This window comes from Folsomia candida, unplaced genomic scaffold (genome assembly GCF_002217175.1).
Source record: "Folsomia candida strain VU population unplaced genomic scaffold, ASM221717v1 Fcan01_Sc011, whole genome shotgun sequence".
Lineage (NCBI taxonomy): Eukaryota > Metazoa > Arthropoda > Collembola > Entomobryomorpha > Isotomidae > Folsomia > Folsomia candida.
Window position 1 is genome coordinate 4,251,263 of NW_019091203.1, and position 60,948 is coordinate 4,312,210.

Sequence of the window (60,948 nt, forward strand, 5' to 3'; positions counted from 1 at the left end):
CAGAATTGACATCTTCTTCCGACCGGAATGTTACTTGGAGACGAGCGACGACCTTGTGTGACCCGTCGACCCAGGATTTCGTGGTGCGACAAGTTAAACGAAGTACGCGCAGGGTTCGTGGCGAAAAGTAGGAGAGGATTTGATGAATGACCTGATTTAAATAAAAATATTGTGCACTCTTAAAAATAGTGTTGCCATTTTGAAAAGTATGTAAATGCACTCTAAATTCTAAATGACGTCAAGTTGACTTAGTCAACTACACCTAAATCCAAAGTAAGGTTAACTTGATAAAGAAGAGTGTTTACCCTGGATTTAGTACAGCTCACTTATAGCACAATTCAGACTGCATTTACTGTTCCAAACGGTGCTATTATTTTTAAGAGTGCTCTTTCTGGGTTTTGTGGGGGAGTGAGAGAGAGATAAAGAAATTACTTACCAGGTCAGGAAGTTGGATAAGGAAACAGGTATCATGTTCCTGACGACGTGAACGTGATGACGAAGTCATTTTTTAAACATTTATGAAGGTTCAATATCCTGGAATTTGGATATAAATTTAAATTCACAAATTATATGCCTGTGTACGTACAAGACCTGCAAGATTTAGAAAAGTGAGGACTTCTATTTTCTTGCAAAGTTTACAAATGTAAACAGTTAATTAACTTGGTGAAATTTACGTTCCCAGTTATTCGGCTTTAGCATGAAAAAATTTACTAAAATTATGAATTTATAAACTTTTCCCACCACGCATGTGAACTTTGTAATGTTGGAATTTGCGTGATAATGGATGATATTGAAAAGGACCATATTTTGCACACATGTATGCATTTACATATGTGCATAGGAAGTCTAAAAAGATCGGCCTGAAACTTGTTTATGCATGGTAAAAATTAATCCCACACAAATACTTAAGTTGGGCGTACTCACGTCAAAATTTGTTTGGACAGATTTCACAAATAAAATCCAAAATAATTCAATTACATAAAAAATTGCAAAGTTTCTAAAAATCTATACTCGAGAGAACTGGCACTCGCAAATTTAGCTATAAATAAAATTACTTTGTTTCAATATAATTTCGCACACTATTTTCTAAAATAGGTACTATACAAAATACCAATGCGAATTTAACGTGAGTAGGCCTAATTTAAACACATTTAACTAATTTGTATTAACACAGGTTCCAAGAACTCACTTGTTCGAATTGTTTAGCTTTTACGTAAGTCCTTAACAGGCTGGTAAACTAGTCTGCAAATTAAAAATTTCACTTGAATTTGAATCCATTAAACACTGTTTTAATATGAATAGTACAAATTTTGCAAAGCTTACCAGCAAAAAGTCCAAGAAAAACTGGACAAGGCAAGCTCTTTGCAAAATGGCAGGTCCATTAATTTTTTTCTAGAGAAGATGACTAATTATGCAGCTCAAAGATTAGTAAACGATGCGAGAAGCGATTATTTAATAAGGGGAAGGGAACAAGTGCGTATTTATCTGCATGATTATTCAGCCACGACGCAACTGGACAATGCAATGCTAAAATCCACCCGCTGATCGGAACAAGAATTGGCAATGTTGATGTTGATGTTGAGGAAGTGCATGAGCCGAGTTGGAGATTCGCGAAGTAGGCCGAACGGATCAGCCCGAATCGGGTATCAACAGAAAAGGGTTAAGAAGACAAGATGAAAGAGGAGAAATTTCCATGATCAAGCAGTATACACAGATTGTCCAATATGTATGTACATAAACGTGGTCGTATTATGCATATGCAAATTTTAGATATGCATATGTAAATCTAGTAAGTACATCGTGGCCAAAAATTATCTGACCAGGGTAGGCATAGTCTCAAACAATTGTTATTTTCACAAAAAAAAACATTTTATTATCAAAAACTCTTACGGTATGTAATAAGTTAATGTCTTGTGGGGCCTACAGACGATTTTGCATATCCCGATATTTTTTCCTCAAAATTTTCTGATCGATTTTCCAAAAGAGTTTTGGGAATTTTTTTCCAAGCATTTTTATAACGTCAGATCTTGGAAGCACTATCGCGTGGAACTTCTTCATAGACCGCCTTACTTTTAAGGTAGGGCCATAAATTTTTAATTGGGTTCGTGTCCGGAGTGTTTCCGAGCCACACCCCCTTTGCCAAGATGGTAAACGACCGACACTCGAAAATGCAAGTAGTAGAATTTGAAGCGTAGGCTGGTAGTCCATCCGGCTAATATGAAATTTATTTGGAATTTGGAAAAAGTTGCTTAATCTCCATAGTATAGAAGTACATTGACCAGATGTGGTCACGGTAATACGGTCCTTCCACATTTAGACAACCAAAAGTGACATCTAGTTCAGTAGCGCCTCGAGAACAGAGCCAAATACGAACCATTAATGGTAGTCATTTTTTTCTAACCTTCGTTTCGTGAACCCCGTTTCTATTCACGATTCGGTACCTCATATAGTAAGGATTCGCTACAGGATGACCATTCATTTCAGTCGTGTGAGTACACAAAATTTCATGGCTTTTTACACCAGCAGTCAAATAGCCGTTTTCATTAAGAAACTGGTCAAAATCAACTTGACCTTGACTGTTTTTGTCCGAAAAAGGGTTTGTTGTGGAGTTCTGGAAGCTATATGACCCCATTTGCTGGTTTTTACATGATTATGAATAATGGAACTACGGATTTTCCACCAAAATCGTCAAAATCGATATCTGAGATTTAAGACCGCTTCAAACATGTTTGTGGAACTAACGGATTTTCGTTGAATTACGTTAAAAATAGGATTCTCGGGTATGGCTGTGGGTGTGGTGTGTCGTCTGAGATGAATAGCTTGGCCGATTTACTACCCGTTCCTCCACAACTTGACCGTATGCTAAGGGACTCAAAATTTTCGACTAATTTAGGAAAATCCCTCTAGTTTATCCAAACGCGGGGTTATTTTTATAATTTTTTCCACAAATGAAGATACTAGCCTGGGTGACATTGCCACAAAAAATTAGGTCCGAGAACACCGTAACAAAAAAGTTTCAGCAAATTTTGTGGACGGGTTTGCTGATTTTTTTGGGTGGTCAGATAATTCTTGGCCACGATGTAGTGTGAGAGGTACATATATGGATAAAAGTTGTTTGTGACTTTTGGCGAATTTCTGACCATCCTGAAGCACTATTTTTCGATATTTGGCATTGTTAGTGGTCATATGCGGGTTTAAAGTTTTAAAAAAATCCACGAATGATTTCATAATAAATTAGAGAAATTTACCATATTTTATTTTTTAGATTTTTCCACTTATAAAGAAGCAAAATTGTTAATAGATAATTATAACGTAAAACAGTGAACATGTTGGTAAATCAAAATGTAATTTGTAAAATGTCCGAAAATTTTGAAAACGTAAGGAGGAACTACAAAATAATATGAGACGAAATTCTTAATCAGACAGATTTCAAGAAAATGATTCATGCAATGTCTAAAAATTTGTAGCAAAAAAAATAGCGAGAGATTTTGTAAGTATTTTTATCGAATTTGTATTATTTAAAATGGTGATTTGTGTAAAATTTTACGAACCTTTGTAATTTTACCGTGCTTGTTACAAATAACTCGTTAATCGCTTTCATTGAGAGACAATGTAAACCGGTTTCATGTATTTATTTATCCAGGTGAGCAAGGTAAAAAAAAGAGAAAGAAACCCGACCGCCTCGCTGGATGACAAGTACGAGCAAAGAGAAACCATGCTTAAGTAACGCCTGGCTAGCTCAGTCGGTAGAGCACGAGACTCTTAATCTCGGGGTCGTGGGTTCGAGCCCCACGTTGGGCGTAAATTTTTGCACTTTTTTCTACTAAACAGTTTAGTACAATTGCGTTTAATTATTAATAAGCAAAGATCGTAGCTCTTTTTCTTTTGATACATGAGTCTATGTGACTGCTAAATTGGATTATTTGTTGCACTGCAATATTTTAATAGTTGGGAAGTGTCATTACACTGCAATACGAGTACGCACTACATATATTTGTATTTATATTGTACGTATTTATTTATGTCATGTACACAATGCACATGAAAATTACTTGATCATGATCAAGTATCTGAATTACGAATTGTTAATAATTTTACAGTCAACGTTTAACAATCTGTATGCATAAATCATCAGTCAGGTAATAATTTCGCGGTGTTAAAGTGGCTGCCAATAGGTAACACATTAATATCGGTTAGTACAAATTTTCTACCAGTATCGTAAACTTCATCACCGAACTAAGTATTACTTACAACACGGTATTTCTTACCAATACAACTTTGGTAGAGTAACATGAATACCGCTTGGTAATATTTTAATACTGGATTTCTCAAAATTTATGTATTCTACATTGTGTACCCAATTTAGTAGAAACCAAAACACAATTAACTTTAAATTAATTTTTTACTTCTTAATAATACTAAAGGTTTTTAACCACTTCTTGTCAACATGTCCCAATTCCACCAGCATTGTCACTTTTCTATTAACCCGACTTTCTAATTGGGGTCCAAATCGATTTCGGGCATCCGTGTTTTGAACCCGACTAGAGTAATTATTTAAACAATTTGCACCATTTAACAAGGTTGGATTTTCTTTAAGAAAGAATTCAGTGCAGCCGCGATAGTGCAGGTAATATCCGATGGATTCTGGGACGTTGTATGAAACTGACCCGGGTACGCCAAGGGTGCCTTTGTGGACTCCTGCCACTTTTAAATTTTCTTCAATCTGGATAAATTTGGTTCTATAAAAAATATTCCGATTTAAAAATAATCGAATCACTTTACAAAAATTTACTACATGAATAACAAAATATAACGGAAAAAGATTCACACTTTAAAAAATAATGTTATCCCGTTGAAAAATAAATGCACTCTGACTTCAAGATTACACTAAATCCAGAGTAACTTTGCTTGATAAAGAGTAGAGTTTATGTTAGATTGAGGATAATTTGCATAATTAAGAACTAAGAGCGCATCTTATTTTCCGAAAGGGTAACATTATTGTTAAGAGCGTACGTTAAAAATCTTACTGATTACTCGGAAGAAACTGGGTCATTGACATCATTTTTAATTTTCCCGCTTCTTCACGAGGTATCCAATTAGTGAAGGAGAAAAAGGCTTTAAATTTCAATTCAAACACTTTCAAACCGTGAAGTCTCTTTCGGAGGAGAATTCTGCTAAATAGTTTGGCGTAATTGTTGATGGTTGGATCCCGCGGGATGAGGAATTCGTCATAGTCGAGCGTAGAAACGAATCGTGCCACGCCCTTGTAGCGATATAAACAGTCGTTCGTTTGCCCGTACTGGCCACGCGAGGCAACCGCACGCCCCGATTTGAAGGGGATGTCCCAGGGGAGAAGGGAGATTTCGTCTACATAGATTGATTAATATGTAAATCGGGATTTGTATAATTATTGTATGAGGTTCTATAAAATGAACAATTTCAAAATTTGATAACTAAAGTTAACACGTCCATTAACTATTAAAATATCCCAGAAGAACCTATCCTCTTCCAAATATTTAAGGTCGGCACGAGATGCATGTAAATTTTTCAATCTGGGTCCCTACACAGATTTAAATTTTTCTATATAAGCAATTTTTTAAAAACTTCGGATAATCCCAACTTTTGAAATACACAGGCCCATTAACATCTAAACTCCAAAATTTTCAGAAACATACGCAATTAATATTGTCGAACAAAGTTGTAAAATTAAACACCAAATGAAAAATATAAATATGTGTATTTACCTCCATAGCTTTCCAACACTTTTCTAAACTCTGGCGGCCCGGAAATATTGTAAAACGTGAAGTGCTCCACCCCCATCATCCTCTGAAATTCGATCCACTCGATTAACCCGCTCGGATTAGTGTCTGTCCAAGTCTCCGTGTAGAACGGTTTAATACAGGCGGCAACTTTAAATTTCGGCTGTCTTGTGGGAGGAGGGTACCTAATCCTCCCCGAATTGTCGGTCACTCGACCTTCCAGAATTTTCCCGGAATTTTTTTCCAAGTTCACAAGCGATACGAAATTGGGGTTCGTAACTTCCGGTGGGACGTTACATTCGAAGATTACCGAACTAAAAATAGGCATTTTGCGTATATACTTAATGTCGTATGTATGATGCGAAATTGCAAATTAAAAGATACAAAAAATTGTTTTTCTTGTCTGCACCAATTTCTTGCATGAATGAATGATATACACGAAATAGGTGGATTACCAGATAATTTAAATAAGAATATTTACCAGTACTCCACACTTTTATTCTTATCGGCGGCATACAATCTGCTCGCTTGACTCCTCCCACCACCCACTACTTCTTCGTTAAACTCACAATAAACTTGACTTTTGAATGAAATCCTTTTCTCAAAACCAATAATTATCACTTTGTCAGTCTTTGAGTGCAGCTCGCTAGAACAAAAAAAAACCTACACATTTCTGGAAACAATCAACATCTTAAATATGTGAAAATAATAAATTCTAAATCCATACCCTGAATTTATAAGGAAAGCTGAAAAAATTATAATCCCATCGGGTCCTTTAATCGTTTGAAAACTTGGGGTGAAATTTCTTTCGGTTTTAAAGTATTCGTAGAAATCTGAGACATTCTCCTTACTAATACCTACTGTGGCCTCCGATGGGACGAAGTTGCTAATTATTATTAAGGGCACCCATTTCCTCCAAAGCTTCCACATACTTTGGCAAAGTGTAGGAACTTCGAAAAAGTTAAAATGAAAACCCACTCCTAGCTAAAAAGTTGTCTCATAAAAAATATATGTATAGATCTAGAAATACTTATCAGAAAATTTGCACAATTCTTTTATATTGTGCTTTGTAATTTTTCTACTTATTTTTTTGTGGAGCTAGTGGGGATGTAAATATTTGGTTAATAATTAACCAATATATTTACCACTGTGACGTTGATCATGATTAATCTGCCACTAATCCTAAGTAAGTTGTGACTGGATTTATTTCAATAAACGGAAATTTTATTAGTGAACATCACTTTACCCATGTTTTCGAAACGATGCAATTAAGGTCAAGCTTCATTCATTCATACGCTGCCATGACATTACTGGACAAGATACGAATTGTGCATAACTGAAAAATAATGACGTGACAAATTTCTAGAGGAAATTCGCTTTCCATTTATCGTGAAAATTGTTTAAAAGCAAATCAATTGTGTATTAAACTCTTCATGACACGCTTGACCAATATTTCATAAAGTGCTTTACATACATAAATATGTACAACCATACTTCTGCAAATTGTATACTTTTTAAATTTCACTTTCGTTAACATAACTTTCTAAATTGTACTTAATAATTTTCATTTGTCATTGTTGAGCATGACGGGGCAAACGTTTGTCTGTGTAAATGTTGTTTCCTATTTGCATTTTATATGATTTCCAGAGGCATTTAAGCATGTGCATTTATAGTGCTAAATTGTATATGATGAATTATACCTTCTTAGGAAATTTGTTTCTTGTATCTAAGGAATGAGAAAAATTACCACAATATGAAATACGATCTTGAACTATAAACGAGTACTGAAAAGAAGTATGCGATGGATTTGACAGAGGTGGTACAGGAAAGGTTCACAACAAATGCTTCACCTACGCAGTAAATGTAGATTTTATGTAGCATGAAACAAAAGGTCCACCGCCTGGAGTGAAGGTCCAAATTCTCCGAAAGTGGACAACATATTTTAGATACACATGTAGCGGGTGGTTGGTTATTTTTTTTTAAAAGAAGTGAACTGATGCATTGTTATACTTACTTCATACACTCTCCTGAAGTTATTCTATTTTTGTTTTTGAAGAAGAAAAATGCGAATTTTCGGCCACTTATACCATCATAACTTTGTTGAAACTGAGCATTATGAAAAATCCCGAAACACGTGTTCAATTAGCATACCTAAGGTTGCATAATTATCGTCACTTCATCGAAATCGGAGCGAGACCGCTGGCGTCATCCCATTGTCAGTTTAAACGAAATTATGACGGGCTCCATTAGCGAGAATTTCCATTTTTGCAAATCGCCATAGCCATCATAGCAGACCCTGAGATTAGCGATGCATAAGAAGGAGACTAAAACCTGTGTGTGGCAACATTTTTTGTTACATTATGTTTTCTCGTATCAGTTGATACATATATTTATTTTTTAGGTGACCCATTTGGACAAATCTACCCAAGATGTTCTGAACTGAAACTTTGTCCGCAGACTTTCTTTAGCAGTGCTGGCTTACAGCGGCACGTCCGAGTTGTCCATGAAGATCGGGGGAATTATCGGTGCACATTTTGTGTAAAAATGCACTCGACATCCAGCAGTAAAGTGAGGCCGTGCACTCCGCCAGCAGGGAGAACATCCGTTCCTGCGACAAGTGCGAGTACTGGAATCATTCAAAGCGGAATTTAGCAGAGCACAAAAAATGGCACGGTCCTAAGAAGCATGAATGTTACTTTTGTGCCAAAAAATTCGTCACTTTTCCACACTTGGTTACCCACTTTGGTTCAATGCATACCTTGGAGAAGAAATAATTCGTGTAAATATTGGTCTACGTAAATACGTATATATGTTAGTAAACATATTGCTAAATATATTGTATTTCGTAACCTTTATTGGATAATTAGATACCAAATAAAAAATAATATTTACTCGAAGTCGGTCCACTTTGTATCCTTTACATGCATGTAAGTACTACCCTGCGGCACCGCCTGGAGCGAGGGTCGAAATTCCCTGAAAACGGACAATATACATGCCAAGACAATGTACATGCATATGTATGTATGTATATATGTAAATATCTACAGTTAACGTGGCTGGATATTAATATTTTATTAAAAAAGGCAAAGTGAACTTTGCCATCATTTCTGTTCAACCTGTAAGCTTAAGTTTAAAAAGTTACCCCTGGTGTCTCACACCATCCACTACTCGAACTCTTTTTAGTAATAAAACAGTCAACAAGGCAACGAGGCAGTCGAGTGAAATCTGTAAATTTGGAATTTTGAGTTAGCTAAATCCAAAGCTGTTTAGCCAGTGGAAATCTTAATTAGATTGATTCACCATAACGAAATCCACATGGACCTGTACTCAAAAAGGAAATGGGAATGTCCCAAGTGCCCAAAAACATTAAAAAGTAAGCACAGCTTCAATCAACATGTCGCTAAGCATGATCCCGAGGCGAAGATGAAATGCGAGGTGAGCTTTATATTGAAGCTTGGGTCGTTAACATAAACTTAAGAGCACCAAAATATCTTGCTTATTTATGCAGGTGTGCGGGAAGTTTAGCAAAAGCCCGGCCGCCTTGGCTGCTCACGTGACAAATATTCACACCAACCGGGTTCGCCCAAATTGCCCCGTTTGTCATCGTGTGTTTTCCAATTCCTACTATCTACGGACGCACTTGAACTCCATGCACAGCACGGGGGAACGACCCCGTTTCCCATGCAAATTTTCCGACTGTGAGAAAACCTACCTTAAGCAGTGCCATCTTATGCAACATGTTAGAGCTGATCATGCCGAAAATCCGGTCCGATTTCCGTGCACACTTTGCGGGAAAGAATTCAAATGCAGGGCACACCTTGAGCAACACATTGTTACCCACACGACCGAGAAACCGTACAATTGTGTCACTTGTGGGAGAGGGCACAAATGGTGCAATTGAAACAACACGAGGTAAATTAATTAGCTAGGGGAAAAATTTATGAAAAATTAAAATGTACAATGTGGCTTAAACTTATCTTGCAAACGGAAAAGCCCTAAATCTCCATTATTTACGGGGACTTGGGATTGAGATTTTTTGAAATTACTAATAGTAATATCAAAACTGAAGGAACATTCATGAAATAATTTTTAAAATAAAAAAAATTACAAAACTAAATTAAGGGTGCTTAGGACGCAGGCACAAAAATAATTTATAAAGAATGATGTTAAGGGCTCATTTTTGTACAGAGTGGAAAATAGATCAGTAAATATGTGGGGAATGGGTTTCTCCACAGAATTACGGATCCGTTTTCTATTCTCTCAAAAAATGAGTCCTTAACATCATTTTTTAGAAATTCGCTGTCCCAGGCACGGTTAAACATGTAAGATTTATAAAATTTCAAGGATGAGATTTTGGTAACTTATGGAAATTTAGGAATTTTGCCCGTTGACAAATTTTCCATTGTAGCGAGACATGTCAACCACCCTGTATATCTATTTACTTATCTTTCAGGTGACACATTTAGGAAAATCTGCGCGAGAAATTCTCAAGTGCAAACTTTGTCCTATAACTTTCCTTAGCAGTGCTGGCTTACAGCGGCACGTCCGGGTTGTTCACGAAAATTGGAGGAATTATCGGTGCACATTTTGTGTAAAAATGTACTCGAGCTCCAGTGATTTGACCCGCCACGTGGAGGCGGTGCACCCCACGAACAAGGAGAAGATCCATTCTTGCGACAAGTGCGAGTACAGAAGTCACTCCAAGTGGTATTTAGCCATGACGTGCCAAAAGACGACATGATGCCAAAAAGCGTGCATGTTACTTTTGCAGGAAGAAATTCGCCACTTTTCACAATTTGGTCAGCCACTGCGGCTCCATTCATACTTTGGAGAAGAAATTCCGAGTACAATTATAGTTTTACATATTCATTAATTTAGCATAGGTATGTGCCTACACTTTGATAAATGTGTAGGAATTTAATTCGTTAATGGATCGGGTTTTACAGAATTTTTCCAACTTATGTATGTACAACTTTTTAAACACTTACATATGTACTTTCACATATTTGACGTATGCACATACACATTACAGATTTTGAAAACCATGCAGCTCATTGTGTATTGAAAAGATTTTAGAAAATTAACAAAGATAAGTTGGTATCTGAAAAGTTGTTGCTCATTTCTCAACATTAAGAATTGGATTGCAAATATCGAAATAAATATAGGTACACAATGTGTATATTTATGCAAATATGCACATGTATAACACATACATATGTTCATATGCACATGAATTGTTATAGGATGCACACTATATCAAAGGAACTTTGATACAGTGGGCACGGTAGTACATGGCATATAGGTATCCATATTCTACATATATGCTTTTGGCCCTCACACACATATGTACATATATACATATCAATACCTGCCACCTGGACGTACATACATATTTATGTATGTGGCAATGGAAGGGTTTATATCAAATCCTACCCATGCATGTATGATAAACGGTTGCCCGCCCGTAGTGAGGGTCGAAATTCTCCGAAAGTCGACAACACACTACTTCTTAAAGTGCATATAAAAAGCACGCGTTAAAAACTTGGCTGGTTATTCTTATAAAATTCACAAACTGAACTGTTCGTTTATGTTTCACCTGCATACTCATTTAGAGCCCGAGGTTAAGAAATGTTACCTTTTCAGTCGATCCAATACTCACTCATAAAACTTATTTAGTAATTAGTCAGTCTTGAATACGACGATGTAGTGGTAAAACTTGTATTTAGAAAAAGTTCAGAGCGATCTTAATGAGTGTAAATTTTAACTCGCTGAAACGAAATCTAAATGGATACGAAACCAGGGAAGAAATGGGAATGCTTGAAGTGCTTGAAAACGTTCACAGTTAAGCAATCCTTCAAGAGACACGTCGTCACGCATGACCCTGATGCGAAAGTGAAATGTCAGGTGAGCCATTAAGTAATTTATAGGTTTGCAATTTATTTATTGAGGTATTTATAGGTTTATTAACTATATAAATTAAACAAGAAACAAATTTTTGATTAGATTTGCAGGAAAATTTTGAAGAATCCGGCCACCTTGGCCAACCACGTGATAAAAAATCATACAAACCGGGAACGTCCGAATTGCGATGTTTGTAATCGGGTGTTTTTCCGGTAATTTACGGAAGCACATGGATGCCATGCATGGATCGAGGAAACGGTCTCGTTTCCCATGCACATTTTTCCGCTGTGAGAAAACCTACCTGCACCAGCGCCATCTCACGCGACATATGCGAAGTGAACATGAGGAAAATCCGGTCCAATTTCCGTGCACACTATGTAGCAAAGAATTCAAATGCAGGACACACCTTGAGCGTCACATTTCCTCCCACACAACCGAGAAGACGCTAAATTGTGCGATATGTGCGAAGAATTTTGCACAAATGGACCACCTGAAGCGACACGAAGTAAATATAAAGAAGTTATTTAAAAAATGGAGGAAAGATTCTAAATTTCAGTATATTTATCTTACAGGTGACCCATTTGGAAAAATCTGCAAGAGAAACTCTGAAGTGCAAACTTTGTCCGCTGACTTTCTTTACCACTTTTGGTTTACAAGGGCATTTTCGTTTTGTTCATGATAATCAGGAGAATATCTAATTGTTGCACTTTTTGTGGCAAAAACTTCTCGACATTGAATAGTTTGACCCGCCACGTGGAGGAAGTACACCCCGCGAACGGAGAGAAGATTAATACTTGTGATAAGTGTGAGTACAGGAGTCACTCGAAGTACAATTTAGCCAAGCACAGAGCACGACACGTTGCCAAGAGGCATGAATGTTACTTTTGTGCGAGGAAATTTGTAGTTTTTCAGTCCTTGGTGAACCACTGCGGTTCAATTCACACCTTGGAGAAGACATAATTTGTACAATATTGTACACTCTGAAAAATAATGCCACTCTTATGGAATAAACTTTTTTTTTAATTTGATCCGGTCACTTAGCAAATTATGAGTAATAATTTTCCATCATTAAGACAAAGTCATTTGCATTTGTACATTACGCAAAAAATTGTATGAAATCTATTCACTGAAGAAGGATCAAGAAGATCCGAAAGCTATCAATAAATCGTTGTTTAAAAAATGTCCTCCAAAATCGTGAAAAATAGGATATCAAGGAATAAGATACCCGCTACACATACTTATTTACGTACATATGCCCCACCCACAGAACTATACTATAATATCTAGAAGGCGTACTGGACGAGCGATATTAGTCACATTATGAGCGCCCGGCGTGCTTCTCAACCAAGCTAAATAATACACTGGTGTATTGCACACCAGCGCCACGGGTTGTTGTCTCGAGCAATTTAATACACAGATGGGTATGTGCACCACCGTCGCTCCATTTGAGACACAACTTGTTCGCTCAAAACCAAAGCAAAGACAGGGTGCTTGGCCCCAGCATTCCGTCATCTGGGATTATATTATTTTCTCAAATTTACAGTGAGACATGCCGCTTGGTTACCCTTTAAGAAAGTAAATGAGCTCTAGATTCTATATTAACCATGCATAAATACCCTACATATGTATGTAAATATAACTAACCGAAGTGATTGATGGAATTGAAGTTGGTGGCAGAGGAAGGGTCCAAATCCTTCGTGTATATAAACAAATTTTAGCGTAAGGAAAGCACTTCACCGACTGGAGTAAAGGCAAAGTCTATACGAAAGTGAATGCCACAATTTATTGCATCCTGGCTAACTATTTTTACAAAAAAAGGCAAAGTGAACCAACCCCGACCTACATACATATTTACATACGTAGAGAAATCAGGTCTAAAAACCAACCTACTTTTCAGAATATGCACCACTCACTCTTACAACTCGAATGGAGTTGGTTATAAAATAGCGTTGGACACGACCAAGTACGGGATTTTGATTTAGGTAAATCCAAAACATTTCTTCCGAGTGAAAGTTTTGACTCAATATATTGATTTGCCACAACGAAGTCCAGATGGACCTTAACCCATTGAAGAAATGGGAATGTCCCTAGTGCTCAAAAAGGTTTGCAAACAAGCAATCCCTCAACGGACACGTGGTCACTCACGATCCCGATGCGAAAACGAAATGCGAGGTACGAGTGGCTCCTTAAAATTCAGAACTTCAAAAATTCTACCATCCAAAGATATAAATTACCTAGATTTGCGGGAAATTTTCGAAAAGTCCGACCGCCTTGACTGCTCACATGACAAGGGTTCACACCTACCGGGAACGCCTCATGTGCCATATTTGTCATGGGACGTTTTATGATTCCCGAATTTTATTGAAGCACATGGGCTCCGTGCACGCATCGGCGGAACGACCTCGTTTTCCATTGCGCATTTCCCCGCTGCGAGAAAACCTACCTAAATCATCCCCATCTTTTGCGACATGTAAGAATTGAACATGCCGAAAATCCGGTCCGATTTCCGTGCACACTTTGTGGAAAAGAATTTAAATGCAGTTCAAAGCTTGGGTTTCACATTGGAACTCACACGACCGAGAAGCCCTTCAAGTGTGCCACTTGTGGGAAGAGTTTCGCACTTAACTCGGGCTTGAAAGCACACGAGGTAAATATATTCAACGGAGGCAAGATGCACATATTTTGCAGAAAATGATTAAATGTGCTGGGTTTGGATTCAAGATCTGACCTTGTAAAATGTACAATTTGAGATTTTACGGCAAATGCAGTAACTCGTAGACTGAAAAATTTTAGAATTGCCATGATTACTAAAAACATGCAAATTATTTTTGAAGGCACATGCCAATCACTTATGTAAGTCATGTGTTGAAGATTTTCCTTCACCTTTAATAACTTTCTAAACTGTAATTGTACATTTGTTTTCCAGGCGATACACGTGGAGAAATCTGCACGAGAGATTTCTAAGTGTAAACTTTGTCCGAAGACGTTCTTTACTAGAGTAGGCATGCATATGCATGACCGGATTGTTCATAAAGATCGGAAGAATTACCACTGCACATTTTGCGACAAAAGATTCCCGGCATCGATGGATTTGACCCGCCACGTGGAATCCGTACACCCCGCGAGCAAAGAGAAGAATTCATTCCTGCGACAAATGCGAGTACAGGAGTCACTCGAAGTACAATTTAGCCCTGCACAAAAGACGTCACAGAATTACGAATCGACACCATTGCTACTTCTGCGGGAGGAAGTTTATCTTCTTTTCGGAATTAGTGTCCCATTGCGGTAGTGCGCATACCTTGGAGAAGAAATTCCCTGCATAACTATTATCTTATTTATAAAATACAAAATGTATTCCTTAATCGTGAAAGTTTTTTTCGAACTGACACGGGAGGTCTCCCAACATATCCTCGCACATTTAGGCAAAACTAGTGTCACATATTTAATTAATATGAAATTTGCAACTGATACAATATATAAAACCTCAGGTTTAGTGGAGATACATAGATATACCCATATATTTTCATTCAAAGGCGGAAAAATGCGCTGCGAATTTGGAAGGTGTAAAATTCCCCAAAGTTGGGATAAGTTTTCTCCTCTATTGATGAAAATATTTCTATCAAGCTGGGCACGTTTGATAGAAATATTTTCATCAAATGCCCAGTTGCAGATTGTGTCATTTTAAAATTTCATATTAATTAAATTTACGATGGCCTGACATTAATTTTGTCAAAAGCGGAGAGTAAAAGTTGAGATACCTCCATTGCTAGGAAGTATCTACGCAAACATGTATCTGTATCTACGTACATATATACATACTCGTATTGAAGTGTGGAAAAATGTAATAGCAAATAAACCGAAGTAACGTTAGAAGTAGCTCACCCTGTCATAATAATTTAGAGAGAACTTTGCACTGAAGGTGCGGAATAAGCCAACAAAATAGGTCACAACTCTTATATATTCATTATATATATGCCGTTTATGGTGCAAAAGAAACGGCAGGCCATTGCACCAGGCCCCGTTTTAGGTATAGGCGAGCTAGGCAACGGCCTAGGGCGCCAGAAATTTGGGGGGCTCCGGCAGGCGCCCCTATACACTAGATAAAATGAGCTTTGCGGAATTTAACAATTTGTCAGGGAAAAAGCATATAACTCTGGCTTTCATTGAAATCTGTGGTACAGAACTCTATTTGTAAGTACTAGTAGCAAATTTTAGCTTGAAAATCCTGCAGATAAATTTGGAATTTCTGCGTAAAATTTACAATGCAGAAGTGTGAGGTGATTCTGGTTATCTCCGATTTTGGCGGGTCAACTTTAAATTGTTTATGCTCAGAACTAAGCGGAACCTATATTTTGGGATTTTCTTGAATGCTATTGTGTTCATACATGTTCACATTCATTCATTTAATGATGAATAAATAAAGCATTCATTCAGTATTCAAAATTTGAATTAATATTGAATGAATATTTTATTTTGATTTTTGAATAAGTGAATATTTAATGAGTGTCTATTTAATTCGTGTGAATGAATAATGAATGAATATTGTTTTCATCATTCATTTCTAACTCAATGCTCAATACATAGGGAAAGTTGTGAAATTTATCTAATACTGGGAATTTTGAATAACATGAATAATGAAGGAATTGTGAATAATGAATAAATGTTGAATAGTTAATGAATATTTTTTTTACAAATTATGAATGAGTGAATAATGAATGGATATTTGTTATCAAGGCTTTGAATGAATGAACTTTGAATGAGCAAATATTTTTTGAACATGTATGATTGTGTTCACCTAAATTTTCTGTCAAAACTTGAATTTTTTAAAACGCTTTAATTTTTCGAATTATCACTCGATTTAAAAAATTATGCGTATTTTTTTCAGAATTGCTGCATCAAATTATATAAATTGATTTTTTTAACTTTTAATTTTCAAAAAGTTAACATTTTTGGATCTATTTATAAAGATTCATAAATACTCGTAGAATGAAAATTTCAAGTTTTACAAGTTTTGAAAAATTAATTTTTATGATTTAGTAATTCTGAACAAAAATTTTGGTTTATTTTTTTAGTCGGGTAAAATTCCAAAAATAACAGAATTTTTTAAAATCCTAATTTGAGCTGAAAATGTATTTTAAAATTCCGTCACATTCGAAAACACGCGCATTCTTGAAAGCTGAAAAACATTTTTCCCTTCATTTCAGAGCATACCCAATTTAAAATTAGTCCGGTAAAACTAGGAGACAAAACCTTCACCATTCCATTAATGATTTAATTATGCTTTAAATTTAGTAAGTAAAAAATCATAATGACACTTTTGTGTCATTATACAATTAATAAATATTCAATTAAATTTATTTAAAAATGGTGATTTGTGGAAGTGCAATTAGTGAAAAATGCAAATTTCTCATTTGATTATATGCTTCTCCATGAAAGGGGAGCTTATTCAACTTTACTCATTTACTACAAGTAGCAAAACACTGAAAAAAGTCTTTTCAGCGAAGCATATTTCGTCAAAAAACTGAATTGGCGAAATTAATCTTGATGTCTAAAATTCTACCAAAAATTCAAAATTTAAGGTCACTCAGATTTGATGTACTTAATATAAGCAAAAATTTGACGCCATGACCTTTTTCAGGACCTACAATGACCAAGAAACCTAATTCTGGGCGATTGGCCTAAATTTTAAAACTTATGGTCATTAGGGCTGATGTTGACCAATGACAAAAAATTGGCGACATGACCTTTATGGGGCATTCAGGACTTACACGTGACCTGGACACTTAATCTAGGGCGATCGACTTGAAAATTAAAACTTGGGGACATTTTGACCTGCTTCGACCAATGACATAACAAAGTTTAAATTTCTAAAGCTAAAGATTTTTGCCAAAGGGTCGTTTCGCCATATTGTCTATACAAAACGTTGAATTTAAATAACTTTACTTGTAATTCACAGATTGAGCTGAAATAAATTGCAAATTAATGCTTGAGGAATCAGCTTTCCAAATTGCTTAAAGTCGCTAAAGTAGATATTTTGTGAATAAGGTCCCTTTTCATGGAAACAGTCGCATATATGTAGTATAGTGCTGTAAAAGTGTTTGCGAACGTCGGCGATACGAGCGTGTAGGGGCGCCATCATGGGTTTGCCTAGGGCGCCACATTGCCTAGAACGGGGCCTGCATTGCACCATTAGTGCAGCAGTAGCGACCATCCGGGATACATAATTTTGATTACTTTGTCAAAATTGTATGATCATCTATTGGTGCGTTTTGCATCCCATCCCCCAATTACAGGGTGTTAATAAAGTCCGATCCCATTTTTCCTGTAAAAAAGTGAAGGCTAGTATAAAAAAAACTACCCGTGATACTTACAAAAAATGTTCGACATATTTACCTTAGTATTTGGTCTTGTTACCATTTACTTTAACCATGCCCTCAACTCTTTGTTTAAGGCTCTGTGCTAATTTTTCCAACGTGCCTCTGGAAATCGAATTCCATACATCTTGAACTTTTTTTTACTAGCTCTTCCCTCGTCCGGGGTTGTGGCTCTTTGTATACATTTTCCTTAAGTATGGACCACTGGTTCTTCAGGGGATTCAAATCTGGGCCGTTAGCGGCCCACACCCCCTTGCTCCAGACCGTTGAAACTTGCGTCTTGATGAGACTCAAACTCGCTTTTGCTGTATGGGCTATAGCACCATCCTGCATGAAAACTATTTTTCTTTCATTCGGAAATATTTCCTTGTTCCCCATGCTATCGAAATAGATAGGTAATATTTTTTCCATATAATGCTTTGCATTGACTGATTGGCCTTTTGGTATGATATGTAGAGGGGTCACGCAACGTGCACAAAATCCACCCGCTACCATAACTTTAAGCCCGAATTTTGGGATCGCTCTTGATGGTACATCCGATTTGTTTTCTGTCCTGTAACGAACATTTTGTTGGTTCAATTTTGGATATAGTTCAATAATAGATTCGTCAGTCCAAAGGATGTGACTGCGCAATTCTTCACCAAGTCTTTTTTCACTCAAATGGGCACTTTTCTGAAGGAGTTCTTCAAATTTCAGACGGTCATCGATATATTTTTGTGACATGAGAGGTTTTTTTGGTTAGTTTGTAAGCTGTGTGACCCCACTTCGTAGTTTTCACAAATTTTTGCACGGTCACACAGTTAATTTGCTTCTTCTTCTCTTTATAGCGTTTTGAGTCATTTAACTCCCTTGCTCAATTACGTAATGAACTACCGGTTTTCTTGCAAAGTCTGTTTTTAATCATTCTTTTTGTGGTAGGTGACACCTTTCTGGGTCGCTCTGGTCGCTTTTTGTCGTGGACAAAATTTGTATTCTTCCATTTCCAAACAGTTCTGCGGCTGCAGCCCAATTTTTGCACAATTTCTGTAGGTTTAAGCCCCTGCTGATGCAATGTTTGTATCTCAACTCTAAGATGCTCATGACTTACACGTTTAGTTGTTCCTCTCATGGTAAAAATTTGAAATAAATAACTTCACTGGTTCAAAAGTTCCAGCTGAATTTGTAACAACCACGCTCCAAAAAATGCATGTGATCGGACTTTATTAACACCCTTTATTTCGCATCATTTTGTGTTACCGATTGTTAGATATCAACTGTGCTATTTATTTACTAAAAAATTCGATTCGGTTTGTTCAATACCAATGGTGCGCCTAACATATTCAATCATTGTCAAGGGGGTTTTTAAGTAGCATCAATTCATGCAAAAAACTCGTTAACAGACAGACGGACAGACAGACGGACAGACAGACGGACGGACATGAGGAATTCAATAGCTCTCGTGCTACGCAGGGCGAGCTAATAAAACTTATAAATGTGTACCGAAAGGAAGTATACATATGTACATAATTTTGAAAACTTTGAAAAAATTGTATGGTTCTTTCCCCCGACATTCTGCCAGGGTTCGGAAAACCCCGGGGTTTTTCTAGAAAAACCCAACCCCGCGGGTTTTTCCGGGGTTTTTGTGGGTTTTTGGGTTTTTGTGGGTTTTTGTGGGTTTTTGTAGATTTTGGGGCAGGTTGAACCAAAATTCTTTAAATTATATACTAGATAAAAAGTAATTTAATATACGATTTTGACATGCAATTTTAAGGGTTATCATTGAGTTGGACTGTTGAATCGAAAATGCATATTTCGCATGCAAACTTGGAAATATGCAATTAAACTTGGGAATTGAAGTCGCACATGAAAATTCTCAAAATTTCATGATGAATCCGTCAATTTAATTAGCATTGATTTAAGTTGTAGTTTAAGGGATTTTGTTTCAATCTGTCCCAAAATCTTACAAAAACCCCGGAAAACCCCACATAAACCCGCAAAAACCCCATTAAGCATTAGGGTTTTTCCGGAGATTTGATACCCCAAAAACCCACAAAAACCCCAAAAACCCCGGGTAGCGAACCCTGCATTCTGCATCATTGGTGCGTAGGGCATCCCTTCGCCAATTATTTATTTTAAAATTTACATATTTTAGTGTCAAAGGTGCAGAATTATCAGGTGCAGAACAAATAGAACAGAATTCTCACATGATTTTTGGGGGAAATATATGGCCCAATTGTTACGCATCATTTTGAATAACCAATTGCTCGGTACTAACGATGCTACTTATTTCAAAATTATAGTCCTATCTCGATCTATTTGCTGAATTAACTTGCACCATTTGCGTCAACGATTGTTTGATACCAGTGCTACTCAGTCCTGTAACAAAGGACCAGGGACTTATTAATTAGCATAATTTGATGCAAAAAAACTCGTGAACAGACAGACAGACAGACGGACAAGAGGAATTCAATAGCTCCTGTGCTACGCAGGGTAAGTTAAAAAAGAAACTCGTAAGATTTTGCAATTTTGAGTTAAAATTTTGGACTCGTCATAGTCTACTTAATAATATACTGACTATTTACTATTTTTATTTAGCTGAAGAGCGAGAAAGTTGTCATCTTCTGCGTCCTACTTTTGGGATTTTCCTTGAGGGCGGACTAAGCACTTTCCTGGAAATCTCTTATAAAAAAGGGAATGGAGGTCCTTTTCACTGGGGCGGTCGTCGCTGGGGTTGACGCGAGTCTGGACGCTAATAAACCGGATGGGAAACAACTGGTGGTGTACCCCGCGCCGTTTCAGCCGCAGCCACAGCCAAACCATGATGAGAGGGGCCTGGGTTTAACACTGTTCATAACTGGTTCATTTATTACCTGCATAGGAATAATAGGATTAATGTGCAGTTTTCTTTTCAAGTGCATTAAGTGTAAACAAGTTCGACACAATAATCCAATCAACATTGAATCGGGAAATATGGCTTAAATCTATAACTATTTAGCTATACATTACATTTCATTTACAATTTATACAGAAATATTTTATTCACATTCTAATGGAAATTTAATTACTTATTTAATTTAGACAACTTATATTATGTCAAACATTTTCTTACTCATGCAATTATGAACTCACTTAACAAAATCGTTAAAGTAGAACTCACTTTAAAATATTAGTATTTTTAATTAAATATTAATTATTTTATTTTATTTATATCACTCAAATTATTATTATGTAACTCTATGGGCCTCGGCCTGGAAGGGTTTAGGATTTAAATAAAAATACATAAAATACAAAAATACAGACTATTTGCATAATTTGTTTCCTAATTTAAGCCTCGCTGACATTCACGGACTTTAACGGTGAGGTGTCAACGACCCATGATATAAGACTTACGGAGGAGAGTAGACTTGTCAGAATATGAGAAAATCGCATTGCACGTGCTAAAAATTTTTGAAAACTGGATTTTTTTTGCAGGCCACAGCCGTAAGCAATAATTTGCAAACCACGTGCCCGGTAATCGTATTTGTGTTCCCATTTCACCTAAAAACAATTATGAGGTGTCATCGACCCATGTTATAAGATCTAGGGAGGAGATTAAGTTTAGCAGAATTCGAGAAAATCGAATTGCTCGAGCCGGAAATTTTTGGAAACTTGATTTTTATTGCATGCCACGGACGTAAGTAATAATTTGCAAACAACGTGCCTGGGAATCGTATTTGTGTTCCCATTTCACCTAAAAACAACTTTTTGGAGGTCAATATTTGGTTCAATATAAAGTAGGTTTTATTCTCTTACCAGTCCTAGATACATGCATCGAGTTTATGTGTTTTTAATTCTTCCGGGTTTACTTGCAATCAAATGGCAATAAATAGCCTACCCGCAACTTCTTGTTGAGACTATGCCCATTTTAGACGTACCCATGAACGAGCTGGTCCTACTTGTATTTGTCAACAACAAAATTACAAATATTCAGCAGTATTGGAGAGGTTCGATTCTACTAGGATGATCTCTAATTTTGCGCGCCCGACACGTTTCCAGAAGTTTTGGTGCAATAGATCGTTGAGCTTAATCCTGGTACAGGCTACTAGCTCCATGCATGCATTTTACGTTCTGTCCATTCATCGGGGTGTACGTACAGTCAAACTAGTCAAAAATATACCCATCGATGTGCGGCACTAATGTGTTAATGAAAGTTTCAAAATTATATTTTTTAAGGCCACACATTTGGGAAAGCATGCCCCCAAAAAGGGAAATCTTAGTGAGGCTTGATGCAACTATCAATATTAAATCAATTTTCCGTAGCAGAATTTACAACACCGCTCTCAATATTATTTTATAAGACTGAAAATAGTGTTGAGAGCAGCGATGCAAATCCTGCCCCGGAAAATTTATTTAATATTGATAGTTGCATCAAGCCTCACTAAGATTTCCCTTTTTGGGGGCATGTTTATTTAATACTTGTAATTGAGTTATCTTTAGATGTTGTTTCCAATGGCATTTAAGTTTTTGCAACTGCATAATTTTTATCCATTTTTCAGTTTTTAAAATTGAATATCTATGTCATTTATTAACCGATTTTTATCATATTTATATAAAAATATGCACAATAAGCATCTCTAAAATGTTTGCAACTAATATCTGACATATTATACTCCGGAAATTAACTAAAAATCAAAAGGTGTTTCCAAGAGCACATTTTTGCTTATAACACGCGTGAAAATCCAAAATTTGCTAAACCGGTTCGCAGGTCGTTTCTAAATACCGTAACAATGATCTGTGCAAAATTTCATGCAAATCGGTTGAGAAATGACTGAGATATCGCAGGTGGTCACTTTTTTGGGGTAGGGGTAAATGCATACTTAGCAAATTTTTTTCGTTGTTAGGTGTTTGCCTCACTAAGAAAAATGTTCGAGAGAACGTTTGAAGTGCAACCTATGTATGCTATGAATCGCATTAAGCTATCGGATATAATAGCTTAGAAAAAGGTGCTACGAGTTGTAACATGCTATGATTTGTATGTCTGCTATGAATTGCATCTGTTATGAATATCATGCCATCAGGGTATTCCGACCCCGGGTTTTACTGGGTTGGGGTTTTGGGGTTTTACTAGGTTTTACTGGGTCGCAAATCAGTAAAACCCAGCGGGTTTTACTATGTTAAAGGGGTTTTACTCGGGTTTTACTGGGTTTTACTCGGGTTTTACTAAGTTTTATCTAAAATACAAACAGATAAACCCATAGAATCAGTTTGCTGGTGCATATCTAACTCGAATTAAGTACTCCGATTAATATTCCGTAAATTTATATATTTATTTTGAATTTTTATTTATGATCTAAAAATAATAATTTTCAGCTTAACTTGGAGTTTGATCAAATTCGTGTTTTTTTGTGTTCCTGGCATTTTAAATTGAAGTTTTTTGATAACTCTTAATAAAATTCATTAAGTTAACAAATTGACGTAACATTGTAAGTTATATTAGTTCACCCCAAACATTGAGTAAAACCCAGTAAAACCCAGTAAAACCCCAAAACCCAGTAAAACCCAGTAAAACCCCGGGGTAGTTGTTTTCAGAGTAAAACCCCGGGTTGTTCCGAACCCTGCATGCCATGAACCGTCTTTTACCCAAATTTATCGATATCGCATGCTTTGAAACGCCACGTGGAACCCGTGCACCCCACTAGCAAGGAGAAGATTTATTCCTGCGACAAACGCGAGTATACGAGTAACTCCATGCGCAAGTTAGCAAACAACAAACGACGTAAGTAGGCTATAAAGCCGAATGGTACTTTTGTGCTAGGAAATTCATCCCTTTTGATGCGTTGGTCAGCCATTTCGGCTCCAGTAATACCCTAGAGAGGTACTAATCCGTACAATACCCACTTAAAAATAAAGTTTTCCTTCTAATAAGTGAATGCATTCGTAATTCTATTTTAAGTAAACGATACTAAATACAGAGTAGCATTAAATGGTAAAGTTGAGTGTGGTAACAATACAGATTTCCTAATATGGAATTCAGACTACATTCACTTCTCAATGTGACAACTTTATTATACGTAGAATAAGACCCATATTTCTGTTAACATGCATTGTACCCAATATCCCTATTATTGTCTGTCCCTTGCCCGTCTGTATCTGCATACATGTGTAAATAGGGAAGTATGTATGTGTGTACATACACGCAAACAGATATATATTTGTACATATGTATATGGGTTTCTAGACACATACAGATACCCGAAACACAACCCAACTAAAAATAGTCCCTCATTTCTTCTGAACCCAAAGCATAAGCGTATATATCTCTCGAACTTACTCATTCACCATTTCTCTCCAGACCTCATCTTATTTACACATTTGTTCCCAAGCACATACACAAACCTTGAACTAAATACTTACATTTTTACAAAAAAATAATATAATTTAACATCTGTTTCACCCAGTTTATCGCCATGAGTTCGACCATCTTGCAAGACATGTGTGCCATTTACTCGCCAACCTTACACTTAACTATTGCTCAAACCATGTACTACAATAAGTTGGCGGTAGCCCTTATCATAACAGCAATCTCTATTCCTCCATTGGTGCGACTCACTGACACTTTTATGAATTACGCGAACGCTCGGAATGGAGTATTGATTCCGCTGGGTGAAAATAATAACGCTGGAGATCAGAATACTTACATTGTTAAGAGTGGAGTACATTTGTTAGTGTCATATGCATTATTTTTTGGTTTAATGGGTCTCGTCATGCATGTTTGGATTGAGTTTGATGAGTGCTGGCGAGCTGAACTGGGCGAAGTTAAAGGTATGTAATAGTTTTGCATGCATGGGGCCATGGGGGTAATTATGGAATTTTTACCATGGACCACAAACAAATTGAATGCACCGCTTTTACATGGACCATTGGCCCACTTATTTCGAGCTATGGGTCTGGAGTAGCTATGTACAATTTAAAATGCTTAATCTGATGAATAGATTTTACATGTCTGTATTTATTTAAGGTGCACTGGGATAATGAGTTGATTCTTCAAATTTGATTTTGTATCTGATTCTGCCCCTGTTCAATTTCTTTACTTGTAAATTTCTTAAATCAATTGTAGCACTGTAAATACATGAAGTTTGAGATAAGTGGAACTTTTGATAATAAAATCAAGGATAAATACACTTTTGTAAAACTATCTTTTGATAAATAATTTGGGGAAATATTAGTTAATTTACCGTAAAACCTCTATTTATAGCCGGGGCTAAAATCCAAATCTGGGGGTCACGGACCCGGCTAAAATTAGAGACCGGCTATAATTAGAGACGCGGTTAAATTTTGTTGCTCCAAAAATTTTAGATGTTACAAAATCAAATATAATTCATTTTGACTCAATTTGAGTTTTCTAATTTAGCAAGATAAGCCATAAGTAACCCATTCACTTTTAATCTACATCTTGAAACGAAGTTTAGCAGGTTTTTTAAATTTTCTGTCATGCTTATATCCATTATTAACCTGAAATTAATAGGAAAAAATTAGTAGTTCAACTTATTCGTTGATTGGCATAATGTGCAACATTTTTCTTTAATGGACTATGAACAGGGACACAGCGGACAAGACAGGTCATAATCAGAGACCCGGCCATAATTGGGGACCCGGCTATAATTAGAGACTCGGCTAAAATTTTGAAATCTTGGTCTCTAGACCCGGCTATATTTGGAGACCGGCTATAATTAGAAGAGGGCTATAAATAGAGGTTTTACGGTATTTACCATTTCTTCACAATAAATTTGTAGAGTTCGCTTTAATGCCTCATCCAAGGCTACGTTAAGTAAAGTAAAGTTGTGCTCTAATTACATAATATGTACATATGTACGTACATAGATTGGAAAACGGCTTTGTTTAACCGGTTTATAAATTTTATTAGAGGTTGTGTGTGAAGAAATGACTCCAATTTAAAACTTGAACATGTGTAATTATTCATTTTACTAATTGTAAGTTTTTAATTTTTGTAGAAAACCAATCTTGGAGCTTCACGAAGGAACTTCCCGTCTCGATCCATTCTGTCATTCTCCTTTTGAACATGACCACAATAACGGAATGGAAAATTCTTCCAAATAATGCTAGCATGACACCACAACACGAATTTCTAAACTCATTTCTACAATCGACGGACACAAATCTTGAAATATTTGAAAATTTCGTAAGAAATTCTTAATATTCACCAGACATAAATGGTGTTGCCGATCATACATAAACTTCCCGTAAATGCACCAGCCATTAACTTTTGCAAATTTTTATGGAGGCACATTTTTAGAACTATTTTTAGACTCCCACAAACACTTGCGATGAAATGGTATAATCTTTTTTACAAAAGTTGTAATTTTTTTATTCTTTTGTACCCGAATTGTTGAGATTGAGTGGTACACATTTCAATTCTTGGCCCTTTGAACAATCCACTCCCAAAAATTTAAATTTCCAATTTTATGAGTTCATTACAATGTATTTATGTCATAGATATACGAATATAAATCCAACTGGGAGTCAAGTTGGTGAGTAGCTACACTCTTAGAAATAGGGTTACGATTATAACCAAAAAGTAAGCGTACATATGTGACTCTACCGCCGTGGTTATAAACTTGTCACAAACTAGTTATAAATTTAACTCTGGCGACAATTTAATACCAAGTGGATGAAACTTTGTAATTAGCCGGAGACAATTGTAACCACTCGATGACAAATTTATAACCACGGCGGTAGAATCACATACATTTACTTTTTGGTTATAATCGGAACCCTATTTCTAAGAGTGTATCTTGCATTTAAGAAGACCAACCAAATCACAACTCATTGGCAACACTAACCATAATTTAGTGACCTAACATTACTTTATTTATACAATTCAGGCATTCGTTTCTGACCCTCCCGTTCCCCTATCCTGTACAAAATTCGACAGCTGGACACAATTCAGTAATGAAGCGGCCGGAATGACAATATGCAAGCGAAGTGATACAATGGAAAGTGCAGAAATGGATGCCTATGTGAACAAAGTGATGTCAATAGTGTTCGGCCCAACGCCTTTGGATAATTGGACACAATTGATCAATGGAGCCACCTTGAGTCAAGGTAAGGTTTCATAATTTTTAGTACCGAAAAAGTCGACTCGGCCGAGCACCGAGTACTCGGTTATATTTTTGCCGAGTACTCTTTTCTGCTCGTTTGCCGAGCACCGAGCAAAGCTCGGCAATCGAGTACCGAGCAAGGCTCGGCCACCGAGTAAATTGTCAAAAAGATCATCAAAAAAATCATTGTTTACATAATATTTAATTACCAATGCCTTTATTTTGAGAACTGGTGGACGGAATCACGTGAAGCTTCTGATTCTTCTTCATGTTCCAACATTACAATTAAAGTTGACTACCGGATAGAATTAACAAATTTCACGGGTGTATTTTTCAAGTTAGTTTGATTTTGATTGCAAAAACCACATGGATAGTTTGAACTGCGCGGTGTAACTACCGGGTAAAGTGGTACTGGATGCATATAAAAATTTAAGAAATACTCGGACGAGCACGCAAAAAAACTCGGCCGAGTCCGAGTAGTGAGAACACGGCCAAAACCTGCCGAGTACTCAGCAGCGCCGAGTACTCGGTGCATATCTAAATTTTATATATACACTCTTAAAAATATTGAAGGTATTCATTATTTCTTAATATCCTCAAAATTATTCGCTTCGTATAACAAATTTTGTACTCGTCATAAGATTTTGTTATCGAAAATCTCGTTAGTAACAATGGAACCTTTTTTCAAGCTGCACCTGGATCGACTAGCGAGTTATGTCAAAAAAATCAAGCTAAAAATTAGGAGTCACGTGGCACTAATCTTTCCGTTGAAGAAAAATATTGGCGGTAAAGTTCAAATTTTTAATAAATTTTCTCTCCCTTTTCCTCCACGAGGCGAAAATCCAAATCGTGGGTACTTTGACCCCAATATTTGTCTTCAAATTATGGCCATTCAACAAAATGATAAGCGCCATGTGTTTCTTGATTTTTTGACATAACTCGCTAGTCAATCGCGGTGTAGCATGAAAAAAGGTTCCATGGTAAGCTTACTATTTTTACGAAACTTGACCGTATTTGACCCATTTCTTCTCCTTCCTGTATTGTTTGCCAAGAAATAATTAATACCCTCTTTGTTACCTATTGGAAGAGTAAATTAACTCTAAATTCTAAATCAAGCCAACTATGTATACGTACTAAATCTAGAGGAATAGTAACTTCATTAAGAGTAAATTTTACTCTGGATTTACAATAGTTTAATTAATATAGAATTTATTCAAAAGGATTATTTCTAACCGTGAATAACAATAAAAATCCTTATACTACATACATAACTTACAAACTTCAAACAATCCACAGAATTCAGCACGTTGGACCAACTTTTCTACAAGTACGCCATACCATGTTTCCTAATACTGGGATCCATCGAGTTAATATTGTATCGCCATTTAAAAAAGATGGAAACCGAAGTGGTTTATGTTATCCTGGAACTGCGCATGCGCCTTGAGGATGACGAACCCCTAAGTGAGGATACCCACCGATTCGTACAGCATCACGAGCGCTGTATTCAAATTCACAAGAGTAATTGGATACAGGGCGTGACACTATTGGTCTGCCTGGGAATACTTATACTACAGCTGGCCGAAATTTATAGGGTGCTGTGGGAAAATGAGGCCATTGAAGGGAGCGGTAAGTTTCTGGCAAGAATATTTTATACACTCGGTAACTAAGTTATTACCAGGCGGAGTATCTATGTGACTCTACCGCAAGGTAATTTATTTATTATTGAGTGGTAGACATTTTGTTACCAAACCGGTAATAAACCTGGTCGCGAAATTTGAAAATATTACCAGTTGGTAACTAATTTTCTACGACTCAATAATAAATAAATTACCATGCGGTAGGGTCACATAGATACTCCGCCTGGTAATAACTTAGTTACCGGGTTTCTTAGTGTGTACTTAATATGTAAGTGTTCTAAAATAACATTAAATATTTTCGAATGCAGAGAACGACGATTTACCGTACGAGCACGGTCAGAGATTCAGAGACGAATTTTATGTCCCTCTTGATCCCGTGACATTTCTTCGATTTAGAACGATAACAACTTTTAATTGGACACTTCCTCCGGCAGGTCAAGAAGCCCATTATCTTGAGCAAACTGAAGAGTCGGCCAAGGTAGCAAGTTTTCTGGAGTTGCGCCTTGACCCAGCGCTTTTTGAGGAGTAATGTGATAAATTTTGAACGTGAACAGGACAAAACAGTTGTACGTACTACGTAATCTCACTAAAAGATTGGTTTAACTAAGGAACCCAAAATTTCGATTTTCGTCATTTTGTTAACAGTGTTTCGACTTTCTTTAAGTGGTAGTTGTGGAATTATAATATCCTAATATAATTTATCTTATCACGACATTATAATAGATCTTAACGTTTTGTTACTGCGTTTTAATAAAGTTATATGATAAATTTTTTTATTAGCCACCAGGTTGTAGGGAAATGAATGCGAAACTCTGTCCTACGGAGGCTCCGCCACTAACATGTGAACGTTTTTGACCTTCAATTACTGGTTGAACGGCTTGGAGTTTAGGTCCCGAACATTTTTTATGTGAAAGCCCTTTTCTCGAGCTACAAGTCGGCATCGGCGATTTCAACTTCTGTACACTGATTTGACCATGGCGAAGTCAACTTTAGACCACTCGTCTCCCATAACTTTCCAAACTCCGTCAAAAGTTTTTCGGTGGCGGAGAAAAGATTTTGTTTCAGATATCCAAAGCCGAATAAATCCATTGGACTTACATAGAGTGACTTAACAGGCATTTCACTATTTTGGATGATTGTTATCCTGAATATCCTGAAGCTTTCAGGTCCTTGGCGTAATCCTGGGTCAAAAGGGCGGTGTGTGATGACGCTGCGCCGTGATGAACTATCACTTTTTTTGTGTCCTTACCATATGGTTTTGGGACATGAATCTCCAAAAGCGGTTTTAAAACAACGTCAATGAAGTACTTCGTAGTTACCTTCACTTTTTGTGGAACTTTGATAAGTAGGAGGACACCACGACCAGATAATGCACCAACCACCATGAACTTGTTGCAAAAGTTTTCCGTGTGCGGGATGGTCAATCTTCTGGAATTATTTTCTTCTTTGGTTGTATAGTAAATTTTTCTATGACCGTTGGTATCTTTAAAGAAAATAATTCTTCATCCAACGACACTAAAAAGTCACTTTTATCTTTTGTCAGGTAATTTATATAAAATTTTTTGGAGGTCAGACGACGATTTTGTTTATGCTTCTCAGTCAGCTGATGGACTCGGATTTTTCTTCTTTTTTGCTTCTGCAAAATTTTAATTGCTCGTCGCACACTAGTCTATGACACTTTGGTTAGACGTGCCACTGCTCTCTGGGGTGGTGAGTTGCCCTTAGAGGTCAGTAGGTCAATTTTCTTAAGCACGGGCCGAATTAGCACTTTACGGACTCGGGTTTGAGGCATGATGGTTGTCCTTTGGTACGAGCTTGTCGTTGTTGACCTTCGTTTATCAGTACCTTATGTATCCCTGTTTTCGAAACTTGTTGTCCTTGAATTTTGAAGTGGTTAATTATGTCTGTGTACGAAAAATTAAGTTTGGAAAGTGTTTTTATGGTACCCTCTTACTCTAAGGTCAATGGTAGGGTCATTTTTGAATCTAGAGAGCTAATTTTTTGCTCAGCCCTTGTCAATAATCATATGTCGCTATGCTCAAAATTTGGAACCGAAACTCCAACCCGTTTTGGAGCAATTCAAGAGTGACCGCGTTCACGTGTTAGTAGCGGATCCTGTATAACATTTAGCACATGAAATTTGCTTCACCTTCTGATGTCCCTTATCATAAAACATTAACGCATAGTAGTTATTTATTATTGGTTGTACGGGTTTGAACTTTATAATTTCAACAAAATCGGAATGTTACACTTCAAATAATCGCTCCTCCCATCCGTACTATCGGGACACTGAAAGGGACATGTTGATGCTATGATATTAAAAGTTAAACGTAATTTATTATTGTTCTTTCCATGTTCATTTTACATACATTTATTTCGAAAAAGCTAAACGACCAGCGCCGTACATAAATTTCCCTATCTGAATATTTAAAAAAATTCCTCTAATTGTTGTCGTCCTAAAGATAAAATACCTCATCCAGCTCTCGTCCTGCTGGCAGAGATCCTAAAATCGCGGCCACATTTCCGCGTTGAACTGCAATACTAATTCTTTGGATGAGAAAATTCGTTGCCCTCTTCTCGTCCGTGAGGGCTGTGATCCTTGTCCCTATTTCTTTGATAAGGGACAGGCCCTCCTTGCCCCATACTCCAGTTGTTTCAACGGCTACGGGAACAAAGAGGAATCTGTCCAGAAGGTACCTTTTTGTCTTCCTGTCCTCCGCCCTCTCGGCTGCCGCACCAGGATGAACACAGGTTTGGGGGAGGTAAGACGGTGCAAAAGTGTCGACACACGTCCCATACCAGGGGCCGCCCTCTTGCCCATGGAACCAATGTCAGTCCGTCAGGGCGCTTCCCGTCTGGCCGGGAACAACCGGCTGGCTCTTTAATGGTGGGGGCTCCGGCGGAACGAAGAGCTCTCCAAATCACGTCATTTGCTGCGGCATGGCGGGAATGACGCCCCGCACTACTTTTGCAGCTCAGGCCATGGTAGCCTTTTGATGTGACCATAGCTCCGCATGGACATTTATGGGAGTGGCAGACGTCGCATCCAAGACGGAGGGCACAAGCGATGCGAAACGTCTCATTTGGGAGTAGCGTCCCAAGTTGTGGCGAAGGTACGGCATTGAGCCACGCCCCCACATGCGGTTGTCCCATGGCAAGGAGACGAGCTTTATCCTCTGGAGTAGATGGTCTATTTCTGAGGTGGTTGATAGCGGCCTCTTGCTGAGGCACCTCCCACGAGGCCTGAAAACGTCTAACTTCCGGCCGGGGAAATTCTGCGGGTCCCATTGGATTCCATCGCTCTTCTCCTTCTTGCAATGCGGTGTCGGTGCCATGGAGGTATGGCGGGAGTAGGCGTTCTACAAGGGGGAGGACACTGTAAGCGGACGCGAGAAAACACGGAATCGCCACGTCTACAGCGTGAGCCATCGCCGACGGGAAGGGAGGACTGAAGCCAAGATTGCGGGGAAAGTGAGCAGTTGAGGATCCCCTCCATTGACTCCTTGAGTTTGGCGTCATACAGGGTGAGGGCGTCGAATCTCCGCCAAGTCGGGGCACACCGCAAAAAATAAATAAGGCGGGGTGTAGAGATGGACGCCCGAAGGAGGAAAAACGCAGAGTGGGAGGAGAGTTCAAGGAGTCGGGCGCCCAGTTTGGCAAGTTGGTCGGTCTTTGTCCCCACCACCGACTCGATGGCCTCGTCAGTAAGCGGGGCGCCAAGCAGGACGGCGGTTGCGGGGGATATCTCCTGTATCCCTGGCGCCGCCTGTCGGAACCGCTCCAAAATTTTAGAGCGGGTATGGTCGTCCGCTCCAAGCACACCAACCTCACATTTCGCGGTATTGAGAAGAAGCCCGACGTCCGCTCCCATGCGAACAATTGTATCTAATGCCTCGAGAACTTTTTCTGGAGTGTCCGCTAGAGTGGCATCATCCAAGTACCACAGATTCAGCTCAGTTTCGATAGCAAGGATGATGGGCTGGACGACCAGGGCGAAAAGTGCGGGACCTATCGGATCTCCTTGTTGGGCCCCGCGGCGGGAGGAGATGGGTGTGTCCCCATAAAATAGTTGAGATGGGGAGGAGTAAGCCTGCGATAAAAAACTGAACATTGAGGGGAACCTTTGAAGAATAATGCTAAGAATCGTGTCCCGCCGAATCTCATTAAAAGCATTTGAGAAATCCAATTTCAAGAAGGCCTTGGCTGTTGTGTGCTTGTGGCCCCAGTAAATGCGGGCCGCATGTGCCGCTGCTTCTGCTCCTCCCTTTGTCCCCACCCCCAGCTGATGTGGTGCGAGGTATTCCGTCAGGCGGGACGACATCCTGGTAACAGCAATTTTAGAAGCCAGACGTCGCCACATATTTCCAACCGCCACGGGCCGAATTCCACCCGTCTTCTTCTTTAGGGCGGTGAGGGAAGCCCCGTAGAAAATGGGGCAGAAAGAGACCGGTACACTCCCTCTGAGAACAACATTTATAAAATTAAGCAGGGCGTCGATTAGATTAGTCCCTGCTTCTCCTTGTTCTACCGCGACAATATCTTTCAAAATTTGTGGGCGGAGGGAGTCCAGACCTCCCGCCGATCCTGGCGGGAAGCTTGCGATGGCTGTAGTGACCTCAAGCACCTCCACCGCTGCTGGTTCCACTGAATTCTTTGGCGGTACGGGATAATTTGTAGGCTCCGGATGTGGCGGGTGCTTGGCGATTAGCGCATCAATCGTTTCCTGGGTCATGGGGGCATTCGTGTCATCTGAGCAGGCCAGTCGAATTGCTCCCCGGACATCGCCATCTGCCAACTTGGCCTCAACTTTTTTGGCGACACTCTCAATCACTCGAGGGGGCTTGGCGGGAGGTCGTTTTTGTCGTGGCGGGGGGCGGTCTGGTCCACTAGCCACCTAGCAACCCGTGACTTGACCCATGTTGTCAAATTCTTCACCTTATCGGTCTTCTGGGGGACAGGAAGACACGCATAGGGGAACAGAAAGAGCTTTCCCCATACTTCTTCGGTGTTGGCAGTGGTCACCTCCTCTAAGACCTTAGTGAGGGCCCGAGCAACTTCTTTTCTGGCCCCTTTTGGTACTCTTCGTAGTGTGGGTGTGGTCATCTTGAGGCGAGAAAGGACTTCCCCCCAATCCTGCGACATTGTCTCCGAGGCTGGCGAATCCATCCACCGCATTCCCTCAAAAAACGTGTGAGCGTCTGCCCCAGTCTTTCGACGACTCATGACATTGGGGAATAACTCCTTTATGTATTTCCCGAGGGTGGTCTCGACGACTCCACCCTCTCCGGATTGGTGAACGAAAAGTGCATAGCGGGCGAATATATCCGACTTCCTTAGTTTTGAGTTCTGGTCCGGGATTAGGGAGTCCTGAATCCATCGACGCGCTGAGGCGAAAGTGTCTCTCTTTGTCACGCCAGGAGATGATGGCGACACCGACGAACGGCGGCGTGCTGGGGCAGAGAGAATTGATGTGTCCAACGGTGCTGGGCCGTCATTCACATAAATAGGAGGCCCGGGAGGAACCATTTCACTCGCAGACTCGCCATTCACAATCGCTGAGAAGACCGGGCCGATGAGCGATTTTCGTGGTCTGCCTCTTGGACGTGATGACACTGACGTCGCGTCCCCCGAAGGTTGTGACTCGTTGTCGGGTGGGTCACCCGAAATCCCGTCACGTGATGACATGTAGACCTGTAGCGAACCCTGAGCGCGAAGAGAGACCAATTGGACTCACGCAGGGACCCAAAAAAAAATATTAGTATATTGGGCTCCTTTTAAAACGTTGCATCACACAAAAAAGGAACGGAAGGAAAAACTTTCTTGCCTTATTTAGGCACTTAAAGTGCGTGAGGATAGCCAACCCCGCAGGTCACGGTCATTCACAACTCCGCGCCGTGCCCTGGGGATGCAGGGACTACCCTCCTTCACTAACAGAGTAGTGGAACCCTCCGCAATGAAATTAGGCACTGGTGACGGAAGAGACAAACGAGTTCACTCGAGAAAATAGGGGCGGAAGTCCAGTCAAAGAAGCCGAAAATCCGGTAAGGCCTACAAGGTCACCAGGGTGAGCGAATTTACCCCAACTTTCACTATCACTACTTCAGAGGGCCGAATGGGGAAGCAGTAGTCCAGTTTTTAGAAGTGGGGGTGGTCGGTAACTTTTAAAACTTTGACACAAAAATTATATTCCACGAGAGCAGAAAAAAGACGTGCCTTCTCTTCTCCAGCCTCCCTCCTCCTCTTTAAAGTTAAACTGCAAATACATATGAATTTTTGAGAATATAAGTAATCGTACATGCGTGGCAAAAGCAGCTCAAAATTGGCTTATTCCATGCGTTGCTATCAATTCGGGAAAAGTCATGGAAAGATCAGACGACACATATCACCCCAAACAAAGTGGTTGTGGTGGTCAGGCGAAGAGCGGCATGAGAAGTGCCGTACGTTCTCCCCACTCACTTCGTAGGTCGACAGTCAGAAAGAGAGAGAATGCTTGTTGTAAGGTGTCGTGCATATGCCACTGAGATTGGGAACATTCGCAGTACTTTTGTAACTGTTCCCAGCCAGCTAAGAGTTCAGATTATTTTGCACAGCAACGCAATACAAGCACATGTTAAAAATTCTGATTCGAAAAAACTCTTGTAACTTTCTGCCGCCAGCGATTGGGAAACTAATTTGTTCTCAGTTAAATAACATTTTAGAAAAGGCACACGGCAAAATATTCAAAACTTTCCCAATCGGCAAATGTTTAAATTGGGTTTCAAAATTGCATTTAAAACTGCTTTGTTTTCAAAATTTGGAAATTCTGAATGCATCATGTGCAACAAATCTGAGATAAGATTTTTTGTAAATGACGACTAATAAGGCACCAATTACAGTTTTTATAATATTCAAGACTTTTGGTCAGTTTTGAATTTTTTTCAAGTGGGAATATTCCCATAAATTTTCAAAATAAATTAAAGCGGGGAAACATGTCGAACTTAAATTATTGTGTCCCATCATCATGATTTTTTATAAAATTATTGGCAATTTCATGCCGGACTCGATTTGATAGTTTCACTTGGAATAAGCCAATTCGAATTGAGAATTGGTATAAACTATCTCAACTCACCTTTTTAATAAATTTATTATATGTTATATTCATGCATGTAAATATGTATGCGTACTGGAGTTATCACGCGATAACGGCGGATATAAAATTACACAAAAATATGTACATAAATATATGCACTTGCATTTCATGCTTTTCGATATCCCAATAAAAATTAGGTATGTACATATAGTTTACATGTTCACAAACCTTATGAGTAGATATACAAATGGCAAAATTGTGGAAACCATTACATATAGGTGGTAGATTTTTGGGACTAAAATTTTTGCATCGTAATAGCAAATATACAGACAATAGTATTTCCAGGCGCTTTGTAATCGACAATTTCATTTATTTGTTTATATTTCTAGATAAAAATGTAACTAATATTTGAAATATAGATTTAATGAATTTACTTAATTTCTAACGATCTTAATAATAGTTAGGTATGTAAAAGTTTATCAAGTTTATGAAAATTTGCTAGTTCTCACTCCATCTCGTCGATATCGTAGTGGTTGGAGACATTGTGCCGGTGAAGTTCCATGGGGCGTGAGAAAGATACGTTGCAGATGAGACAGTCATGCTTATCTTGCTTGCAGTGCGTCTCGATAACGTGGTCCCATAAGGATATCTCATTGTCAAACTGGTCCGGGCAGATGTGACACTGTTTTTTGGGTTGATTGCTTTCCTTCTGAAATTTAAAGGAAGAATTTGTGTAATTACATAATGATTAGCAAATTTTACATATTTCCGCGTTAGCAAATATTGTTAATTGTAAATTTTTTGAAATAATTTAATTTGACAAAACCCAGGAAATTGTAAAATTGAAATTGACATGGGGCAGCTAAACAGTTAAATAAATTTTTTCAAATCATGGAATCTTCGGCAACGCTCAGAAATTTAAGTTATATTTTAATAACTCTGAGGCAATTCACGTAGGGCTTGAAATTTAACCCGGAAATTTCGTAAACTTGCGAACTTTTATAAAATCTTATAAAAAGTGCTCAGGGCAATTAAATTACATCTTTTTAAACTTGTTTATCTTCAGATGAAGGGTCTAAAATTATTTTATAAAACTTATAAACTTTATGAGATTGCCAATCACTATTTGAATTATAGTTTCTTAATTCATGAATTGTACGGTTCAAAATAAAATGTTGCTCACCTTGACCATAAAGTTCCTTCCGTGTTCAGAAACTTTCACGAAATTTGACCTCCAATCGATCATCTCGACTTCCTCGATGACGTCGTCCTCGTCGTCCCAGGTCCACCCCCTGCTGGCCAAGATTTCGGCGTACTCTCGCTCCTGAACTTCCTTCCAAAATTCGTGATTTATTCTGCGGCTTCGTCGCACCTCAGGGTCTTTTGATTGTTGGGAAATGGTCTTGCCTTTAGTGGCGTTACTTTCCAAATTTTGTCGTTTTACGTGAAGGGGTTTTGGGGGTGGAGTTGACGCGACTAACGGTTTTTTACTAGAGGTTGAATTTTTAGTCGGGTTTATTTTCTTGGGATTTAGGAGGGGGACGGATTTGGGGGGATTTTGGGTAGTACCGGAATATGTATTTTGATTGTTGGCGTAAATCGTATCGTTTTCTTTGATTGGGAGAAAACTTGAGGTAGTTAAATTTTGCGAATTGTGGATTGAATTGCGTGAATCCGGATTTTGCATGGATTTCAGTCGTTTGGTTTCACGATTTACTTCGGGGGATGTGACGCTATTTTGACGCTGGGGGAACTTAAAGTTTGTTTGTGGGGGTTGTACTTTGAGGGGTGACAAGGCTGTGTCACGTGGGCTTTTAGGTTTGGGAAAATCCATGGACAGAATTTCTAAAGAGTATGAAATAAATATGTACAGTTAGTAAATGTTGTGAATAATTTCAAAATTATGGAGTAATTTTGCACAGATTAAAAAACTAAAATATTTTTGGAGGAAATTAAAAGATTATTATGTTAAAGTTTATATATTGTCAACTATTATATGTAAAAGTACTAGCTATTACGTACATACATAAATATGCATTTATGTATTTAAGAGTCTTGAAAATGTTACATTGTAAATTTGAGAAATTGTGCGATTAGAAAAAGTTTTATATGTTTGTTTTTTAATATAGTCAGAAAACTTACTTTGAAGGTTATCTAAACCGATTTTGAAGACGTTTTTCGTCACTTTCTCCCCAAATTTGGTGTCTTCTATTGTTGAATTCTTTATCTGCAGTGGGTTCACGCTTTCCAGGAAGATCAGGCCATTATTGTTCTCCATTTTCTTATTTGTCCAGAATACACGGACTCTGCGTAAATTAAAACCCAAATTAAGAATTTTATTAGTACTTAAATGTTGTTTTCATTTGCCAAGTGAAGTTACTTTGAATTAATATTTCGTGATAACGCGTTTAAAATAATTAACCATTATAACTAATTATACCATTATGTAAATGTTTTATAATGAGCAATAATAAATTTCAAGTTAATATTAGTACAAAAAAGTAGAAATTTTACCCGGAAATTTTTAACTCTATCAACTGCTGAAGGATTTTGTCTTCTCGGACGAAATTTAATCAGACACTGATTAAAATGGTGCTTATACCAACTTACTATTTGGTTAACTAGTCTGGAGCAAGGCTAAGCTCATGTGGCTGCTTACTTGGGGCTAGGTCAACATCGACTGATTTGTTTGTGTAAATAGGTATGTATCTAGTTTTAAGCAAATGCATCCATGATTTATTTCCAGACAATTCTAGTCCGAAGTCTGGAATAGCCTTCCTGGAAACAAGCCCCTCTTTTATAAGAAATGGTTAAAAATTAAGGGTGTATGGACCTCCAATAAGAAATTCTGAGGATGAGTTCCTAAAATTCCAGTAACACCATTTTACACTCGATTTCATACATATATCTAACAATTCCTATATGTAAGCAGTGCTAATAATACTTAACCATAATAAATTAGTACATGATATGTACATACATATGTATGATTTTTGTGATTTTAACACGTTGTTGTAAAAAATACGAGGAAATATTTTGCAAAAACTATATTCAAACCAAAATAAAATATGACTGCTTATTGTTTGGGAAAATTGAGACAAAAACTTCTAATTTCATAACTAAATAAATACGATAATCTGCATTTATGTACATACATATGTATCGATTCAATATATTTTTTTATTTTTGGTCTAGAAGATCACATCAATTGGATACCATTAATTTTATATTTCAACAGAGTATAAAGCCTATCGTCGACTTGTTATTAATAAAAATTAAGACTAGATATAATGTTTACCATTCCTATTTAAAAATAAATAAATATTTCTGCTTAGTTATTTGTCTCGAGTAAAACAAGACTTTAAAGTCAAAGGATCCTTGGAAAAATTCTAAATATGTAAATGAACTTATTTGAGTATCACACAATTAAGTTAGTGAACTCTATTAAACGCTGTAGAAGTTTTCCGGTGATGTATAAATATGCCAATATATACATACGTACATATTTACGGCTGAAATAAAATTTTAACTGACCCAGGCCCTGTCATTATTTGCTACCTGTGTAAAAAAAGGGTCCCTTTAAACCTAACTAAAAAAGGTCAAAATATTTTCACCATTCCAGTTTACCTTTCTAACTACTCCAGGAATAGGGTCACTTCATTTGCATATTTCAACACATTGAAGCCAACAATGGGCATAGATTTGAGTAAATGAGCTGAACCGCAACAATAATTTTGCAAAGTGTGTATGTACATATTTCTGTACTCGGCTAAAATTAAATTTAAACCGAAACCTACCCTTACCATTATTTACTAAATACATTACCTTACCGTCCTTAAAAAGGGTTGGCCCTTTAAACTTCACCTTATAAAGAACACACTACATATTTCGGTCATTCCATTTTTCACCCTGATCTTGTCCACTACTGAAAAATAAAGAAACGTCTCCCCACAAGAATGTCTCTTGTAACGTCCTCCGTTCAAAAGAAGGGGAAAAAATACGCCCCACCACGGTCCACCAGTCACGTCCCGCGTTCACAACCTATTCCAATCCCAAAGGTGCCCGGCCGGCCATTCTACAACAGACGGTCGCCCCAGTCCTCCCTGGAAGAGGAGGAGTGGACCTACTACTACTGGTTGGACACGGGGGCCATTGGAGGTAAGGGACAAAATGCGGGGCAAAGAGAGAATTTGGTGGAGGTAGATGAACGTTTGGGGGAACAAGAGGCCGAATTAAGTTTGAATTTTAGGGCACAGTTGGTCCTGAATGGGGCTCAGGGGGGAGAGGCTGAGGGGGCTGGCGTGATGGAAAAGCGAAGTGTCAAGGTCAGCAATGGAGAGGATGCCGTCGTCTGGCAGAATGGTGAGGTATGTATGAAATCTGGTATTTATCATAAAATCTTATAAATAGTGTTACCATTTTGAAAAAATGAATTTACTTTAAATTCTAAATTCAGAGCGAAATTACTTTTCAGATTGGTATCATGATTTTTAAGATTGTTGTCAGGATTATTAAAGGCGGATTAATGCAAAATTTCGTTTCATAAGTTATTTTACAAACTAAATTTCTTTATATGCAGGAAAAACCTGGGAAATCAAACCATAAATAAGTGCCAGATATTGGGGAAGCCTGTTCACTTCAAAAATACACAAATAAATTATTGGTAATCTTTCCAGCAAAACGAGTTATTAAAATTTTATCAGAATATTAAAACTATTTGGAATTCAATAAGCATGTGTAAATTTTATTAAATCAGTTATCACCCTTATAAAACTTTTGGTTAAGTTTTGTTAATTTTTCTTAATAAATCTGGTAGCGACGATAAGGTGTCAAAATTAATAAAAATCATTATTCTATTTATCCATTTTTTATAATTTCAGAATTTATTTTAAATACAATTTTGCTTGCTTGGGTGGTCATACAGATTTAAATATACTCTTAAAAATAATTTTACCCTTTTAAAAAGTAGACGCACTCTCAATTCTAAATTAAATAAACTGTACAAAATCCAGAGTAAACTTTACTTTTTATCAAGTTAACGCTACTCTGGATGTAGGATAGTTTAGTTAATTTAGAATTCAGTGCGTTTACTTTTTTAAAGGGTAACATTATTTTTAAAAGTGTACATTGTCACGTTACATAATTATTTCTTCCACAACATGTTAAATGTTATTCGGGCAGTAATTGTACCCGTTCGACCATGCACAATCGTCTCAACCCAAAGTTGGATTCGAAAAGGAAGAAGCCGACGGTAGAGGTGATAAGGCCAACCGTATAAATTCCCAGGGCGGAATAAACTTGGCTCAACTTTATTGAGGTGAACGGCATGGAGACGACTCTGCATTGGGAAGCGTGTGGAATCCATTTTGCACGGAGGCGACGTCGAACCCCGGTCTCGTCTATTTTTAAAAGCCTAAAATCAATAAGAGAAATTATATAATATTAAGAAATTGGTGTCTATTTTTAGCAACATATTTTGGAATTTAATAAAATCGCGACTTCTCAATAGGCAATTCTTCGAGGATTTGTAATTTATCAAGTCTGTTTTAAAAATATGTCATTCAAAATTCATTCAATTTGAGAAATATTGAGGGTATTCATTATTTCTTCGTATCCTTAGTATTCTTCGTATCGTAAAATAACTTACGAACCTTACCAGATTTTGTAAGCGTCGTAAGATTTTGTCATCGAAAATCACGTTACTACGCTTACGATTTTTACGAAAGCTGACCCCTTGTTTTATCTTCGTAAACTATTTTACGATACGATAGATACGAAGAAATAATGAATACCCTCATCAATTCATTACAGAAAATTGCAAAAGTGTTTGCAAGGAAATGCTTAAATTGAGTCATTTACTTGTGCAAAAGTTTCAAAAACATATTCCATCATTTTTTTCTGAAAAAAATTCATGTTTGTGAAGGTCAAAATGACCTTTTTTGGCACCACTTAATTTTAAAAATCGCAAACCCACCCGTAATTAATGGTGTCTTTAAATCTTGACTTCTTCCTCATGAACATGGACCAAGGGTACTTAAGGTTGAAGATGGAGAGAGCACTGAAGGAGCAGGGGACCTGGCCCAGCACGTCGAGCATGGTTGTCATGGCGGTCTCCTCGTCAATCACGTAAGCCGTGGGTGACTCCACGACCTCCTTAATGGCGTCTTCAAACGTCGTGTAGACATAATTGGCCGAATGGATCCGGGCGAGAAGTTTGGCGATGGCGGGAATGTGGAGGAGTGCCTGAAAAAGTTAAATCTTGATAATTACGCCATAATCTGAATATAGGAATTATGTAAATTAATAATTAATAGTCTATACAATAAAACAGAATGTTTTAATTTCCGTAATTACGAACTTTTTAAGAAATTACCACTGGTGGTTATAATTTGAAAGCAGTTCTTAAAGAATCACAAAAAAATTATGACCAGAAGCTGTACATATTTATATGCACTTTTAGAAATCCAGGATTAAAATAATACCAAGCGGTAACAATTTTGCAACCGACAAACAAATGGTTGCGATAGATTTCTAACAGTTCACACTGTAACTAAATATGTTTGCTTGGTAGAGTTTGCATGTAAATATTTGCGAAAATGAAGAAATACTTATTAAAATTCGCAAAATATAAATTCTTGAAGTCAAAAAATTTTACAGCAATTTTAATAATACATATATTTAAATCATACATAAACTTTTGATTTGCATCTAGAAATCTTAGCGAGTTAAATAAAATTAATGTATGTGCTTATGCATGTATACATATGCAAAGTGGTCAAATGCAAATTGCTTACCTGTAACATGACAAAGATAGACGAGGTAGATTCGCCCATCTCGATCAAAACCTTGAACTCTGTTTCGAGCAAGTTTTGCACAGTATTGATCGAGAATCGATTAACTGTCTTGATCGAAAACATATTCCCCGTGTAGCATGCCATCAGTACAATCAAGGTGACGGAAATTGAGAAAAATGCGATCCGAACGTAACTCCCCGATATTAAGGGACATGCTAAAAGTAGAAACAAATTGCAAATTTTTAAACACGAATGTATGTACAAAATTCATTCATTTTTGCAACCCGGTCGAGTTTAAACTTATTTTGCAAAACTTTCAAATGTCCTTGAGGTGTAAAGTCCCATGCAATGGGGTGCCTCATTGAAATAAATCAATCAATCAAATACGAATGCTCATGAATTTGTAGAATTGTACAAAATCGATACCTTTCTGTAGTATGATGGACGCCGTGTGAAAGAGGGTATCTCTCCAAGATAATTTTGCAATGAATGCGATTATTTGCAAAAGGCAGAAATAGATAAAGAACACGATGCTGATTCCGATCCAGAGCGTCTTGCTGAATGGGAGACTGAAAACGTCTTCAATGTTGGATTCATGAGCGTGATTTATTACGGCGATTATTCTGTAAGTTTTACACATTTTTAATTCCAAATTATTCCGAATAAAACTTCAAATCCGGCTTTAATATTGCACAATTCTTCTTGCGAGTTGTGCCAAAAACCTTGGTACGACGTGTTTGCATATTGGTTAAATGATTGTAATTTTTAAACGTAAGATATGTAAGTAATGTTTTACTAATTGTTAATTTCCCTTTTGTTTAATGTTGTACAAAAAACACTTATCTATTTCGCTCGATAAGACTTACCTAGAGTTCCCTGTGACGAATGTGGGGTCGGCCAATTTGGCACGTGCATAATAGAGGCTGTACGACCCAAGGAAGACGTCCACCCCCGCGCCCACCGAGGCCAGCGTGAAATTGTACGCTCCAACTTCTGGGACCAAGACGTAGCTAAATAAACAGATGAAAATATGCATGCATGTTTTGACAACGTGACTAAATTAAATATAATGACGCCAGACTTTGTAACTGAGACGGAATCGATATCCTTAAGTGTCACACGGTAGGATATCAATTTCGATTCTGATTTGCACACACTTAAGTGTGCAAGTCAGAATTTTACGTCGTCGTGACAAATTTTACGGTGGGTGACTTATCGGAATGAACAGTTAATCGGAATTTTTGTAACGTTGGTAATATTAAATATGTGTAAACTCTGGTGAAGGTGAATTACATAGATACGAAAATTTAGAATAAATATAAAAGAGTAAAATTTATACATATCGCCAACTTTTAAACTTATGAAGCTATCTAGGCATACTAATTGTGCCAAAAATGTTTAGTTAGTGTATAAAATAATTTTACAAAACTTGCCAATACACAAAGTTTAGCGTGATTAATGAAGTTGGAAAGATTTTCTTTGCTCACGTGAATCCGAAGAGGAGTTGCAAGTTTTCGAAAATCTCGGCCGCATATCCGCCCGTCAATGTGTAACTGACCACACCCAAGTTTTCCGTCTTTTCCACTGTTATGTCATACGTGTAGAGATTGTTATACTGAAATCCAGAATTATTTATTTCTTAGACAGAAATTGACGTAAAACTTCGTAATTTTGAAAATGTTTGGCAGAAATTTAAATTTAAAAATTTGTAACGAAAATTAATCCATTGTAAAAAATATACTGATAAATTTAGGCAATTGATAACGTCGTAAATTCCATAAGCTTTTCAAAGATTTATAATGGAAAATAAGTTTATTCAGATCAAGAGCGTCCTTTTATTGTGCAAAAGTTTGAAGAATAATTTCCGAAAATTTCCAAATTTGACTACGTTACTAACGACTCCGTAAATTCATTTTGTCCAATCGTCTTAAAAAATTACAAAAAATTGAAAATACTTTACGGTTTACACAAACTAAGGAGTAACTTGAATCAATAAATTGTATGAAAAAGATACTATAAATATATTTACATATGTACTACATTACCCGGGTCGTGATTCGCAAAATTGTTCCCGTCAGATTTCTTATAATCATTTCGCCAATTTTTGTAAATATGCAAAACTTTTCAGCTTTAAAGCTAGCCAAGTTGTTACTAAACCGGACAACAGTGCCCGCACGTATTCCCTGTCTACTACGGGCATAATCGCAAAATGTGAATGAGTAGCTAAATATATGCAAATTATTTCCAGACAAGTGTATAGACATTTTAATTCAAAGGTTGAGAAATCTGTCCCGATCGACACAATGTGCGCAACAAAGATAAGGATTTATTGCATATTTTTCTCCTAAGTAATGATGATTGATTGACAGGTGAATTGAGGAATGAGTGACAAAACCAGGCCAGCTTGTTAAACACATGCATTATGTGCCATTGCATTGGGTGAGAAGCTGTCAGGTGGGAAATTAAATATGCATGAATCGTAACAAGAGCGAATAATCTTTTCAAAAAACGTGATTATTTGTGTCATACGGTGAGAAATAATTGTTTAGTGGGTTGGACGGAATCGAAGCCATTATTTAACCAATAAGTACGATAAGTTTAAAAGTTTTTAATTTTCGAATAATGGTACATATATTTGTGGAAATTTAAGACTTTTTGAAAATATATATTTACATAAATATATGCATGCCATTTCTTACCCAACATTCAGCTCCACCTTGGGTCATTAAGCTGTCAAAGTTTTGTTTTCAACTGTATGTAAACATAATATGATTTCCAGGAATTTTAATTCGGGAAGATTTTATGCTGTGGGAAAAACTTGCTGGGAAACAATGTGTCTACTGCATATGCTTAAACATTGCACTTTATAAAGTATTGCGCATCGAGGACTGAAGTATTTGTACGAACCTTTTCTGAGAAAGGTGTCCACGTCCGTTTCCTATTTTAATCCATGAGTCCCAATAATAGAGAGATTTGGGTCGAAGCGTTTTTCCATTTTAGCTTCCAATTTGGCTTGGTGACGTCACAGATGACGTCACTATTTTTTTCTTGAAGCCAGAATCGCTAGCTAAACTGAAAGTTCTAGCTTCGGGAGCGGCTCCCGAAGCTGGTGTTTTGGCTTCACCAAAACTCGCTCTCAGCCAATCAGAGAGCGAGTTTTTTGTCTCACCTTGTACCGCGCACTTTTTGAACGGAATCTCACACATGTGAGAATTTATCATCGTATTCTCCTTGTTACAAAAGTTTCATTTTCTTCAATTAACTAATTAGAAATAGCATCCCATAGTGTAAATAAGCAAGGAGGAAGCGTCTATAGCCCAGGGCGACAAATTAACTAATTTTATCACCGAGGAAGAAACGTGAACACATTTTGAATGTCAACAAAGTTTAAATTTTGCGGGCTGGCCAAGCTGATATTAATTTAGCTTGTAGCCAAACCTGTTTCGTCCAAGACAATCTGTTTTGGCTTGACTTCGTAAAATGTTGAAGCCAAACCGAAACGGATTTGATTTCAGCTTCGACCCAAACCTCTCTAATGGAACTTGAAGAAAGTTTCTTTGTCAGTCTTCCAGCATCCCACTTGCAGATTAAGCGCATCATAAAATACGTCCAGCACTTGGTAAGTTAATTGTAAAAATTAGCATATGAATTGTAGTAAATCTGTGGCTTCCTAATTAGGAGCGTCGTATAAATTACAGACTTTATATATTTCCCAATTTAAATAAATATTATTCACCCTTAATTAAAATTTGCTGATTAAATTTATTTTCCCTGAAAAATATCGTTCCCTTTTGAAAAGTAACTTTAAAAAAAGTTGCATATGTTTACTACCAAAGGGTTAGGATTGCCATACAGTTCAAATTTTAATGATTCAATTCCGCCATCTGCTGCAGACTGCATTTTCTTCTTCATATTTCGCATCAAATTCCGCCCATAGACTGCACTTACTTTCAAGCTGTTTTCCTTTCATCTGTTCTTAAATTTTCGTAACGTGTCTGGCGTTTCTGAAAGCTTATAATATTTGGATTTAGTCAGCGCTCACAATTTCTCAATTGGTTGCAGTTAAGGAAAATTTGGTGGGTTTCCATTTTTTGCCGTAAATTCAATTTTTTTCAGATGTCGGCACTGAGTGACCTTTTTGGCGGCATGGGACCTTGCGAGGTCAGGCCAAAACAAAACTTTATTTTTTTATGATCTTTGGTAATAAACGATTCCAATCCCCCTTTAATGCATGATTTAAGATAAACCCCCTGGTTTACAGTACCCTCCAAAATGACGGGATCGGAAACACGACAAATGCTGGACATGCGTTGCCAAATTCTTCATTTTTTTGGGGATTGGTCTTTCTTTTGGACTTTGTCTTCAAATTTTATTTCACAGGGGTTGGAACTATGGAAAAAATGCCTTCCTGAAAGATTTGAAGCGTCAGCTGTGACGTGGGGTTCATCGTCCATGATGACCACTTTTCCCCGAGTTTTCTCTCACAATTTCTTGCAGCACGCATGAATCCTTTCCTGTTGTGTTGGTTTGTAATTTGGTGGTGGTTTTTTTGCCCTGGCTACAATCCCTAGTTTATGGACTTTGATTTTGCTCAGATCGCTTTTTGAAATCTTGACCTTCCTTTCCGCTGCACCCATTGTCGTTGATGGATAATTTTTGAAGATTTTGTTAATGCGATTTTTGACTTCTGTCGTCGCTAGCTTTGCAGATCGACCAGTGGGGACTTTGAATTTTAGTTCATTGGATTCCTCGTACTTTTTCATGTAAGAGGTGACATTTGAATGAGCAATACCTTCTTGCTTGAAAAAGTGCCAAGTGATTTTAGAATCATAGTTTGTTCGATTTTTGTGAAACTCAATCACTCTTTTTTTAAACTCTTGCCTTTCAACCCAAGTTATTCTAATCTTAGCCATGACTCAATAATTGTTGACATATATCGATGGAAAGCTTATACTTTGGTCTATTCAAAAATAATTTTTTCAAAAATTAATTTCACTGTATTCCCGCCCAGCGCGCGTTTAAAGGGGCGGTCCAATACATTTGTCATGATCTTTTATTTTACCACATTAAGGGAAATTAAGTTTCGCCAAACTATTTAACTGTGAATTCGTAACCAAACAAGCTACGAATTTCGCTCCACACTTCACACTGGCTACCTTTTTGTAAAACCAACTATTTAAATATATATAGAAGAAATTCTTCCTTTATTTCTAACATTTTTGCAAGAATATTATTCCTGCAATATCGTTTAGTCACTCTAAATAAAAAAACCTAGATAATAATAATATTTCGGACAGAAAAATCTTCATACATAAATTCACAGTCTTAAGAAAAATGATTTTTCTTCAAATTCTCCCCGGCCTAACTTTGTATTCAATCTTTCCTTCCTTGGCTACCAGCACGATGTGGAATATTCCCGAATTATTTAAACACACCGATTTTCATTTCATAACGACACGAAGGATAGGATTTTTTCAAAAATCCTATCCAATATCTTCCCTTTATACCAGTATTATGCTCCAGAACAAATACACCCCCCGAATAGTGAGCAAAATTACCCACAACACTTTACACATCCGTTGCTTGCCTGAAATGTTGTTGTTAACCGATTTCTTCGAAATGAGCAAATTTGTCCCCGTATCCCTCCCTATGATCCTCTTTGTAAACCTCAATCTACAAATAATGGCGAAAGGCTACACTATGAGTGAAAAGTTCCTTGATATGATACTACACCGGTTAAATCCAGAATATATATTCGCACACGTGTCAAACCCCCACAACTCGGAATACCAAAAGCGTTATCAAAGAGCTGGAGGAACCTCCAAATTGTTTTTATGGAACGAAAATGTACCTAACTCAATCTACGTGCCGTGCATTCCCTGTGGAATGAAGATACCTCCGAAGAAAGTGCTACTTAAATCCCTCCCCGAAATTACCCGCCACTGGCACGAAAACAATAAAAATATGCAAAACAAGATTGCCGAACATAACGCTGACGGTGAATTCAACACTAGTTTCGTCCCAAGCTGTGGTTTAGTTCTACTGCCTTTTTGGACTGGTGGTGAGCTATCCTGCATTCTGCAAACGTTAGGACTAAAATACAACTTCACTGCAAAAAATGAAGACGCTATTGGCACGCGAGACCATGTAATTTTAATCTTTTCATCTGACTTACTCCTGAGAGCGACGGAATTTCATTTCATGCACAAATTCCGCAGTGAAGTTTATGATTTGGTTATGACGGGATATAAATTTTCTGTATTTACTACGTTAACCTCACCAATGACGAACTTTGCCGCGTTTTTTTCCCCTTTTGATGTGGCCACGTGGTTATTAATTTTACTTTCGTCGGTAGCAGTGACCGTTCCGGTATATCTTCAGGATAAAATATGGGGAAAAATCAGGCACAAGTTTTTTAAACATCTTTTTAAAATAATTGTCCTTCTTTTAAACCAAGTTGACGGAAATGTATCCAAAGTATTCCCCTTAATGACCACGTGGTTTTTTGGATGCTACATTTTAATGAGTAATTTATACGGGGGAAAAATTTTTTCGTATCTAACCGTAACTGAAATTCCCTCCCTTCCCACAAGCACGAATGACTTGGCCCAGTCCGGAATAACCCTTTTAACCACGTCTTCTTACTACGCGAGAACTGTAAATGGTAGCACACCATACGTAGAAAAATCTATTTTAAAATCGTCCCTGATACCGGAGATGCTTTCAAATTTAGGTAGAACTTCAAAGTTGGCCGCAGTAATTTCTAAGCTAAACGTGAAATTGTGGTTCATCAAGGACAAATTGAGTTATGCTCAACGCAGAAAATTGCTAGGCGGTGTTAGTCCTTTCCATTCTGGGCGGGGCGTTCAAACATATGCGGTAATTGAGAAACCAGATTTCCTGACTATGGTGAAAGAATCGGTGGAAATGTTAGGCAAACTGTTTGTCCCGAGAAGGACGCATGATACCCCGTTTACCATTATAACGTTGGGTGACGTGCGAAGAAATTTTTTTTCAGAGCAGTTTAAATCAGGAATAATGAAGTTAAAGGAGTCCGGACTTTTGGCCAAATGGGAAAAGTCGGAAGAGTTAAAGGCCGGATTGCGGAGTGAGAAGCTTCTGGGGAAGGAGATGCGTTCCAGGTTTTACGCGAAGAAATTGGCTGGCCGGTCAAAATTTGATCCATTTAATGAAGCGAAGCCTATTTCTGTCTATGTGCTGATTGCCGTGTTTGTTGTATGCTTGGTTTTCTGGGTTGGGGCTGCATTTTTGTGGAGTTATGAGATTGGGTGGGGAGTCATTCTGAACTGGGTACAAAGAGGGGTATTGTCTATCAGGGTTGGATTTGTGAAAGGCGTAATTTATTTAGGAAAGTTAATTTTGTAATTAACCCCAATTTTGTAAGCGTGTGAGAAGTGTCAAGAGGAAAGCTTTAATTTAATCGAAATACACGAGAAATAATTATTTGCTTAAATGCAGAATGCTGGTATGTCCAGAATATTCAGAGTGGTCTAGACATATAGCGCATATATAATTGATAAGGGAACTAAGTACTTATTTAGTTTTTCATTCAATTTATCAAAAAATAGTGTATTTCTTCCACTAGAATGTACAACAAAGACAACTCAAAAGTTAAATTTAGAGAATAAAAAAGGAAGTTGCATACATATGTATATAAGAACACCATTCATTGTCAAGTAAATAAAAACTAAAACAGTTTTACTGTTTAAACAGTTTTCACTCTTGTTTCCGTCCGAGACTATAGTCATCTCTGATTTTCATACATTTTTCAACATATTTCCAGGTATGGGTTCTTCATGATTTCTGGGTGTAAATTGTAATTACAATTATAAGATTATAATCCTATATCAAGTGAACATATTAATAAACACGTCCAGCGAAACGTTAAATTGATAAAGAATAAAACTTACTCTGAATTACGCATTCTATTCCAGTTACTCATTTTTGCTAAGTAAATTGAGTAATTCATAATTACACAATTTTGAATTCAGAGTGCATTCAGTTTTCGAAAGGGTGACATTACTAAAATATACCTATTAAAAATATATTTGACTGTATCTATTTTTATGAGACGTGTTTATTAATGTAAATTTGCGCAATTATGTATATGGTATGAAATTGTTATTGAAATTGTTATTGAAATTGTGGCTGTAGGTCCGTCTACCCTTATTCATTTTCGTATTTGCATTACATATGAATGGAATTATACACATGCATATATTAGGATGACATCTTAATTTAAGATGCATTTGAATGGAAGAGAATGAAATAAACCGTAGTAACGTTAGAAGTAGCTCACCCTGCAATAATTTGATATAATTTTGCACCATAGGTGCAGAATAAGCGACAAAATAAGTACATACATACGTGTACTACAATTTTGCACAATTGGTGCAGAGTAATCAATGAAATTAGGTATATTGTAGTGGTATAATTTTGCATCAATAATGTAGGATAACGCGAAAAAATAAATGTTTACTTTTGACGAAATTTAGACTTTTGGTACGCCCCAATTAAATCGTGATGTCAAATTTTTTGTAATTATTTCTTCCAGTTATTCTTCACTGTTGGTGCATTTTGCATCGATTCTCCCAAGTGTTCCGCATCATTTTGGACAACCGATTGCTCGATACTAACGGTGCTAAATATTCCAAAATTGTAGTCCTTCATCGATCAATTTTCCCAACTAATTTGTACCATCTGCATACTGATTGATCAAATTGTATAATTATTTCTTCCAGTTATTCTGCACATTTGGTGCATTTTGCATAAGGATTTAGATTAAGCCATTTATTTCGCATCATTTTTGATAACCGACTATTCGACCCCAAAGGTGCTAGTAATTCGAAAGTTGTAGTCTTTTCACTATCGATTTTCTGAATTGATACGCACCAATTGCGTCACGGATTGTTCGATACCAATGGTGCGATTAAGATGCTCAATAATGGACATGGGGATTGTTAATCAGCATCAATTGATGCAAAAAACTCGTGAACACACAGACGGACAAGAGGAATTCAATAGCTCTCATGCTACGCAGGGTGAGCTAATAAAGTATATTGATTGACCCGCGTTCTTCCCAGGGTTTACATTTCCGGGGCTGTCACATCCTCAAAAAGACCAAAATCTACATGGAAAAGGCAACAGTCAGTCGAAAACAGGGAGTTTGTGAAGAAATTAAGTTTTTTATCGCTGTCAAAGTACATTGCTTTTTAAAAATCGTGGAAACAATGGGATCATGTTGGGAGAAATTGTGAGAAATATTTCTAGGATGAGATTTACAGGATGAAATAAACCGTAGTAACGTTAGAAGTAGCTCACCCTGTCATAATGATTGAGACAGAACTTTGCACCGAAGGTGCGGAATAAGCCAACAAAATAGATCACAACTCTTATATATTCATTATATATATGCCGTTTATGGTGCAAAAGATTCGGCCCGCCATTGCACCATTAGTGCAGAATTAGCGCCTTATATAATTTTGAAAACTTTGTCAAAATTGTATGATCATTTCTCCCGGATATTCTGTACTATTGGTGCGTTTTGCATCCCTTCTCCCAATTATTTCGCATCATTTTGTGTTACCGATTATTAGATATCAACTGTGCTATTTATTTACTAAAAAAATTCGATCCAGTTTGTTCAATACCAATGGTGCGCCTAACATAATCAATAATTGTGAAGGGGATTTTTAATTAGCATCAATTCATGCAAAAAACTCGTTAAGAGACAGACAGACAGACGGACGGACAAGAGGAATTCAATAGCTCCCGTGCTACGCAGGGTGAGCTAATAATCGACTGAATTTTGATCTTTCATGTTATAAAACACATTTTTAGGAATCTTTAAATGCAAATTATTTAGTACAGTTTCTTTTAGTAAAGTAATTTACAATTTTGTCTGTATATGTATGTATGTACGCAAACGGATTTACTTACATACATACATTTATTCTTGAAACAATCGTAATCAAGTAAACACTATTAAGCGTTTTACGTACATATGTACATAAAATTAAATAATGCTTTCATTCAAAAATAACCCAAAATCAGAATACATACATCCATCAAAATTTCTTAACAATAGCGTATGCAAGAAGGACCGATCTGGTATTGTTGTCACTCTCCTTCTTCTGTCCATACTGGGTTAGGATATACGCTGGAATTTTAACGGACATTTCGTGCATTCTTTCCTCGTTTAGTTTAGAGTAATCATGAAACGCCAACACAGGCATGATGTAGGATTGCTCCATCTAATGGTTAGACAGTAATTGTAAATGATTTAAAAATAATTATGTGTGTCTACACTCTTAAAAATACTGTCACCCTTTTGAAAAGGAAATAAATACACACTCTTAAAAAATCAATAACCGTTGGTATTGATACGTGACTCTACCTGATCCGGTATTGAATTAATACTACGAGGTAAAAAATTTAATACCAATTAGTATTAAAATTATTACCATGAGGTATAATTTCAATACCGGTTCTATACTAATATGGTATAACCGTTTAATACCAAGGCGGTAAAGTCACGTATCGATACCGTTAAGTTTTTTTCAATACCAAAGTTTCTAAGAGTGCAGTCCCAATTCTAAATTGATCATTAACTTAGCCTGCTTTTACAAACTTGTCAAAAGGGTAGTATTAATTTGAAGATTGTATTAATAAACTTCATATTCGCAAATATGAATAAGAGTAAGGTTCATTAACAAACTTTGAACTTTTTGGGATACATACTTTCGTTCTGTTGTCGCTGTCATGGCTGATTTTCAAATGAAAGCAGTATGACTCGGCATCCTTTTCATCCCCCAGAACTGTCACCCATAGATTTTCGAACTGGGTCCCGGTGTGAAAATGGAGAAAAAATATTTTCTCGTGTCTATTCAAGATTGCATAAATTCCAGTTTCGCCCGGCTCTAAATATATTAATTTAGACTTACAAACACGTTCCGCATGATGAATATTTACACTCTTAGAAATAGGGTTACGATTATAACCAAAAAGTAAACTCTACCGAAGTGGTTATGAATTTGACACCAACTGGTTATAAATTTATTAGCTCTGGGGACAATTTAACACCAACTCCGCCAAACTTTATTATTAGTCAGTGCCGCGACAAAGGTGGATTTGACTGGATAATGGTTTCCGGGCCGTACGGCCCGGAGGGCCGTACCGGGCCTGACTATACACCAGATAAAATGGGGTTTCATGATAAAACTGTTGAAATCATGAAGTTTTGATGAACTAAACTATTAAAGAACTTAATTTATGCTAGCTTCAATTGCATGGTGAGTTGATCTGAATCCATTCTTCCCCTGAAGTAATTACAAATTCAAACTTTTTCTTAGACATTTCGCCATTTTACGTAAGATTTGTTTTTCCATTCAAAACTCTTTTTATCAAAAATGAAGAAAACAGTGAAGGTGGGGAAAAAGGCCTAGTGATGTGCAACCTCACAAGGCCTGTCAAAGAATAAAGTGAGGCCTACGATCTCGCATTCCGAGAAAGCTCAAGGTCTTGACCTCTCAATTTAAGCCTGGGCCTCAGAAGCTATAGGCCTCGGCGAGATTGGCCTCTCCATTTAAAAGTGTTGGATTTCATGAGAATATTTTATTACCCCGTTTTGGTATAGAAATAGTATCGGAGCAGCCATCTAGTTTGTAGTTTGTACATTAGTGTTTTTGCGTACGTGATCAAGAAAACGTACATTGTTTTATTAAGGCAGAAGTTTTTTAGTCTGCTCAGTACTTTCTCGTTTAGCTTCCATTGATCACGCACACATAATTTTTAAGGTGTGATTATTTCTCTGTTTGAAATTAATTGGTGAGAAATAAAATATTAGAGGTGTATCATTGGAAGAGTTCGAGAGTCATCATTTCCTGCATTCAATTTAATTAAATACGCCACGGAACTGCGACTGGCCTGATTAGTATTTTTTAGAGAATAGCTTTCACCGGGTAGGCGACTGACTCATTCTACAAAAAGTGAGGCCAACGACCTCACACGGCCTCACATCCGGTAACTTTCTCCTTAGCGAGGCCGGTCTCGGCCTCTCTAGTTTCAAAATATAGGCCTCAGACCTCACTTGGCTAGACCTCAAATCTTTAAAAATGCGAAGCCTCAGGCCACAAAAACTGATCCAGAGGCTTCCCATCACTGCTTAGGCCCATCTATTTAGTCCTTGGGGAATCCATATTTTCGTTCTTCAAATTTGGATCTTGGTAAATTCCGCCAAATTTAACCTGATATCTTCCTTTTAGCGTCTTTTTTTCCATTTTGTTGCTTATGTACTTACTACTGCCAAAAGTTCTGACCATCGCCTTCCTCGTGCCAAACAAAGTGAGTTGGAGTTATGTTAGACAATTACACTATTTTTTATTGAAATGCCCATGCAATTGTCTATCAGAAACGATGTTCTGAAATTTCTTGTGATCCATGTTGCCAAAATGGCAGGTGATAAGAAACGGCATGTTGTGATTTTTTGGCATTTTGGTAAACTAAAAAATTCCTCATTTTTCAATTGTTCAAGAAAAATCGGAACTAATCGCAAGGTGGTAGACCGTGCCGTTAAATGATCCACCAACATCGGCAGTGTTGATAACCGAGAACTAAGTGAGAAGAAACGGTCAAAGAGGTCACAAAAGATCACGAAGGCGTGGAAAACCTTAATTCGGCCGAATGCATGCTGGGCCAAAACAAAGAATTCCCTACAAATGAACAGGTTGAGTAAATCTCCGTCCCAGGTCTCCAAACTAGACCTTGGACTTATCTCTTTAAGATGTGAAATGCAGCCCTGGCTAACTTCACGCCATGTAAAAATAGACCCCGCAAAACCTGGACGCTGATGATGCGGTACGCGCTTAAAAAATGAAAACAAATATTTCTAAAAGACAAGCAAACTTTTTAAATTTAGAACATATCAAATAAGTTAAAGTACCGTGCCGACACCCCACTAGTCCGTATTATTCAGAAAAATTTCAAAATGATTAATGGTACCCACCATCCTGCTTCTGTGATTTTTTTTATTGGACATAAATCAGATGACTCAGGAAAAGTGATTATTCTTCCTTTATGTGAGGAAATTCATCTAAAACATTATTTTTGAAATATTCGAGCCTATTGTGAAACTCCTGGACCACTTGGTACTCAAAAATAGCCACTCGACATTCAAGGAGAGCTCAGGTCATGCTCATGATGCCGAAATAGTAAAAAGATGGTTGAAATCCAAAATTCCTAATCCCATTTCGGATCGAGAATAAAATTAATTGTCGCCGAAGCTCAACCATCTGGAACGCGAGATTTGATCCAGACTGAAGCCAGATACATGTGCTTAACCCCACACAAGTTTGGAATCCGAACAAAAATCAATCACTTAGAAATGAGACTATATATTCTTTGGAATGAGTGCGTACTGCGAGCGTGATGTGGAGACCAAGACTTCCGGCTCTTGTAGCTTCAAAAGGGGGAAATTTTGAAAAATGCTTGGTATATTTTGTAGGGAATTTAATGGGCTTTCTCGTGATATCGCTGTTTTTTCAAAATTCCATAAACTGAGTCCGTTACATGAATTTGTGTAGTGGTCAGAACTTATGGCAGTAGTAGGTATACTAAATCAAGTATGAACTTCAATTTTTAGAAATGTTAATTTTTAAAGATACCTAGGTACTTACACAGATAGTTATAAAGCTAGTTGTTTTAAAGGTAGTTATCTCGGATTTTGACCTGACTAATTTTAAATTGCTCAGGCTTAGAAATAAGCGGAACTAAATTTTTGCGTTTTCCAGAATGCGAGTTTTCGCTTGTGGCGGAATTTCAAATAAACTTTCAGCCAAAATCAGCAGTTTCCAAGACGCTCTAACTTTTCTAATTATTTTCAAATAGTTTTAGTTTCCAATGTTTTTTGCATTTTTAATGATGCATACATAGCGTGAAAATTTAAGTTCTTAGAAGTTTTTAAAAATGAATTTTAATAATTACAAGGAGTAATTCTGAGAAAGAATTGTGCTTAATTTTTGAAATCGGGTTAAAATTCGAAAAGTGTATTTAATAGATTTAATAATTTCGCCACAGACAAAAATAAAACACACATTCTAAAAAACGCAAAAATATTGGTCCGTTGATTTTGATGCTTTAACAATCAAAATTAGTCCGGTCGAAATAGGAGGTAATCACCTTAAATCTATGCTCTATAACCCCAAGTTAATAACATATATAATTCGATTTCTTGGCCACTTATCTAGCGATTTTGACAAAGTTTTGAACAGGGCCAATGGGCAAAATGTATGTACATCTTCTCATTTTAATGGTAATGTGAGTTTCCAACTTTTGAAGCCCTGATTTTGGCCGGAGTGGTATTAAATTTTAATGGTTATAAAAAAGGCCTTACAATTCTTCAAAAATCCAGGCCCCTCATTGGCTTGTCGCGGCACTGTTATTAGTCGGTGACAATCGTAACCACTCGATGACAAATTTATCATCACGGCGTTGGAGTCACATCCGAAGTAGAAATTCCTTCGTTCACCTTTTGGGTAGAGCTTGGGCAGAGAGGGTTTTGTCTGGGCACGTAAAAATTGTGGGCAATTTTAGGATTTGCCGCACATTCAATGCACTGCAAATAATTAATGGGCTTCCCAGTTCTTCAGATCTTCGTTCAATTTAAGGGGAGAAATGTGCTGATTATCTTTGGGATTGCCCTGACGTACAACAAGCAAAATATCGTTGGGCAGAGACAATCTCGAAAATCGCATTTTGTGCATAGAGAAATCTTGGGCGGTTTTTTTAAACACACTCCACGCTCGTTCGGTTGGGAAAAGTGTAGCGACAAACAATTTAATAATGTATACCGTTATTAAATTTAAAGAAGACGGGACTGTGCAAACGGTCCCAACTTCGTGGATTGACCCAAAGACGAATATTTGCAAATGGCCGCCAGGTCTCCCCTCCACTATTTCTACATTCATCCAAAATAGACAAGTTCCTGGTCCTGGTTGGGCAAATTATCACTACAAGTTCTTTAAAAGTTCTGGTAAGTTTTACAATTTCTTATGCCAGCCATTAATTAAATAATGTTTGTTAGCTAAATTTTCAACATGTTTTCAGATTCCTACATAAAAGCGCGACAATTTGAGGTAGAGGCTACATCCGCAAAATCGTTGGACACGACTGACAGCGAGACGAATAAAGTAAAGAGGAAGCGCCCTGTATCAAACAAAAAGGTCAAGAAGGTCAGCCAGCAAAAGCGCCATCCTCCTCAGAAGATGATCAGCACGAGTCTGATTTTGACGAACAGCCGGCCAATATAGGAGGGAATATTTTTTCACAGGAGGGTAAGTTCAATAACTTAATATTAATTAAATCAACTATAATTTCAATATACAAATTATTTTATTCAAAGTGTGTGTCATTCTGTAATATTTATTTTTTCCATCTAGAAGTTGCTTCAGTTACTGGAATTGAATTTGAGCCTCATCTTGTAGCTAACTCATCAATAATCTCTCAAGAATTAAGTGAACTAAACACCAAGACCAAACCACCAGCAGCTACAATTAATACTTGCATAAGTCCAGTATCAAGTCGCTCATCAGCAAAACATCTGGGACCAGTTCTTCCACTTAGAATTGCACAGGATGATGACGCAGATTCCAGTTTTTTACATAGGAGAGAAGTTACAGGTCAGGGATATGGTAAGTAATAAGATATTTGATTAACTTTAACATTTCCATAATTAAAAAAATTAATTAATGAATTTTGCAGAACCTTTTGAAAGAATGATGGTGCGTCTAGTAACCGAATTGAAATCGGACGTACGAGAACTGCTGCTTAGGACTGCAAATACTGCAAATAGTGACGAAGACGTGGAGCTTCCGGTTGAGCTGCCGATAGGAAATGAGCGTGATATCGATACATTGAAGATTGGATAATTCAGGATTCGAATAACCGAAAACAATTAGTAATTACCAACTATATTTTATGAAATTTTATTTAAAAAATGAAATTCTTATCTCAAAATCACAATTATAGGTCAAATTTTTGGCCAAGTTTGGGCAAGGTTCAGCATCAGCCGTCACATGTAGGATATTAAGAGAAGTATTTCAGCCACACATCGCCAGGGGAATTAATTACACTGGTGGAGGACCGAACGGAAAGCGGTGTTTTTGTGTGCTTCAGTTGAACCGCGTCGTAATTGGTAATGCGCATTAACTTTTGTTCATTTATGTACCTATTTTAATTTGCAAATATTGTTTTATTTTTGATTTACTAAGTTTTTCTTAAATAGATGCGGTTCGACGTACTCCAAATGTTGATAATCCAACATTTGCTGTAATAGAAAAAACGATCAAAAACTGGTTTGGTAACACTCGCGATCTGCCAGGTGATGGAGGTAGGATCCGAACAGTATCAGCAAAAAAGAAGACAAATCCGCAAGGAACTTCACGAGCTTCTATCACGCCTACCAACCAAGACTAATTCTACTCAACAAGCCTCGACTTCATCACGAAGAGAAGATTCAAGCTATCTCCAAAGAGAAAGTATCACAGAACCTATTGTAGATAATATTAGGAATAGACAATTAGTATTGAGTCCCATAGAAAGCAATAATGTTGAGGTAGTTAGTTTAAATCAATCTTTAGCAAATTGGGGAGTAAAACATAACATAACTCATGTAGCTCTTACAGATTTACTAAAGATTTTACAGCCACACGTAAAATCACTACTTCCAAAATGCTCAAAAACGTTATTAGGCACTCCTGGAAATATTAATATATGTAGATTAGGCGGGGGAAAATTTATGTACTTTGGGCTGCTTAAAATTTTAAAAGAAGAGATCACAAAAGGGCTAGTTGAGTGCAAAATTCCAATTGCACGTAGATTAACTTCTTCATTTAATTTTAACGACAGGACACTTTTGACAATTTGCATTTCAACTGATGGGATTCCCATATGCAAAAGTAGTAACACAAATTTTTGGCCAATTTTGATTAGATTAGATCAAGGCGTGACTAAAGCTCCAAGGTTGGTGGCACTGTTTTCTGGAGAAAGTAAGCCTTGTAATGTAGCTGAATTTTTTAGTCATTTCGTAGACGAACTCACCGTATTACAAAACGATGGATTTATTTTTGAAAATATTCACTATAATATAAAAATTAGCTGTATTATTGCTGATGCCCCAGCAAGGAGTTTCATAAAGTCAGTTAAGGGTCATAATGGTCATTCGGGATGCGAAAGGTGTGAGGACGTTGGTGATTATCAAAATAAGCGAATGTTATTTTTAGAATTAAATTCGAATTTACGAGATGATAATAGTTTTAGAGCACAATCCGATAGCGACCATCATAAAGGAATTTCTCCTTTGGTCACACTAGACATCGGTTTGGTAACACAGACCGTGTTAGACTACATGCACCTAGCTTGTTTAGGATTAATGAGGAAACTATTCTATATATGGGAGAAAGGTCCACTGCCTAACAGACTTTCTGGCCGAACATTTAAAGAGTTATCTGCCTATTTAGTTTTTGTTTCTGTCTTTGTTCCCTCGGAATTTGCACGTAGGCCACGGTCGCTCAATGATTTACATAGATTCAAAGCAACAGAATTCCGACAATTTTTGTTATACGTAGGACCAGTTGCTTTAAAGAAAATCCTCCCTGTTAATCTATACGAGCATTTTTTGGAATTTCACACAGCAATTTTTATTCTTTTGACAAACAAAGCCCATTGTCCTGATTGGAACAGTAAATCACGAGCTCTTTTTAAATTATTTGTGAGCAAGATGGAACGCTTTTATGGGGTTCAAAATATGTCGTACAATGTTCATTCTCTTATCCACTTGGCAGACGATGGGATTAATTACGGTAATCTCGACAATGTAAGTGCTTTTCCATTTGAGAATTACCTACAGGGACTAAAACGAATGGTCAGAGGTAAAACTTTAGAATTGGAGCAAGTTTGTAAACGAGTTTCAGAAAGAGAAAAATGTAGTATTATTAACACAAAAGTCACTAAATATGATTCGGTATCTCGTAAAGGAAAATTTATAAAAATATATACATCCGACAACATTTTGATTTCGCCTAAACGGAAAGATTGTTTTTTTCTTCTGAAGTCGGGCGAAATAATTAAAGTTATTGAAATTATTAGTGATGTTATTGTAAAATGTCAAGCAATCAAATTGAGAAAGTCGGCTGAACATTATCCAATTAATAGTGCCGAATTAGGAGTGTTTCATGTAGATATATCCAAATTTAAAAAAACACAAATTATTAATATAGAAAACATCGTAAGGAAATATGTAATGTTACCTATAAGAATAAAC

At 37.2% G+C, this 60,948-nt stretch overlaps 5 protein-coding genes, 1 long non-coding RNA gene and 1 other non-coding gene across 8 annotated transcripts in view; 4 read left to right on the forward strand and 3 right to left on the reverse strand.

The window, feature by feature from the left end:
- LOC110854975 overlaps nucleotides 1-1,554 on the reverse strand; it is a 5,046-nt gene extending 3,492 nt beyond the window's left edge. The window contains exons 1-4 of one of the 2 annotated variants that reach the window (XM_035855621.1): nucleotides 1,324-1,554; nucleotides 1,190-1,242; nucleotides 437-534; nucleotides 1-151 (exon numbers count right to left, since the gene is read on the reverse strand). The exon at nucleotides 1-151 is cut by the window's left edge and continues 227 nt beyond it. In XM_035855621.1, the coding sequence (XP_035711514.1) occupies nucleotides 1-151; nucleotides 437-505 (220 nt within the window). In that variant the 5' untranslated portion in view covers nucleotides 506-534; nucleotides 1,190-1,242; nucleotides 1,324-1,554. Of the gene's footprint in view, nucleotides 152-436; nucleotides 1,037-1,189; nucleotides 1,243-1,323 lie in introns of those variants that run through there. The other variant, XM_022103402.2, reaches the window with a different exon arrangement.
- Nucleotides 1,555-3,728: 2,174 nt separating this feature from the next.
- On the forward strand, nucleotides 3,729-3,801 carry Trnak-cuu. Its single transcript has one exon. It is a non-coding gene; the product is annotated as a tRNA-Lys (tRNA).
- A 5,279-nt stretch (nucleotides 3,802-9,080) lies between these two features.
- LOC118437014 lies at nucleotides 9,081-10,690 on the forward strand. Its single transcript, XR_004835840.1, has 3 exons — nucleotides 9,081-9,194; nucleotides 9,268-9,671; nucleotides 10,213-10,690. It is a non-coding gene; the product is annotated as an uncharacterized LOC118437014 (long non-coding RNA).
- A 13,624-nt stretch (nucleotides 10,691-24,314) lies between these two features.
- On the forward strand, nucleotides 24,315-29,524 carry LOC110854889. The gene is made up of 5 exons (XM_022103318.2): nucleotides 24,315-24,814; nucleotides 26,005-26,192; nucleotides 26,896-27,115; nucleotides 28,408-28,737; nucleotides 29,057-29,524. Exons 1-5 carry the CDS (start codon nucleotides 24,460-24,462, stop codon nucleotides 29,275-29,277), a joined length of 1,314 nt encoding a protein of 437 aa, XP_021959010.1. The 5' UTR covers nucleotides 24,315-24,459; the 3' UTR covers nucleotides 29,278-29,524.
- Nucleotides 29,525-36,156: 6,632 nt separating this feature from the next.
- LOC110855000 lies at nucleotides 36,157-38,546 on the reverse strand. Its single transcript, XM_022103433.2, has 4 exons — nucleotides 38,332-38,546; nucleotides 37,960-38,123; nucleotides 37,001-37,662; nucleotides 36,157-36,526 (listed from the first exon to the last, which is right to left on the reverse strand). The coding sequence occupies exons 2-4, from the start codon at nucleotides 38,093-38,095 to the stop codon at nucleotides 36,323-36,325; spliced, it is 1,002 nt and encodes a 333-aa protein (XP_021959125.1). The 5' UTR covers nucleotides 38,096-38,123; nucleotides 38,332-38,546; the 3' UTR covers nucleotides 36,157-36,322.
- A 986-nt stretch (nucleotides 38,547-39,532) lies between these two features.
- Nucleotides 39,533-40,652, forward strand: LOC118436960. Its single transcript, XM_035855682.1, has 2 exons — nucleotides 39,533-40,184; nucleotides 40,397-40,652. The coding sequence occupies exons 1-2, from the start codon at nucleotides 39,774-39,776 to the stop codon at nucleotides 40,424-40,426; spliced, it is 441 nt and encodes a 146-aa protein (XP_035711575.1). The 5' UTR covers nucleotides 39,533-39,773; the 3' UTR covers nucleotides 40,427-40,652.
- A 334-nt stretch (nucleotides 40,653-40,986) lies between these two features.
- On the reverse strand, nucleotides 40,987-45,337 carry LOC110854890. The gene is made up of 7 exons (XM_022103319.1): nucleotides 45,311-45,337; nucleotides 44,099-44,226; nucleotides 43,478-43,621; nucleotides 43,038-43,234; nucleotides 42,612-42,826; nucleotides 41,792-42,060; nucleotides 40,987-41,230 (listed from the first exon to the last, which is right to left on the reverse strand). Exons 1-7 carry the CDS (start codon nucleotides 45,335-45,337, stop codon nucleotides 40,987-40,989), a joined length of 1,224 nt encoding a protein of 407 aa, XP_021959011.1.
- Between the last annotated feature and the right edge of the window lie 15,611 nt (nucleotides 45,338-60,948).

Excerpts from the sequence above, each read along its gene's own strand:
- LOC110855000 (XM_022103433.2), bottom strand. The coding sequence starts at position 38,095 with ATGGAGAACAATAATGGCCTGATCTTCCTGGAAAGCGTGAACCCACTG. Across the intron at positions 37,663-37,959 it reads CGGTTTAGATAACCTTCAAA|AAATTCTGTCCATGGATTTT; the intron begins GTAAGTTTTCTG and ends CATACTCTTTAG. Across the intron at positions 36,527-37,000 it reads GAAGGAACTTTATGGTCAAG|AAGGAAAGCAATCAACCCAA; the intron begins GTGAGCAACATT and ends TTTAAATTTCAG.
- LOC110854890 (XM_022103319.1), bottom strand. The coding sequence starts at position 45,337 with ATGACCCAAGGTGGAGCTGAATGTTGG. Across the intron at positions 43,235-43,477 it reads TTCGTCACAGGGAACTCTAG|AATAATCGCCGTAATAAATC; the intron begins GTAAGTCTTATC and ends TAAAACTTACAG. Across the intron at positions 42,061-42,611 it reads CTATCTTTGTCATGTTACAG|GCACTCCTCCACATTCCCGC; the intron begins GTAAGCAATTTG and ends TAACTTTTTCAG.
- LOC110854889 (XM_022103318.2), top strand. The coding sequence starts at position 24,460 with ATGAGTTCGACCATCTTGCAAGACATGTGTGCCATTTACTCGCCAACC. Across the intron at positions 24,815-26,004 it reads TGAACTGGGCGAAGTTAAAG|AAAACCAATCTTGGAGCTTC; the intron begins GTATGTAATAGT and ends TAATTTTTGTAG. Across the intron at positions 26,193-26,895 it reads TTGAAATATTTGAAAATTTC|GCATTCGTTTCTGACCCTCC; the intron begins GTAAGAAATTCT and ends TATACAATTCAG.
- LOC118436960 (XM_035855682.1), top strand. The coding sequence starts at position 39,774 with ATGTCTCTTGTAACGTCCTCCGTTCAAAAGAAGGGGAAAAAATACGCC. Across the intron at positions 40,185-40,396 it reads TCGTCTGGCAGAATGGTGAG|GAAAAACCTGGGAAATCAAA; the intron begins GTATGTATGAAA and ends CTTTATATGCAG.